The 71525-nt window shown below is 48.4% G+C and overlaps 1 protein-coding gene across 3 annotated transcripts; it reads left to right on the forward strand.

Annotated features, from left to right (window-relative positions):
• Positions 1-21140: 21140 nt before the first annotated feature.
• DHRS3 (dehydrogenase/reductase 3) lies at positions 21141-55771 on the forward strand. 3 transcript variants are annotated; one of them, XR_013975125.1, is made up of 7 exons: positions 21141-21761; positions 47189-47332; positions 47926-48045; positions 48376-48614; positions 52610-52735; positions 55277-55446; positions 55602-55771. XR_013975125.1 is itself a non-coding variant. In XM_080921018.1 (7 exons), exons 3-7 carry the CDS (start codon positions 47249-47251, stop codon positions 55359-55361), a joined length of 654 nt encoding a protein of 217 aa, XP_080777144.1. In that variant the 5' UTR covers positions 21381-21421; positions 21637-21761; positions 47189-47248; the 3' UTR covers positions 55362-55771. The 3 variants fall into 3 exon arrangements, 2 of the variants coding, with proteins under 2 accessions (XP_080777143.1, XP_080777144.1); XM_080921018.1 differs by having other exon boundaries at positions 21381-21421; positions 21637-21761; positions 55277-55771; XM_080921017.1 differs by having other exon boundaries at positions 21159-21761; positions 55277-55771.
• Positions 55772-71525: the final 15754 nt, after the last annotated feature.

A 71525-nucleotide genomic window follows, 5' to 3' on the forward strand; every position in this document is an offset into this window, starting at 1 on the left:
TTACCTCACGTCTGTCACCTATGGGCACTAACCCTATCACCATAGGCACTTAGAGACAAATTCCTGAAAACCATGAACAGCAGCATCTGAAGAATCCACTTGGCACCGTGATGGACAGAGATACAGAGACAAGCCTCCTTTGTAAGCACACTCTTCATCATCCAACATACATCATCCAAGCCATGATGATATCCCACAATATTCAGTCTGCGTCTGGATGGCTCAGCAGTTAATAGAGTTTACTGTTCATGCAAAGCATCTGAGTTTGATTCCCAACACTTATACTGGGCATCTCACAACTGCCTGGAACTCCAGCTCCAGGGGATCCAGAACCCTCTCCTGGCCTCCACAAGTTCTGCACTCATGTGACACACACACACACACACACACACACACACACACACATATACACTTGCAAATAATTTAAAATTAAATCTTTCATTATTTTTTCCATTTATATAGTATACTCACCAACTGGGTGAGGGGGTGGGAAGCCAAATGAGAGAGAGAAAAAAATGAAGTGTTTCTAAACACATAACAAATACAGAGCCTGCTGCTTGTGTTTCTGCATTGTCTTGAGCTGATAGGTTGGGAAAGTAATAACGATACTGATGATGTTGGTGGTGGTGGTGGTGGTTTTGGTGGTAACAGCAACAATTGTTGTACCATTTCAAAGATAAAATTCTGTGCACTCACTACTACACACATCTCACAACTGCAAGCAAAAACAAAGTGGTCTAGTGACTTGCCTCCAGTTCATCTTTGGGGTCCTGATACAAAGATTAAGGTAGAGGGTAACTCTGCATAACTAAGCAGACCTTAGGTCAAGGTGTGCTGCCCATCTGGACATCATGTAAACATGTCTCTCCAGCAAAGTGGTCAAACAGCTTCCCAGACCTCTGTGAACTATCTTCCTGAGAGACAAGCTCTCTCTGGTTGGAGCCAGTCTTCTGCCTTTTCTTTCTCCCAGCATTGAGATTCCTAGGGTAATTCAATTTTCTTGGGGCCAGACTTTTTTGGTTTTCATAGTTGGATGGAGGGGCACAGGTGTTCTCTTTTCTGCAGAACCAGAAACAGCAGAGCCAACTGGCTGCTCTTCCAGAGGTCCTGAGTTCGGTTCTCACAGACCTTCTGTGATGGGCTCCTTCCGGTGTGTCTGAAGATAGCAGCAGTGTACTTGAAATAAATAAAATAAAATTTTAAAAATATATATAAATAAATAAATAGAAACAGCAGAGCCATTTGCCTTCTGAGTTCACAAATCTTAACCAGCTTTTATCCTTCACCCTTCCAACAGAGGGCTCTGGGGGACAAAAGGATTGAGGGGAGCTCGGCGCTTTAGAGTTTGAACACCTACCTCTATATCTCCCAAGACCTCGACTCCTGTGGCTTCACCAAGACTATATTTAGCTGGGTGTAGACTTCACACTTGAAGAGACTGTGAGAGGGGACACAGGAGGTGGGCAAGGCAGTATCATGCTAACATCTCCAGTAGACACCAAAGAAAGCATGTACAGGCTGTTGGATACCTGCAAGTCGGGGTGCGGGGGTTGGTTTTGTTTCATTTGTTTTGGTTTTGGTTGGCAGGGTCTAACTAACCCGGAACTCGCCTCGTGGAGCTGTCTGACCTCAAATTTGCTGTCTCCAGACTGCAGTTGTTAAAGGTGCAACTTGGTACACCTGGCAACATCCTGATGGCTGGAAGTCTGGGTGCTCGCCGGTTTATTACAGCTTAAACCGTGGGTTTGCTGAAGACTTTTCCTGTTTGCTAAGCGTGTTGGTAAAACAGCCAGTGGAGGTGAGCATACAGAAATGAAAATAAAACTAGATCACTTTTCTAAAAATCACTGCCAGTGATACCCCCCCCGCGCCCCAAATCTATGATGCTGTGTGATACTTTCACACAGTTGCCATAGCGATGCAATAAACATTTAGAGGACCAACTTTGAGAAGCACCGGCCCTGCATGAATTTGCGTAAGGACGACAGTGCCCTCTAGAGGTATGTAGTGGTAATATTTACTTTGCTGATGCTAACACCAAAATCCAAAACCCAGATCGAAAACCACTTGGCGCTATTTTCAGAACCTAAAACGGGCCTTGGCCCAGAAGGCAAAAAGCTACTGTGTCTCTCCAACTGTGCATATGAACAGAAAGACAGACAGAAGCTCATCTTTTGGATATTGTTTGCCTCCCACACCAGAGCAAAATGTATCTTTATTCTCCTATGGCATCTGGAATCAGCTAAGAGCCATGCCTCTGGGTGGATCCATGAGAGGTGAGGGATTTCCCAAGTTTCCCGGAAGAATTAAATGAAAGAGGGACAGTGTCCTAGTTGGGGTGTTACTGCTGTGAACAGACAGACACTATGACCAAGAAAACTCGTTTGTTTTGTTTTGTTTTGTTTTGTTTTTGGTTTTTGGTTTTTGGTTTTTTTGTTGGTTTTTTTTTTTTTTTTTTTTTTTGGCTTTTTTTAATTCGATATTCTCTGTATTTACATTTAAATGTTATCCCCTTCCCCCCCAACCCCATTCCCCCCTCCCCCTTTACTTGTTTCCATGAAGGTGCTCCCTCTCCCCACCACCCTCTCCACCTCAGTGCCTTGACATTTCCCTACACTGGAAAAACATGCCTTCACTGGACCAAAGGCCTCTCCTCCCAATGATGCCAGACAATGCCATCCTCTGCTAAATGTGCAACTGGAGCCATGGGTCTCTCCATGTGTGCTCATTGGTTGGTGTTTTAGTCCCTGGGAATTCTGGATGGTTTGGTTGGTTGGTAATGTTGTTCTTCCCATGGGGTTGCAGATCCTTTCAGCTATTTCCATCCTTTTTCTAGCTCTTTCATTGAGGTCCCTGTGTTCAATCCGATGGTTAGTTGCAAGCATCCTCAGCTGTATCTGTATGACTCTGGCAGAGCCTCTGTGGAGGCATCCATATCAGTTTCCTGCCAGTAAACACTTTCTGGCATCAGCAATAGTGACTGGGTTTGGTGGCTGCATATGGGGTAGATCCCCAGATGAGGCAGTCTCTGAATGATCTTTTTTTAAATCCCTGCTCCTCTATTTGTCCCTGTATTTCCTCTCATGCATGTTTTGTTCCAAAACAACTCTTTCTGGGGGGTGGGGGTGCAGCAGAACTTTATTGATGGTATTTAAGACAGTAGGAAGGGCTCCCTAGGCCCCTCCTATTATTATTTGGGGTCTAGGAGGAAAATTATGAGGGAGATGCTCAGTGTTGGGGGCTGAGTTGGGATGGGATTCCTCAGCAACTGAGGGCCTCTCCCTTGCTTTCAGTGTCCTTGCTGGGGTGGGTGGTCCAGGGTTTCTTACTCCTTAGAGGCCATGTAGGCCATGAAGTCCACCACCCTGTTACTGTAGCTGTATTCATTGTCACACCAGGAAATGAGCTTCACAAAGTTGTCATTGAGAGCAATGCCAGCTCCAGCATCAAAGGTGGAAGAGTGGGAGTTGCTGTTGAAGTCGCAGGAGACAACCTGGTCCTCAGTGTAGCCCAGGATGCCCTTTAGTGGGCCCTCGGCTGCCTGTTTCACCACCTTCTTGATGTCATCATACTTGGCAGGCTTCTCCAGGAAGGATGTCAGATCCACAACAGATACATTGGGGGTAGGAACACAGAAGGTCATGCCAGTAAGCTTCCCATTCAGCTCTGGGATGACCTTGCCCACAGCCTTGGCAGCACCAGTGAATACAGGCATGATGTTCTGGGCTGCCCCCTGGCCATCACACCACAGCTTTCCAGAGGGGGCATCCACAGTCTTCTGGGTGGTAGTGATGGCATGAACTGTGGTCAGGAGCCCTTCCACAATGCCAAAGTTGTCATGGATGACCTTAGCCAGGGGGCTAGGCAGTTGGTGGTGCCGGATGCATTGCTGACAATCTTGAGGAAGTTGTCATGGTTCACACCCACCACAAACATGGGGGCATCAGCCGAAGGGGCGGAGATGATGACCCTTTTGGCCCCACCCTTCAAGTGGGCCCCGACCTTCTCCTTGGTGATGAAGACGCCAGTAGACTCCACAACATACTCAGCACCAGCATCAGCCCATTTGATGTTAGCGGGATCTCGCTCCTGGAAGATGGTGATGGGCTTCCCATTGATGACAAGCTTCCCATTCCCAGCCTTGACTGTGCCATTGAATTTGCCATGGGGAGAGTCACACTGGAACATGTAGACCATGTTGTTGATGTCAGTGAAGGGGTTGTTGATGGTGACAATCTCCACTTTGCCAGATGTTGAGCAGAAGCAGCCCTGATAACCAGGCAAAATCCATTCACACCGACCCTCACCATCTTGTCTAAGGGACAAGGCTGGCACTGCATGAAACGATACGACTGTCTCTGGAACAGGGACGAGCAAAGAGTCCAGGGCAACTCTTATGAGGACAACATTTAATTGGTGCTGGCTTACAGATTCAGAAGTTCACTCCATTATCATCAAGGCAGGAAACATGACAGCATCCAGGCAAGCACGCCATAGGAAGAGCTGAGAGTTTTACATCTTGTTCTGATGGCAAATAGAAAAAACTGACTTCCGGGGAGCTAGTATGAGGGTCTTAAAACCTAACCTACAGTGACACACTTCCTCCAACAAGGCCAGACCTACTCCAATAAGGCTACATCTCCAAATAGTATTACCCCCTGAGCCAGGCATATTCAAACTGCCACAGATGGTCTCCCCCAGAGTAAATAGCCACTTCCAAAAAGCAAGGCTGCTTTTGTCCACTCAGCTTTATTTGGAGCTTCTGAGTGCATAGGCTTCTTTGCTGCCAACCTTGCTGCCATTCTCACTGATGTCAGAACCCAGCTTCTATGGCATTCCAACATGGACTGAAGATCAGACTCTCTCCACAGATCCTCCCAGCCTTCGATGCCAGGCTGAGACAACTGAAGCATCCAGGCTACGCCCTGGGCTGCTACCAGATTCTCAGTCTGTAGACAACCAATGTTGGGCTACCCCGCCTATACTGTGTGTGAGACAATCTAATGAATCCCATTTGAGATGTATATTCATTCAGTCCGTTCTGTTCCTCTAGAGAACCCTAATACAAATGCTATCTGGTCACACCTGGACATGGGGCTTTTCTTTAACCAAAAACTGGTGATCCGAAATATAGCATCTTAACCCAGGACTTCGCATATTCTAGGTAATGTTAGGTGCAACTCTACCACTGAGATACTTGCAGCCCCACAGTGGGTGTTTAAACCCATGCTGTAAAGCAGGCAAGTATGGAGACTGGTTCAGCAGCCTGGGACTCTAGTGGAAAGGATTATGTACTCTCTCCCTCTCTCTCTCCCTCTCCCTCTCCCTCTCCCTCTCCCTCTCCCTCTCCCTCTCCCTCTCCCTCTTCAACTTCTTCTCCTTTTCCCTCTCCCTCTTCCTCTCCCTCCCCCTCCCTTCACCTACCCAATCAACATTCACACCCCTCTCCAAACAATGTGCCTGGCAACATGAGAACCCCTGAACCTCTTAGGTATGTCAGGCCACACATGCTTGATCTCTTAACAGTACTACAGATTCCTCCACTCTCAGTGACAGTCTAATTTAGACGGTTTCTAGTCATATGTCTCCCCAGTGTTTCCTATATGAAGAACAAAGGGGGCATCAGTATGAACGAATGTCAGGTGCCCATGCAAAAGGGCAAATTGTGTCCTTCAAGTGAACTTTCAGAGATAACATCCTATTTACAATGTTAAGCCTATGCATAACTGAGCATGCAGATAATTACAGTCAGATGCACTACGGGAAAGGATGAGTTCTGTAGGAAGAATGAGCATATGACTTAAACTATCAATCAAATACAGAACCCATCAAGCCACTCCCCACAGTCAGCCTCTCCTTCTTTTAGACCATATAAGAAAGAGATTCTAGGCCATAGCCTAAGACACTTGAGTATTCTCCCTCTTGTGACCAGCTGTCAATCTTTATGATATATCCTCTCAAATCTATACTAACCCTTCATTTCTAATAGATTTCTATCCCTTTGCAAGTCTTTGTACCCCTTATTCTCAGTTCTTTAATAGGCAAAGAGCCTAGGAACAACCTATCAGACCCCACACACACACACACCTCTGGGAACTGAGAGACCATTCTCCATCAACAGCCAGCTCCCAGCCTCCATCGCCCCAGCCATGCAGGAAGTCTCCATCTTGCAATGTCTTGAGAGAGGCAGGAGAGAAAAGGAGGAAGCCAGTGTTTCCCAATAGCTTGTTGTGCTTGGCCCAAAGTATCTGAAGAGGATGTGGTGAGGCCCATGCCCTTAAGAATGCCCTGGTCTCACCAGGGTATGGTGATGCATCTGCCTGAACCCCAATCCCCACTGCAACCCATTCTGTGGACCAGGCCAGGCCCTGTGTGCTACAGTGTAAATCTTCCCAACTACCCCAGGCTTGGGAGCAGATCTCTTGGGGTCACTATCAAGAGCCAAGAATTCTGAGAATTCGGGGCGGAGAGAGCCCTCAAGAAAACAAACCAGTGACTTGATCCTTGCACCAACATATTTCTATCTTCATCCTGAGACTAGGCTCGTCCCCCTGGGGGAGAAGACCAGGCAGGAGGGAGCAAAGACCAAATTGCACACCCAGTTTATTATAGCCTTGAACTGTGTTGACTGGGGGGAAAGGGAGCTCAAGGTTTTCCTGGCTGTGAGCTTCACTGGGAGGAAAGGAGGCAGTAGGCGGTGAAGCAGCAGTTTTGCTTCAAATGGAAACTTGATGGGGTTTCAGACTCATAGGAATGTCCTCCAAAATGAATATGGCCCTTTATTTCACAACCACACAACATTTTTCTAGCACTGAGCTAAACCCTGGTAAATGCATAATGAGCATTATGCCTGATTTATAGGCCAGGAAAACAGGGCACAGAGAATTGTCTGATCTGGGTGATAGGAGCTGAGCATGTGGCTGGTGGTAGAATGCTTGCTGGCGTACCCAAAAGCCCAGGGTTTGTTCCATAGCACTTCATAACCGTGGACATGGTAGTGCATACCTCTGGTCTCAGCACTCAGAAGTGGAAGAGGATGAGAATTTCGAGGTCATCCTTGACTATCTGGGAAATCTGAGGCCAGCCTGGACGGAAAGGACACTGTGTCAAAAGAAAAAAAGAGAAAGGAACAGGAGGAAGTGTGGTTCAGTAGCAAAATGTCTGCGCCAGTGTCCAACTTTCTTTGCTGATACTGTGATATACAACACTAGCCAAAAGCAATTTAGGGGAGGAGGGAAAATTTTTCAATAAATATTTTTAATTTCACAAATGCATGTGGCATGTTTGTGCCTGAGTGTGTATGTGTGCCATGTGCATGTAGGAGTCTCTGGAGACCAGAAGAGGGCAACATATCCCCTGCAACTGGAGTTACAGATGGTTGTGAACCACAGTGTAGGTGCCGAGAACTGAACCCAGATTCTCTGCAAGAAGAACCAGTACTCTTAACCACTGAGCCATCTTTCCAGTCCGAGCACATTATCGTGTTTTATTATTGTTCATGTGTTTGTGTTTCTCAAGACAAGATTTCTCTGTATAACAGCCCACTGTCTTGAAACTCATCCTGTAGACCAGCTTGGCTTCAAACTCACAGAAATCTGCCTGCTGGTCTCCCGAGTGCTGGAGTTAAACGTGTGCACCACCACTGCCTGGTTCCTAATTAATATTTTAAAGATCTGTTAGCTTTTCTTTACATGTATGTGTCATGAATGTAGGTACCAAGAGAAGTCAGAAGAGAGCTTCCTGTCCCCTAGAACTGGAGTTACAGACACTTGTGAGTCCCTTAAAGCAGATGCTACGAAATGGAGCATCTAGAAATGGATCCTCTAGAAGAGCAGCAAGCACTTAAAGGCCGGGCCATCTCTCCAGTCTAAGATTTACTTTTTTCTTTCTTTTTATATTTGTTTGTTTGGTTGGTTGGTTGGTTGGTTGGTTGGTTGGTTGGTTAGTTGGTTGGTTGATTGGTTTTGATTTTTTTTCAAGACAAGACATCACTATTTAGCTCTGGCTGCCCTGGAACTCATTGTAGATCAGATTGGCCTGGAACTCAGAGATCTGCCTGCTTCTATCACCCAAGTGCATGGATTAAAGGCGTGCCCAGCTCTACTTTCATCATTTTAATTGTAAAAGTAGTACATATATAATAAATATGCATGTGGGTATGTGCACATGACTGTGGAATAGCAGACCATGCCAGGAAACTCTGTAAGGTCCTCGGCACCCCGTATGTACCCACCTGGACGGTAGGTGGCTCCCTGCTTGCTCCCCACCAGATTCCTGCCCCGGAACATGTGCTACACTTCCCACATGGGAAACCTGACTTGTGGTCACGCAAAACAGAGTCCTCCGTGTTAATTAGGTGTCTAGAGGCCCTGCGGGTTTAGCTAATAAGCTCTCCTTTCCAGATGGTCTTTCCTGCAAAAGGTATTTAATCTCTGGTCCACCTTAAGAAGGTGGCATGCACCCATTTCCCACAATGAACAATCAATAAACAATTTAGAACCAAGGACTGTCTCTTTTATCCAAGAGATAGTCCTCTGTTTTACATTGCCTGCCATGGGTGAGCTCTAGAAATGCAGGCTCGTTAGAGACTCCATCCCAGGGTTGCTCCTTGCTAATGATATGCCTTTCCTGTCATTAGTACAGAGCCTAGTGATTCCTGGGCAGATTTTCTTCAGATCAACATGAAGATGTACTTTCATGTAGACAAATGGATGATTTCATAATTCCTGATAATTCTAGAGAATTCCCAAATTTATACAAGTAATTTCAAGTCCTCTGTAAAATAAAAGCTGCGAATAGAGCTCTATAAACCTTAGTGTCTCACAAACTGATTGCACTAGGAAAAAAAAAGCAGCCTTGGAACAAATATATGATCAAGATAAACATTCCTTCTAGGCTAGGAAAGAGGTCACTATCTGGTGACTAAAGGTCATAAACTGGGAATGGACAATTTATTGTAGGTTCAAGGACAGAAAATAAAATATTGACTAGTTTGTCTATATAAGACTTCAGAATAATAAGATGCAAGGCAGATGATTTGTCTCTTGACAAAGCCATGCTAACTTGTGACATAAAAATTATTGCTTTAAACTTATAATGAACTCATGGGGCTAGTAACAGATAAAGACAGATAATGAATGTTTAGTCAGATACTAGTCTTAATGGAAAGGCATATAAACAATTCTGCTGTTATTACTTAAGTCTTATCGATTTATGACATGAATTATTGCCTTAAACTTACTATGAACTTATTGGAACGTAAAAGTATTTAGAAAATCATGCAATCAATTATCCTGCTGTAATGATTATACTTGATAGTTGTATGAGGTAATTTTTTAGAAAGTATATATATATATATATATATATATATATATATATATATATATATATATATATATATATATTGACAACAGAAAATTAAGGTGTTGGAACCTCTTTTACTGCTTCATCCAGAGTGAGTGTTTATTTTGCATGCATGAATTTTTTCTTTTTTCCTTCTTTCATTCCTTCTTTCTCTTCTCTTCTTTTCTCTCTGGGTTTCATGAAGAGTTAATGAGCTCCAAGCCTTTCACATGCCCAGTGAGGGGCCCTTGAGCCAGAGAAAAAGCCCAGGCAACTAAAACTTCTTTATTTACTCCCCTACTGCTAACAGCAGGAGTTAATTGCCAGAAACCGGTGGCATTTTGCCACAGACTATTAAGAAACCAGCAACTTTTAGTCACAAAATAGTAAGAGAGATCATCAGTCTTTGGCCTTCGTCTGACACTGTGTCCCACCTCAGAACCAAAGAACCTCTAAAGGCAGGGGCAGGGCTCCTGGCCCCTGTTCCACTACAATAAGAGGCCCCAGCCATAACTGTAGACACCTGGGCTTCTCTCTTCTTCTTGCATCCCTCAAATTTTCCCCTCTCCTTTTCCACCCTGCCTGTCATTCACGATGCCTGGGCTTTGTTCCTAGCCCAGCACAAACTGAGAACAGTGGAGGAGACTTGCTATCCCAGCACCGGGGAGATGTAGGCAGGAAGACTGAGAGTTCTAAACCGTCCTCCCCTACATAGTGAATGGAGACCATCCTCTGCTACCCGATGAAGAGGAGGAGGGGGAGGAGGAGAAAGAGGGAGGAAGAAGAGAAGGGGGAAACAAAGAAACAAAGAAAGAAATACGATGGCTAGATCAGCAGCTAAAGTTCTTGCTGTTCCCCCAGAGGACCAGAGTTTAATTCCTAGCACCCACATCAGAGAGCTCCAAAGAACTCCAGTAACTCCAGCTTCAAAGAATATGCTTCCCTCCGCTGGCCTCCTGGGGTACCTGCATGTACCCATTCATGACACCGACACATAAAATTAAAAAAAATAGAATGAATATAAAGGTGAAGGGTACTTTAAATTCCAGCTTCTGTTTTTACAGATTTTCTGGAACTTTGGACAGTGAGCAGGGGAGATTAAGCAGCACGTGACTGTCTAGGGGGAAATATGGCAGGGGCAGAGAGGGAACTGAGGAAACAGGAAACACCCACCAAGTGTCACGTGAGATGCCCATGTTCCTAACAACAACCCGACAAGATAATCAAAACTCATCTTTCTTTATTCAAAAAAGATTTATATATTTATCATGTATATACCATTCTTCCTGCATATATCCCTGCAGACCAGTAGAGCACCAGACCTCATTATAGATGGCTAAGAGCCACCATATGGTTGCTGGGAAGTGAACTCAGGACATCTGGAAGAGCAGACAGCGCTCTTTTTTTTTTTAACTTTATTTTAAAAAACGAAGATAAATGTACAGATTTTTAAGCATTTTTGCATAAAAGTATACAAACACATTTTTTATAAGGTTGTAATTAAGTATTTGTGGGTACATATACATACACATATGTATATATGTAACAATAATATAGAAAAAGAGGTTATTAATTTGAGGGGATAGGAGAGAAACTGGGAGGGGCTGTAGGAAGGAAAGGGGGGTGTGATACAGTTCTATTTTAATTAAAATATATTCTTTTTTTTTCTTTTTTTCTTTATCTTCACACAGTCTGTGGGTTGTTTCTGGGGTGTTCAGAGCTTTCCGTGGTTAGTATCCCATTATCAGTGACTGCACATTATGTCTGTTCTTTTGTGACTGGGTTATCTCACTCAAGATGATATTCTCTAGATGCATCCATTTTCTTAAGAATTTCGTTAAGTCATTGTTTCTGGTAGCTGAGTAGCACTCCATTGTGTAAATGTACCACAATTTTTGTATCCATTCATCTACTGAAGGACATCTGGGTTCCACTTCCCTCCTTTTTCTGAAGTCATTTGCGGTTTATTGAGGCAGCACCCACTTCTAGAAAGACTTGCCAGGTAGGGCAGCTGCTAGATATTCACCCTCTGTCTGTCTCACTTAGCTGCCACTCAAGCAAATCAGCCTCAGGAACATCCTTAGTGAGAAAGGAGTGAGGGTAGACAGGTAGCCGTCCATCCCGTCCAAACCTGTTATCTTTCTCTCTGTCTCAAAGGCAGGCCTCGGCTCCTTCCAGCCCCACAGACATCAGCATTCACTTCGGAAGAAGCAGAGACCCTGCTGTATCTGAGCAGTGTTTTTATAATCTCATGAAAAGAGGCTTTATTGGAAAGAACTTAGGCAGGAGACGGGCACAGGGCCTGCGACACGTCTGGTGGTTTCCTGTGGGTTCCTGCCAAGCAGTGATCGTTAGCAGATTCTGTTCTGGGCTCGGGGCTGGCTCCACGTGATGGGGTTTTATGAGACTTAAGCACAGAACTTTCTTGCTAAGCACAGCATTATAGAATGGATTACACAGTTCTGAGGAGCAAAGGCCTGGCTCCTCCTCGGACTTGTTTTCTGAACTTTGTAGAGGCTTCGTGGTTAGGGCCTCTGCAACCTCGCACCAGGACTTCTGGTTCTTTTTGAAAGCCTATGTTTTTTGAAAAATAAAAAGAAAATCACTAAAACTAAGAAAAAAATCAATCACTAGGTGCATGCTTTCCAATAGCTCAGTGTACAGCATTGTTGATTTCTACATAAGAAGGTATTCAAATAGGGACTGCATGCAGTGGTCTGCGTGGAGCTCGTCTGACAGAGTGCCTGCCTAGTGTGCCTCAAACCCAGCAGCACATACTGGGTGTAGTGACACACACTCATAATTCCAACGCTCGGGAGGTGGAAGCAGGAGGAATGGAAGTTCAAGGTCATCTTCAGCTGCCCAATAAGTTGCGTGCACACACACACACACACACACACACACACACACACACGTAAGAAGGGCGCAGGGGAGAAGGGGGAGAGATGGCTCAGGAGTTAAGAACACTTGTTCTCGCAGATAACTTGAGTTCAATTCCTAGTACTCACTTGGTGGCTCACAACCATCTGCAACTCCAGGTGCAGGAGATCTGATGCCCGCTGCTGACCTCCAAGAACACCTGGTGCACATACATACATGCAGGCAAAGCATTTATACGCATAAAAAAACATAAGTAAGTCTAAACACAACAAGAAACAGGCAGTGTTAACAGGCTTTCAAGTCCTGTTCTCTCTCTCTTATTTTCTGTCTGCAGGTATGTGCATGCATGTGTGGTCATGTGCATGCATGTGTGGTCATGTGCAGGCATGTGTGGTCATGTGCATGCATGTGTGGTCATGTGCATGCATGTGTGGTCATGTGCATGCATGTGTGGTCATGTGCATGCATGTGTGGTCATGTGCATCCATGTGTGGTCATGTGCATCCATGTGTGGTCATGTGCATGCATGTGTGGTCATGTGCGTGCATGTGTGTTCTCATAGAAGAATCAAACCTCAGTCAAAACCTCCATATTTGTTGTCACTCCTTGTGTCCATGAGCTTAGCTGAGTTCTTCAACCTCCTTCCCACTGATGCAAGATGGGTTACAGACCCTACCTCGAGGGAACGATTCAAAATACTAAGTGAAATTAAATCAAAATATAAAGTGTTTCATATACTGCCTCAAACACAATAAATCCCAAGTAAGAAGCAACTAAACAAACAGTATTTTTCTTTTTCTTTACAAACATGGGGTCCCACAGAGATTGATTTTTGTATCTTGTTACCTTAAGTGCTTCGTCACTATAGATGTGGGGAAATGGGCTTCTGCCATGAATTGCTGAATGTCCCCACAGGCTGGTGTGTCTGTGGTTGGATCCCCATGGAGGTGCTATTGGGAGGTGAAGGGCTTTCAAACGGTAGAGGCTAGAGGGAGGCTCCTAGTTCACTTGGGAGCATGCCCTCAAACTGTGGGACCTAGAGCTCTCCTGTCTGTCTTCAGTGCTTCTTGGTTCATGCAAGTAGCTCTCTGGTTAGTTATGTTCTCCTGACGCAATGTTCTACCCTCTCCAGAGTGACCACTCCAAAACTGTGAGGCAAAATAAACCTTCTCTCATTATAAGCTAGTTGCTTCAGCTACTTCAGGATAAGCCGTGCAAAGCTGGCTAAAATAACTTCTATTCCCAAAGAAGTAAATTTCAGATATAAAAGTTTATAAATACCCAGGTTTCTAGAAAGGAAGAAGATGTCATGTATCCCAGGCTGGCCTCAAATTTGTTATATATCCAAGGATGTCCTTGAACTTCTGATCCGCCTGCCTCTACATCCTCAGTACCACTGTGCCTGGTTTGTGTAGTGCTAAGTATCAATCTGTGCATGCTAGGTAAGCACTCTACCAACTGAGCCATATCCCTAGCATTCAATTATGTTTATAATGGTGTCCATTGTCAGTGTTATGCATGTGCTCTTGATCAATTTTTTTATGACAATACAGTTTCACAAGTCCAGGCATTGATACAGGTTCCATGGTCTCTGCCTCCAGGAAACCTGCTCTTTACACCCGTGTTTCCATCCACATCATTCTGCTAAATGGGGACAAGCCAGTGTCTTACACACACACACACACACATACACACACACACACACACTCACACATACACACACTCACACACACTCACAAACACACACTCACAAACACACTCTCACACACACACACACTCACACATATACACACTCACACACATACTCACACACACATACACACACTCACACACACACTCACACACACTCACACACACTCACACACTCACACACACACTCTCTCTCACACACACACACTCAGACACACACATACACACACACACACATCTCAGCAGTAGACTGCCATGGCAACTATACAAAGCAATGGAGCCTGTAGTTGGAAAATTCTCAGGAAATGGTAAAGTTAGTTACCAAGTTGGAGACAGAATTTTTTTAACTTAGTTTCATAAAATTTTACTGACTCATTTACTTTTAGTCAAGGTTTCCCTTGCAGCTCAGACTGGTCTTGAACGTAGGATCCTCGTTCTCCCAACCTGTGGAGTACAGGAATACAGGTAGGAAACCAGAGCCTCGTGTTAGACAAGCACTTTACAACAGAGCTACATCTATCCCTAGCCTGAGACCTAAAACTTCAAACTACAAATACATGCACTTGTAGCCAGCAAGATGGCTCAGAGGATAAAGGAGCTTGCTGACAAGCCTGATGATCCAAGTTTAATCCTCAGAACCTGCAAGGTGAAGAGAATCTTCTCATACAAGTTGCTCTCTGGCCTTCATGTGCATGCCACAGCACACATGTTCACAAGCATGCACACACATACACATGCATATAAAATTTAAAACAATTAATACACACACACATACTCACATTTGTCTATTCTTTGTGTTGGGTATTATTTTGGTTTGGGTTAAGCTTTGGTGCGTGCGCGCGTGTGTGCGTATTAGAACGATCTACTCAGAAACAGAACGGCCAGAGTCTTTTCAATGACGGAGTTGCAATGAATGGAGTCACAGCTGACTGCAGCACCTCTAATCTCCGCACCCACTGGCAGGCAGCAGGCCAGACACAGCAAAAGAAACAAATGGCCAAGCGCCAGGGTGGGTGCACAAAGCCAGGAGCCTGTGTGCTCCACAGAAGACAGGAACAAAGCTTTGCCTGTGGCCCGAGAACACTCTTAGTGTTCGTAGGAAGTCTCCAGATAGGCCAATTGTCAGGAAGCAAGAAGCTCAGGCCCAGCATCCAAAGCAGATCCCAGAGGTCGAACCCTATGGTGCCACTCACAGATCTGGGGCCATGGGGAAACTACTGTGGGCCTTTGCATCCTCGTCCATCAGGAGTAAGTGAGATATGAACTTTGAGAAATTAGATTGGCATTAGGGGCACAAGCGACGCTTTTAAAACGTTTGCACTAGTTGGGTCTTTTTTAAGAGTTCTTTTATCATTTTAAAATTTTTACTACATATTTTCACGTGCACCTCAGCGAACGCCCATGGAGGCCAGAGGACAGCTTGCAGAAGTTGGTTCTCCTTTTAGACAAGGTTTCACTTTGTAGCTCAGGCTGGTCCTGAACTTATGATCCTTTTTCTGCCAACCACTGGAGTACAGGAATACAGGTAGGGATGGAAGCCTCCCATGTTACACAAGCACTTTACTGCTGAGCTCTGTTGATCTCTAGCCAGATAGCCAAGGAGGCCAGAAGAGGGCATAGGATCCCCTGGAACTAGAGTTATGAACAACTGTGAGGTGACAGGGTGCAGCCACCCTTCCACCATCTCCCTGTTTCTGCCACATCTCCAGCCTTGCCGCTGGCCATGTGCTCCTGACCCTGGCATCCAGAATCCTGCCCGCCCCTGTGTCAGCTTACCCAGAGCTGGCAGAAGCCTGGGATCTGAGCAACACAGTGAAAGTCTTAGCCTAGGTCCGGGATAGAGTGGGAGTGTAGTTGCATGAAAAATACCCACCTGAGTGCTCAGGGCCCTGCAGGTTAGGGGTACGGAGTAGGTTCAAAGGAGCCTGTCTACCTGCTTCTCATGTCTCCAGCCCTAGCAGCCAGGCCTGGACAAAGAAAAGAAGGTGCTGTCGACAGATGTTCTGTATTAGAAGAGGAGGTGTTTTATAGGGGGTTAAAATAGTCTGGGGACTTTGCAGACTACTTTTCTGTATCCTGAAGGAGCCACACACGCCCTCCCCACAGGGGTCTCCACCCATCCGAAGTCTGCCTCTCCCTCTGTTTTCTTTGGCCTGGCAAGCTGCCCAGACTGATTACCTTGTTTGGCTCATGTGCCCCAGGCATTCTCCAATTGGAAGACCCTCTAGACTGCAAACCTTTAGGTAGATTCTCAGACTTTTCAGTGTGGAACTCACTATTGAGCTGGGGCAGACCCCAAACTCATGATCCTCCTGCCTCCGGCTTCTGAATTACTGGTTTGCACTACGACATCCAGCTCAAGGTAAACTTGGGTTGTCCACTAGAACAGATCTTTTTCCAGACCCCATTCATTCAACTCCTCTGGCTTGTTCTGTTCAGAGTTTAGGGGTAGCTCTGTGTATCTGGTGAGTGTGTGTGTGTGTGTGTGTGTGTGTGTGTGTGTGTGTGTGTGTGTGTGAATGTCTGTGTGTACTGAACATTTTCAAACTCTGTTCCAGAGCTAAAGAGCTGAGCTAGGCTGGGGGCTCAGTGATAGAGCCCTTGAACCAGCCACACCCTGGTTTTCATTCCCAAAACTGCAAAGAATAAAATAAAATAAAGGAGCTGGAGATGGGTGAAGGGGCAGAGTGACTAAGCAGTGGGTGCCAGTACTGGCTTCTAGGATTCAACTTCCCAGATGTCAGTCCCTTCAGAGGGAAGGGAGCACTGCAGGTCGCTGCCTGCCAGGAGCATGGAGTTATCCCAACACTAAGCAAGGCTCCAGGCCTGCCTATCTATCTTAGAGGATACTTGGAGTCCCAGTTGCAGTGGTGACAGGGAGAAAGCTTTGTAAAAGAAAAACTCAGCCTTCATAGCTGGGTGGGAAACAGAACAGGCTCCGTGGTTCATAAGCCACTAGCTGCCTCAGGACCATGTAAAACTAACTCATTAGATTGTCTACTGGGTCTGAGTATGCAAGCTCACACATGTATGTGAATGGGAGTATGAATGATGGTGTGTATACACCCCGTGGCCTGAGAAGGACTTGGGATGTCTCCTGGTCCTCTCTGCCTCGCTCCCTTGAGATGGGGGTCCCTCATTGGGCCTGGAGTCTGCTGCTTGCCAGCTAGGCTGACTGGCTCGCTGCCAAGCAAGGATCCACCCATCAGCTGGCCCTGCCCACTTCCACCCCTGGACCTGGGATCACAGGAGCGCATGAACACATCTATTTTTTTACATTGATACTGCTTGCACAGTGTCCTGAGTCAGCTTTCTTTTGCTATGATGAAATATAACTGAGAGCGACTCGGGGAAGAAAGGGTCTATTTCGATTACACTTCTACGTCGTACTCTGCCATGGAGGGAAGTTAGGACAGGACCCTAGAGGCAGGAGCTGATGCAGAGGCCATGGAGTGGTACTACTTACTGACTTGCTCTCTATGGTTTACTCAGCCTGCTTTCTTATAGCATCCAAGCCCGCCAGGCCAGGGATGACACCACCCACATGAATCACTAATTAAGAAAATGCCCTGGAGGTTTGCCTACAACTTGATATGAAGGCGACGATTTCCCCATTAAATTCTCCTTCCCTCCGATGACTCCAGCTTGTGTCAAGTCGACATTAAAGCTATCCTGCACACACAGCCAGTGCTCTTACCCACCTAGAAATATCTCCCCCATCCCTAGACAGCCTACTGCTAATCAGAAGGCCAACCTCTTTTCACTGTCTTGAATTGCAAACCAGGAAAGTTGGAAGGCAGCTCATCCACAAGGTTCAAACTGGCTCTCCAGGAGGGTTGTTTCTTGCACCTCCCTAGCTGTGCCCAGCCCCAGCAGGGCTGAGTCATGGAAAAGTGAGTTCAGCTCACTTCTCCCATCAAGCCCACAAAGGCTCCTTTCATGTTGTCAGGAGGGGAACGAAAGAAGTGTGGGGCCCTCCACCCAAGGCTGGGATGCAAAATTTCAAACTTCTCTCTAGAGTTGGAAACTCTATACCTCCCGCATCAAGGAGACAGAATGGACAAGTACCAAGGGAGAAAGGGGCACATATCCCATACTACACCGTTCTTACTGAAACCAGCCGACTTCAGTTGTGCACCCTTAGCCGGGTGCTCCTCCACCCCTGTCTCCCTGGGAACTGAGGTGTGGAGAGGGCGGTGGATAGAGACAGTAACAGCTCATCTCTGCAAGGCAGATGCTGGAGAAAGCCTTAAGCTCACAGACACTAGGACCACATTCTGATAGTATACCAAGGGCCATTCGGACTCTAGATCTGAATGTTTCTTTTGGAATTGCCCGGGAGATTTTTGTCTGGTTGTTTGTTTTGCTTGTGTGTTGGGGGGTTGCTTTTCTTTTATTTTTGAGTTGTTGCTGTCATCTTTGCTGCTACTGCTGCTGCTCCCCTCTGACTCCAACTCAGGATCAGGGAGCAACCTGAACCAGTTACTTACATCTGTTGGGCCCAATGACACCCATCTCCCCAGACCATCCAGGAAATTAGGGTGTGTATAAGGCACGTGTGAAGGTCCATTGGGCTTTACGGTGTCTTTCCACCTCTGTCCCAAACACACAGCTATGGGACATGGACAAGCTGGTCTGGCATCTGAACTGAATAGGATGAGCATGTGTAGCTGAATCTCGGGGTGTTAGTGACATTTGCTAAGAAAGAGGTAGAGAAGAGGCTGTGATCTTTACACGTCCTTAGCTTTGCAAGGCTTTGGGTGTTAGCCTTAAACGGAGAGAAAGGCCTAAGCAAAAAGAATAATAGTTCATCCGGCCCCACCACGGTGTTGAAAACTCTAGTAGCTTAGAGGTGCAGTGTCCTATGATAGCCACTAGGTGTCTCCAAGGATAATAGATGAGGGCAGAAGCTGTGCAGCCTTTTGGGGTCTCCCCTAGTTGGTGTCTTCTACAGAGGCCTTAGCCAACAGTCCGACTGGCGCCAACAGTCCGACTCTCCCTGGCTGCCATTTCTTTCCTGATGTTTTATAGACCTGGAAGATGGGGAGAAATGGCCACCATGGTGAGGTGGGATCTAACGAAGGCAATGGCCAGCCCTGCCGACAGTCATTTTAAAAGAAGAACAGAGCCTGCAGGGACTCCTCATTGCGGTCCTTGGCCAAGCCTGTCCTCCACCTCTCTCCTGCCTTCTTGCCAGAGCGGGGTGGGATAGGAAGAGAAATTAGGGCTGGATTGAATCCCTCCCTCCTGTACTTCCTGGCTGGGTAACCTGGGAACTGGGATGACAAAGTCCCCAAAGCGAGAGGTCAGCGGGAGGGTGGATTGTCAGACCGATCACAGGAGAGTGGCTTCCTAGCCCCTTCATCCCTTTTGCTCCGCCAAAAACTGGGAGTTCTCGTGACAACCTCTCCCCCAGAACTACAGCAGTTGACAAAAGAGGAGGTGATCACCACCTCCCCAAATCAGCACTTCTCAAAGGGGAAGCCAGAGGAACTCTCAAAGTTCACACCCAGGCGGGGAATAGTAAAAGCACAGTTAGTTAGTTCCTTGTGCACCCAGGGCCTGCTGGATCAGTCTTTGGGGCTGAGGCCCAGGACTCCTAGCCTGAACACGTCCAGGGCTGGAAAGGGCTGCCCCAGATTACAGGGCAGGCTCCCTGGCTGTCTCTCCCTCTCCCGCCCAGGGATGTGCAGAGGGGGCGGGTGGCAAGTCTCAGCACTTTTAACTGAGCTTGCTTCTCATGACTCACCTCCTAGATTTCCCGCAACAGGCAAGTCTAAATAGTTGGGTCCCGCCCTCCCAACAGGGAGACGTTCTTGCAAGGGATGGGCAAGAGGTTACAAGGTGGGTGCCACACAGGTCAGCGGAGGAAGGGCACCCAGAGAGGGGCCACTGAGTGAATTGAACGGTAGCATGGGTTTGAAGACGTGTTGTTTACGGGCTTTTGTTATTAAGGAAATTGCTGTCAGTCAAGGTAATTCTAGCCCAGATAAGCAATAAATATGCTCCCAGCTAATCTTACGGGGATTTTATTGGCACCTGGGGTTAAAGGTACCCTTACCCCTTTCTCTCAAAGCAAAACCCTGCCTCAATGTGAGAGACTTCACGTGGATACAACTTCGGGTGTACGCTCTTTGAAAGAAAGAGGGAATCCGGCAATGATGAAACGTAACCTCCTGGTCCTACCTGGAAGTAGGAGGGTGACCAAGTGACCTGGAATGAACTCTTGGCGACCGGGTTGCAAGCTTCCCCTCGGCTTGCCCCGCCGCTCTGGGGTGGTCACCTGGCCCAGGCTGGGAGGAATGTCTGATCCAGCAAGCTGGCTTGCCAGAGTTGGTTGCAGCGTGTTTGAGTTCCGGCTGCGAGCCCTCGGGGACTAGGGCAGCAAGTCCCAGCTTGCAGAAAAGAGAAGCGAGTCCCAGGAGAGTGCGAAACGCGGCGAGACCGGGGGCGCGCCCAAGCGCGTGCCCCGCCACGGCGCAGGGGGAGGGGAAGTCGCCGCAGCCACTCAGAGGCACGGTAGTGAAGCCTCCCAACAACTTTAACTGTCAATCAGACTTAATGGGGTATTAAAAAAAAAAAAAAAAAAAAAAAAAAAAAAAGGAGGGGGCGCCCTTTCGGTCCAAGCCGCAGCAGCCCCGCGAACGAAGTAATACGGCGGTGCAGACCAAGGCGTCCTATCCACGAGTACTCCACAGTCGGGGCCCGTCCAAGTTGGAAAGAACAAAAAAAGAAGGCAATAAATACTAAAGGGGAGGGGGAAGAGAGAGAGGGAGCCACACCGAGCGGCAACTCCCAGCCCGGGCTGCAAGAGAGGGAGGAGGGAGCCGGAGAGAGCGGGCGCGCGCGAGGGCGAGCTGTGCACGGGAAGAAACTGACACCCGGACCCCCCACTTCTCCTGCACGGTGCTGGCAATCAGATCGCGTTTAAGCAATTTCCTGAGCCCAAGAATAGCAATGAGTCGGGAGACTTTCGCGGACTGAAATTGGGAGCTGCAATCACTCCCCAGGTTTTGTGTGTGTGGTGTTTTTGTGTGTAGGTTTTTTTTTTTTCACCCTTTCTTTTTCTGGAGAAAGTTGGAAGGGGGGGCGCTACAATTGGGAAACTGCTTTTTTGTTTGTTTGTTTTTTTTAATCTTGCACTTTGAAACCGCGGACTGTAGCAGTGTGCGCGCTTGTGGTTGGTGCTTTTTTTTTTTTTTTTTTTTTTTTTTTTTCCGTCCCTGGCCTTGCCTAAACTCCTCTGTCGGTCTGTAAACATTACCTGTGAATTTCCCAGCAGAAACGGCCGTTGGGGCAAGAAACTTCTTGTTAAAACTTCCCACCCCCAGACTCCCCTCCACCATCTCACCGTCCCAATCTTCCGAGACGCTTTTTTTCCTCTCCGCCAGAGGAGAGTTTATCTTTTTTTTTCTTTTCTTTTTTCTTCTTCTTCCCCCCCCCCCCCCCCCCCCATTTTTCCTCGCCCAGTCCTTTGCATCTGGAAAGAGATCAGTTCAAGAGTGGCCAGGTGGGACGCCTCTTTTTCCTTATTTAATTTATTATTGTTTGGGGGTGTTTTCTTTCCTTTTTTAATTCCTGTTTTGCTCAGTCCGGGGAGTTTTGTCCACCGCCTCCTACCCCCTCCCCTTGTGCCCGGCTGCGCCGCGCGGAGGATGTTGTGGAAATGGCTGGGCGCGCTGGTAGTGTTCCCTCTGCAAATGATCTATCTGGTAACCAAAGCAGCTGTGGGACTGCTGTTGCCCCCCAAGCTTCGGGACTTGTCACGGGAGTCAGTCCTCATCACCGGCGGTGGGAGAGGCATCGGACGCCACCTCGCTCGGGAGTTTGCAGAGCGTGGCGCCAGAAAGGTACGCGGCGTGGGGGCGGGGTGGCACTGCGACACCTGGAAGTGGGCGATGAGGGTAAAGGGACCCTGGCGCGCGGGGAGGTGGGGGCGGTCATGGGGGATGCTCCCACCTGCTGCGGGTGCGGAAACCAGGGCCAAGGATCTGAAAGTCTTAGGCCACCCTCTCCTTGCATCACCTGGGACTGCGAAGCAAGTCGGTTTCAACCTTCGTAAATTTCCCGGGCACCGGACTGTTTTGGCAGGCCCTGAGCAGCTCGGCTCCCCTGGGATTGGTATCTCACTGGCTATACCCCTACCAACTACCATACCTAGGATACCCACCCATTCTGCCGCATGACTCCCACTCTAAGGTGTAGTGCCCACCCTCCCTCTTTTGGCCGGTACCCTGCTGAGAGCGGGGTGTGCGCGCCCCTGGGTAGAGCTGGCAGCCAAACCGCCTGCTAGCTTGCGCTTGGTATTTTGCTTGGCAACTCGCTGCCTAGTCCCAAGCTGAAACGTTGCAGCTCTGCAGGGACATGGGGGGTGGGGGGGGCACTCGGTTCAGATTTGTAAAGAAGGGAGTTGTCGTGAATGGTCTGGCCTGGCTGAAAGACTGGGAGGCCCAGGTGTTTAAAATCCTGAAAGAGGAGTGCGGGGGTAGCCAGCCTCTGATAAAGAGCCCTTGTCCTCACCTTCAACCTTGACAAACCCCCCCCCCCGCGCCCTCTTCAACGAAGGGGGGATCCTTCTCCACTGGATTAGGAGGTGGCACTGTGCCCCACTGACCACTGCCTCTTATTATGTGGGTGACACTAGTTCCCCTTGCTCCAGGTTTTGGAGACGTGGTGTGGCAGAGCACTGGAGGAAGGGCAGCTGTCACCCAACTTAAAACTGCAGACCAAGCTGACTCACCCAGCGGCGAGAGCAATGGAGAGGGATTTGAGGCCGGCAGGCCGGGCTGTCTCCAGCCGGCCGCGGAAGACGAAGAACAAACTAGGGAATTAGTTTGAAATTTAAACTGTTGCTAAGGAGGGGGGTGGGAGGACCAGGCTAGCCAGCTGATCTGACATGGAGCCGCATACCTTGGGGATTAGAGTAAATACGCTCGGTGGAAAGCCAACCCTTCATGTAATTCCAGGTTGCTTTTGTTTTGTTAAATACTGCCCTGAGATTTACAATTCCTTCGGTGGCTGGGACTGAACTTTGGAGTCTGAACCGCCATCCAAAGCTGATTGCCCATTAACTCTTCCCTGGCCAGGCTGGTTCTAGCACAGCTGGGGCCAGGGTCCTCCAGCTGTCCAGGGCTCCTCAATCTCCTTGGGTGGTTTGGACAGCTGTTTAACCTTGCCTTTGGAAGGGGAGTTCAGAAGTGTTTTTAACCCTTGGAGTGACTAAATTAAGGGGGGGAATAAGGGTCGTTCTCATCAGTTTCTCTTCTTGGAGGGAGAGGGGAATCCCTCCGTGGAACTCTTCCAAAGCACTTTGTGGAGGGAGACCAAGAGGGCAGCGAAGGGAACCCTCGAGGAGGGGGATACTTGGTGACAGTTGCTTATGCTTGACACAGTGTGTGTCTTAGTTGCTGGCTCTGGTCCTGCCTCTCTTTCACTGTTCTAGTGGCAGACTGCAGTAGCTTATGAGAAAGGCTTTGCCAATCTGGAAAAACTTGACCAACTGTAAACAATCCTAAATTAAAGGCAGAAGTAGGCTGGGGAGGGGGGCGGCGACGTGAGTGCAGAGTAGATCTGACAGGTTCATACCCTGGAAGGCACAACCCCACCTACCTTGGGAAGGACAAGCTTTCCAGGAAACAAGCCCAGGCTGATGAGAAATGGACCTTTAATTGGTGGCAGGGTAGCCCAAAAGAAAATCAGGGTGAGGGGGGAGCCTGGGAAACTCCTGGTGCCATTCACTTGGCTGGCAGAATAACTCCATTCCCCTGAATTTATAACTATTTGCAGTTACTGGAGCCAGTGCATTCAGTAAGACCTTCTCCAGCTATTTCTATGGGAAGGTGGACCCTTATCCTCTTAGCTGAGTGTAACTGGGGCCAGTGTATGGACAACCCCCAGACCCAAGAGTGGTTTATGCCCCCCGCCCCCCCCCCCCCCCCCCGTGAGCTTGACAGCTTGACAACAAAGGGTTGAATGCTGTGGGGGTTAGAAGTTTGCAGTTTCATTGATGGGCAGGGGGAACACAGATGTGACCTGGGCACTGGGGGTGGCCCAGGAGTGTGGGAGGACGCCAGGAGAGGTGAGTGGTGGCCCAGGTGTAAAGGGGTAGTCACCAGCACCAGCGTGGTGAAAGTAGAGGCTGCCACTGAGGGAGATCCCTGCCTGCCTGAATGCTGGTGAGATTGAATCTAGGAGAGATTCCCTAACTGGGGAAAGGAAAGAGGCTCAGAGCCTTCTGCAAGCAGCTGGCCTGTCCAGAGGGGGTGGGACAACCCAGTTTTCCATAATGACCTTGAGTTAAGTAGGATTTTCCATATCTGTAGACCATGGGGAGCCTCAGAGTACAAAGCTGACCCAAATAAAGGGTTTCTTTTAAAAAAAAGAAAAGAGAGAGAAGATGTGTTGCATTTGTGTGTGTGTGTGTGTGTGTGTATGCATGTATGTGCATAGACAGGTGCTTGGAAAAGGCAGATGTATGATCCCATAGAACTGGAGTTATGTAGGTGCTCAGAACGGAATCCTGGTCCTCTGAAAGAGCAACATATATTCTCAACCACTGAGCTATCCCTCCAGCCCTTAACAGTGACTTAAAATAACACTGATGTCTGGAGTTCAAAAGTTCTTTATTGCAAAACTGCTCTCTCTACCCACAAGACACCAAGATGAACAGAGACAAAAACAGTAAACCCTAGGGACTCAGGGGCAAAGTCTGTTCTGGTTCATCCCCTGAGCAAAACTTTGTTTGAAAATTTGCCGCGGTCCCCATAATTGCTCCCCACAAAAAAGTCAAAACTCAGGCCCATCCTTACATCTGTAGGGTTAGCAAGGTTTTAACAGAAGCTCTTGATTGACGCAGAAGGAAGATTTATGGGGAGGGGGGATTGTTTGCAAGAATTTGGGTACCTACACCTGTTGGTCCAGCTAGAGGCAAGAGTCCATACACCATGACTGAATTCCTATAGAAGCAAGAGCAGCAGGTCATGTATCTCCACTGAGGGCCCAAGGTCCTATTTCAGGGAGGCAGTATAAGAATCAGCTTGAGTTGCATCTGCTTCTGTGTCACTGCATTTATAGCCCACGTGAGTGTGAAGCAGCTACCCAAGGCCTGGCCTTCGGGTCTATTTGTAAGTTTCATTCTATTCCCTTCCTTTCTGTGCCCCCTCTTCCCACTCCCAGTGCCTAAGGTGGCTCATGCCCCCCAGTGCCTTGACTAGAGGCCCAGTTCAAAGCCTGCCTGTGGCATCTGGCAGGTGACGATGGCACCGCTCTGGGCTGGCATCGTAGGTGGAAGGCAGGTAGAGATAAACCAAAGATTCCCAAAGACGCAACATCGCACCTAGATGTTACAGCAAGGGCACAGATTAGCATGTGGCAGCTTCCAGTGGCTTTTGTCATAACTTTACCACATGCCAAGTAGCTTGTGACAGGCGGTGTGTAGAGAAGCAGAAGGGACAGGACCTTGTCAGTGGTTGTCTCAGTCTTTCCCACTAGTCATCAGAGTGATGAATGAAAGGTTTTGGCAGATACACTGTTCCCCCATTTCTAGTATATTCCATACCCACTTCCAGCCCCTTCAACAATCCCTTGCTTGCCACCAACCACACACTTTGAGAAAGCAGTCTCTGTACTTAAAAGAAAAAAAGTGTCCTTCTACCTAGGAAAGGGATCTGGTTGACGCAGTACTTGTAAGTCATCTCGAGAGCCATGTTGCTCTCTCTGACGCAGAGGGAGACAGTTGGGTGGAGCTGAGATTATCTGGCTCAGAAAGAGAAACTCTGGTTGTGAAACTGGGCTTTGTGAATCAGGGGTTCGATGATGATGGCTTCTAGTAAGTCCTTCACAGTTGATGGGTACTCCCTTGGAGAATTTCAGGCTGGTGAGATGTCTCAACAGTTAAGGGGACCGATTGTTCTTCCAGAGGACCTAGGTTCAATTCCCAGCATCCACATGGCAACTCACAACTGTCTGTAACTCCAGTTTTAGGGGGTCTGACACCCTCTTCTGGACTCAGCAGCAGGCACTGCTGCATGTAGTACACAGACATGCAAACCAAACACTTGTACACATAAACAAATCTCAAAAGCTGGGAGTGGTTGCTGCCAACATTTAACATAGAAGATAGCCCTCCCAGCATGCCCTCACCAGGACCTTGGGCAATTATGGCTTGCCTTTGTCCGGGTTTTTCAGGGTACAGTAGGGACGTATAACTAGGCAGGCTCATGTTCACAACCTTCACCCTCAAGTTTAATCTTGATAACTACGAGTTTCTAGAAATGCATACTGATATTTACTTGGACTCCTGGCTTCTGGTGATTCTTTGAACTGTCAGGCTGGCTGTGATCACCTGCGTTACTGGCAGTGTGAATGACTGAGGTCACGTGCATGATTACGGTCTTAAGCATGACTGGCATTGTCCGCAACAGTCATCCCACCCGAGGCTGTAACCCTGCTGGAGAGGGAAGAATTACGTGTGGCTGTGACAACATCTGGAGTATGGTCACGAACACGCCTTTTTTGCATCATTGTTTTGGGTACACTCGATGGCTCTTGGACGCAGGTGTGACATGTAGCTTGTGTCCAACACGAAGATGAGGTTGGGACAAAGGCCCTTTACTAGAAGCCATCATCGTCGAACCCCTGATTCACAAAGCCCAGTTTCACAACCAGAGTTTCTCTTTCTGAGCCAGATAATCTCAGCTCCACCCAACTGCCTCCCTCTGGGTCACAGAGAGGTCAGACAGGAGCTATTAAGTCCTGGGGCCTAATATACTGAGGGCTCTGGAGAGGGAGTGTGGCGAGTGGGGCGGGAGTCTACAGGATACAGGCGGGATGTTGATAAGCCCACTTATTCAAAGAACCAAGTTGTATTTAAATACAATGGGTGGGATGCTTGCCAAAGGGTCAGGCTAATTTTAAGCCAGGCTTGACAACCCAGGTTTATAATCCTAGCGCTTGAGAGGAGAAGCACCCAGATCAGGAGAAGCTCAAGGCCAGCCTCTGCTACATGGCCAGCCTCTGCTGCATGCAGTATCACTTTGGTTTGTTGTTTTTTGTTTTGTTTTTGGTTTTTGGTTTTTTGGTGTTTTTTTTTTTTTTTTTAAGATCTACTTACTTATTTTCTGTGTATGTGTGTGTGCCTGAGTGTTTGTAAGGACACCATCTGTGTAGAGGTGCCTTGAAGCCCAGGACTTCAGATCCTATGAAACTGAAGTTACATTACAAGTGTTTGTGGACTTCCCTGTTTGGCAACAGAACCCTAGTCCTCTGTGGGAGCAGCAAGTGATCTTAACTGCTGAGTCATCTCTCCAGCCCCCATAGCAAGGGCTGAGCAGGTTTGAGGCCATCTTTGGCTACAGGAAGCTACCAACCATCCCCTAAAAAGGAGTGACCAGCTGGAGTGGTACATCAGAGATGAATGGCCCACTGTTAAAGAATTGTAACTAGGCTCTTAGGTCCAAAGTCTGGGTCCTGGACGCCCTAGAAAGTGAAGGTTGTCCAGCCTTTCTCAATACACCAATTAAACAGTACTAGCAAGTACTAGCAAGCAAGCCCATCTTTGGGGTACTGTTATGGGGTTGGCCTATTAAGTAAAGAACCAGAGATATGCATAAGTAAGTCCTGGTCACGAAAAAGGGGGGTGGGACAGGCAAGTGTCTCTCTTTAGGTCATGGGATGAGCCCTCGCTCCCTCCCGGGAAACCTGAGACCACCAAGTTAGAGCCTTACATTAAGACATAATGTGTGACCTCTGAACCTGAAGGGACAGAAAGATCACTATGCAGGGAGGACATTTTTAGGAGACTTCTGGAAGGTGACTTGGGGGATGCATTAAAGCTCTACTTCTTCCTGGATGATGACCCCATGGAAACTAGATCACAGAGTCTCCCTTTAGTTACCTTTCCACTTTCAATGTATTAGCATCTTCCAGGACCACTTGTAGCTGGGGGTGAAGGTGGGGTGGATCCTTTCTCCTCCACTCCACCTACTAGAAAATGTCAGTGGCTCTGTTACTTTTACCATGAACCTCAATACTGCTATATTGGTTGGCTCTGGTTGCCACGGCAACCAGGCCAAGGTATTTTTTTTTTTTTACTCCAAGATGGGCAAGTAACTGTTGAAGGTATAAAGATTTGATCAAAAACTCATAGAAACCTTTAGTTACTTATGAGTGAAATGAATGCCCATCCTTGAGGGCAGTGAAAGCCAGGATGTGGAACCCATGATTTTGGTGAGCCCAGAGTCTTAGGTTACCATGGCAACTCATTATACTGTGGCTGTTGTTTGACAAGCCTGTTCATCAAAATCCTTTAAGAAAGAAGAGGCCTGTACAGGCTCTGGCTTTTCCCACTGACCAGTTAGGTGTCTCTAGGTCTGACATGGTGAATGATACTTGGTACTTTATGAATGACTGTTGTCTGGATAGACACAGGACCCACACTCCCTTGCTATTAAAAACTCATGTTTACTGAGTACCTACTACATGCCAGGGGCTCTTCTAGTCACTTCACACATGGCAGGGCCACTATCTCCTCATAGTAACCTAGATAAGTCACTTTACTTTTTCTCACTACTGTGGCAAAATACCTGACAAAAGCAGCCTAAGCTGGGAAGGGTTTATCCTGGCTCACAGTTTGAAGGTGCACAGTCTGTCATGCTAGGAAGGCATGCTGGCAGGGGTGTGAGCAGCTGATCATATTTTCACAGTCAGGAGAATTCTGATGCTCAGTTCAGTTTCTCCTTTTTATTCAGTCCCGGCCCCAGCCTCTGTTCAGTGTGGGTCTTTCTAGCCCAATTAGCATAGCTAGATATTTGTCTACTGGGTGACTGTAGATTTTATCAAACCGACTGTTAATGTCCAACTGTCATACCTTCTAATGGGACGACCATGTTGTCTTCTCCTGACAACCAAGACTAGAAGAGAGCTAAACCTAAAATCAGCCAGCTGTGGGCCAGGATGGCTCCACTGGTAAAGCATGAGGCCTGAGTTTATAGCCCCAGTACTATGTAAAGAGCTGAATGCAGCAGTTCACACTGGAGGGACAGACCTGCAAACCCTGAGTCTTGCTCACCAGCCAACCTGGCCTACTTGGTGAGCTCCAGTCCAATGAACGTCCCTGTCCAAAAAAAAAAAATTAAATTAAAAATGAAGTTGAGATTGGTAGAAGACAGCCAGTGTTATTTAACCTCCGGCCTCGCACACAGAGACACAAAGTCATAGCTCCTAAAAGGCCCCAGAGTGTCTGCTCCTAATATTACCTTTGCTGCCTCTCATTGCATGGAAGAAACTGCTCGCAGCCTCCCCGGAAGGTATAAAGTGTGTGTCTCTAACAGTATGTGGTCTCCACTGGTCAGACAGCAGCAGCGCCAGCTCCTTTGGTAGAGTCTGGAGGTGTCCTAACTCTTGTCACGATTCTGGGGTTGGGTACTTCAGATTTCGCTCCCACGCTCACAGAGTGATATGGAGCTCAGACTGCCATCCACCTACTTCACTCGCCACCCTACCTTTATTAGGCAGACTTCCCCGCCATGAGGCTGCTCACACTGCCCCTTGGCCATCCTCAGTAGAAACTGCCAGAGGACCCAGGCCTCCTGTGTCAGCTTGTCCTCCTAGGCTAGCCCAGTACACTTTATCAGGTCATTTGCTGACACCCATGGGCAAAAAGGGTGAAAGGGACTTCTCACTGTTGAGAGGGGACCTCTCCATAGTTAGTAGTTCAAAGGGCCAAAGTGAACAGCCACCAGAGTGGCCCCATGGCCATCTATGGAAGGTATAAAGTTACTATGACAGGCTAGTAGAGGAAAGTATTTGCTAGGTCAATGTCCAGGGCCATTTTTGTGAGTGTGAGATCTGCTTTTCTTCTGGCAGCCTCAGGCCCTTGAGCAGGTAGTTCTGAGGTACACAGCCAGCTCCCCTCCTACTCCCCCCAACTCACTCCCAATCCTCTCACCTTCTACCCCATTCTCTTACAGCTCTTACCACCTAGCACACAGTAGCCTACAGCCTGACACTTGTCACAGACACACTGAAGGTCACCATGTGGGTAGGGACAGTGTGACCACAGAGGGCAACTTCACCTCCACGTGGACAGATGGTGCTGCCAGACACACCCACGTGTGGCCTTATCTACCCTGGGCCCAACCTCCCATGGCCTCAGCTAGCGAAGACCTAACCATGTGTCCTGCCTATCACAGCCACTTCCGGATGAGCACTCAGTGGAGCGGGGGACCTTAGGGACAGCAGGGCACAGGTTCTGCGTGGGCTGCATGGGCTCTCCTGGGGCCTTTCACCTTGGCTCTGGCACAACTATTATCTCGCATCATGCATGTGTACTTCTCAAGGAGCAAGTGTCATGAAGCAATTCAGATTTTGGGCTCAGGAGTCAAGAACAGCAAAGTTCACAGGTTGACTCCTCTGTCTGCTCACCAAGTTGCCCCGGCAAGTTGCTAAACCTCCCTGATACTCACTTTCCTTCACCGCCAAATGGAATTAAGTAAGATAATTTGTGTAAAGTTCAGAGCTCAGGGTGAGTGATCAGTAAGTGTCGACCACAATGGTGAGGCTACGGGCCAGAGACTGGAAGGTGGAAACAGTCTGTGTCCTTTGAACTGATGCTGATAGGTTGCCGTAGGTTGCTATGCTGTTGGTCCTGGCGGGCGCCCATGGACCATGCTTCCCATTTCAGTTTCCATGGTGATGCTTCCGGTGCTCAGGAACTCAGTGCTTTCAGAATAGTGCACACTGTCTCTGAAGGGGTTCTGGAGATCAGATGCCCAGCCTGAGACTCAACTACAAGGTGTCAGAACCTTGTTCCTTCTGGAAGCTGCTTCCTTTCCGAACCCCTCACACACACACACACACACACACACCACAGTTCTTAGTTATGACCCTTGTTCAGGCTTTCCTCCATTCCAGAGTCCTTGAATGTATCTCTGCCTTCCACCTCTGCCTGAGACCACATCAGTCTCCCTCGTTCATTCAGCAGCAGCCGGAACACAGAACCCATACATCACGCAGGCTTAGCAGGCACTGTGCCAGCTCTCTGTAGCCCCAGCCCTTCCTTTGCCTGCTTCTTAAATTTATTTTCTTTTAAACTATGTGAATGTGAAGAAAAGGGTATGTGCATGGGAAGGCAATACCCATGGAAGCAAAATTAGGGCGTCGGATCCCCAGGAGCTGGAGTTACGGGTGATTATGAGCCACCATGTGTGTGCTTCAAACTGAACTTAGGTCCTTTGCAAGAGTAGTTTGAGCTCTTGACTGCAACACTGTCTCTCCAGCCCTCCTTGCCTGCATTTGAGGCAGCCTGTGACTGTGTATGCTAGCTTGAATAATCCAGGATACTCCATCTGAAAACCAAAGAGGTCAGCATATTCAGTTCCCTGGGCCTTTCACCCCCTTTCCCCATGTAAAGTAGCATGTACATAGTTTGGGGGATCCAAGATGACCCCTTGGGGACTGGTTTTCTGTTAGTCATCCCCTTCTCTTTGTGTAGACCTTGGTGTTCTTATCTATGAAATGGGCATGCTTTGCCCAGTCTCCCAGAGATTTTGGGGGAGCTGCATAATGCCTAGGCTCTCTATCAGGTGCCTTGACTCACTTAGCGCCTGTTACAGAAGCCACACACAGTTTTGGGGGCTGGAAGATTAGCAGTCCCAGCAGGCTGTAAACTCACAGGGGAGAGCTCTCCATTGGGGAATAAAATGCAAATGGCTATTAACTGTGTCCTCTTGAGCCAAGGAAGAGGATCCCCTGGTCTCCCTGAAGATTCTCCACAAGAGTAGACTGTGGAAGGAAAGGGCATCTGGAATTCTATGAGGACACAGGGACCTTGTGGATGTTACCCAAGTGTGGCAAAGGGCCAGGCCTCTTCACCTGCACCTACCAGGGGAACTGGAGCAGCTGCCTTTGTGACACCTTAGTGTGAGAGCAAAAGCCTAGCGGGATGGGTGTTCTGATGGACAGGTAGAGCAGAGAGGGGGCCACCATCTTTGACCCCACTATTAAAAAAATACTTCCCTCATCCTGAGCAATGCCCCGAGCATTGTTTGGTATGGTCCAAGTAAGATATAAGGATGCGGTAGATGTAGCCACTAGCATCAGGAAGCATGCCTAGGAAGGGATGAATGGGAGGTGACGGGCTGGCCACAGTAGAGTATCCAAGAGAGGAGAGGAAAAGGCGAGGGATGAACCCCCGAGCTGGTAGCTACAGATGGGAGTCTGGACTTGATCTGGAGCCGTAGAAGGTTTCCCACAGAAATGCATGACAACGGGTTAAAGGAAGGTGAGAGGAGTCTGACCATTAGTAAGCACTGTGGTTACTTGTATAGGGCTGGTCCCCGGGAAAAGCCCTGCCCTTCCTGATGCCGCATAGCTACACTTCCACTATCCTGTTCCCTGCAGGATGTGCTGATCCAGCCACTTCCTGCTGTGAGGCTCCACTTCCTCTTGCATTCCCCAGCCCTGAATGGGCCCCTAGCAAACAACCGTCACACGCCCTTTGAGTTCCTTAAGGCTCTCCTTCGGAGGTGCAGCAATAAAGTGCTTAACGAGCTAAATCTCCCTGGGAACCACCAGCCCTGGTGTGTTGCTGGGCATGTTGTGTGATGTGACATTGGGAGTACACTCCTCGGTGGAGTGGAGGGGGCGTGGCATAGGGGAAGTTCATCTTTCTTAACTGCAGCTAAATTCTCATTTCTGCTGGAGGTGCCCCCAGCCAGGACAGGGCTACCCAACCAGTTCCTGCCTGTACTCTTGATAGACATACTTCTAGGGCCTCAGTGCCCATATGTAAAACAGGTCAGGACCAGCGAGATACCCAGCAGATGAAGACGGTTGTTGCACAACCCTGGTGACCTGAGTTCAATTCCCAGAACCCACGTAAAGTTGGAAGGAAACAACAAATTCTACCAACTAGTCCTCTGACCTCCACAGACATGTATACATGGCCCCCTCAATACACCAGCCGCATATACACACAATAATTTCTTTGAGAGATTAAGATGGAAGGCTCAGTGGTTAAGAATTGCTTATTGCTCTAGCAGAGGACCCAGGCTCAGTTCGTAGCACCCACACGATGGCTCACAGTCGTCTGTAATGCCAGTTCCAGGGGATCAGATGCCCTCTTCTAGACTTTTCTGGTACCAGACATGCACACGGAATATATGCCGTACACAAGTATCTGCAGGCAAGCAAATACTCCATACACATAAGAGAAAAATGAAAAAGGAATCTTTAAACCTTATTTTACGTATACATGTGCTCTTGTTCTCTGAGCCATCTCCCCAGAGCATATTAGATCTTGAGTGGCAGATCTATGTTTCCTGCTGCCCAGGAAAGGCATGAGGCTCATGGCTGAGCAGAAGTGTTGAGTGTTGCTCGTGTGAGTCTGGTGTGACCAGGTGATTACACTTGGCCCTCCACTTGGTTCTCTTCTGTAAGGTCTACGTGATTAAACTTTTCATGGTAGCTTGAGCAAAGGACTTTCATTCTGTAGCTGGTCCTAATGGTCATCAGCACCTTTATCGTTGTTGACAAAAAGGGCAACGTGACGTCATTCATCACTCACATGCTCACCAGGCACCCAATTACCCAGAACGCCTGAATTTTTTTTTGCCAGGAGAGGGTTTGGGAGGAGCTGTAACACAGCCTAACTATTGTCATTCCACATAGTGACCAGGCATCACAAATAAAGCTTGCCGGTGTAGGGAGAGGGACCTAAAGACCAAGTCGGTCAAGAGAGAAGACTGTGCTGAGCCACATTTCAGAGGTGATCATGATCAGGGGTCGTAGGACTGACGGCTGGCTGGGTGAAGTGCTTGCTGTGCAAACATAGAGGACCTTGCATTGGAACACCCGAAGCCATCCGTGCTGTGGGTACCTGTAACCCTAGTACTGGGGAGAGAAGACAGGTGGAGTCCAGGATCCTGATGGTCTGGCAGCCTAGTCAGAACTGTAATATCCATGTTCAGTGAAAAGACTTTATCTCGGAAAATAAGGTAGAGAGCCCTAGAAGACATCCCAAAGTCAACCTCTGACCTCCATCTTAACACACACACACACACACACACACACACACACACACAGAGGGATGTGGAATCATTTCAAGGTTCTCTGCCCTCCACAAAGCAGGTTAAACGTGAGTTCCAGGACCCACTAAAGGAAGTCAGTGTAAAAGTTCCTGAGGCCCGGAGAACTGCTTAACTCTAAGGGAGCTGAAGCCTCAGCTTCCCCTTGTAAATGATGGAGGGCCAGTGGGGACAGCAAATGCCCTGGGCTTTCTGTGGCTCAGGGTTGTCCCCAAGCAGGGCCAGTATCTCTGGCTGCTCATCAGCCTTCCTGCTCCAAAAGCATTTTCTTGCACTTTTGACCTTCCCCAGTACAAGGAAGCCAGCTGGAAATGACGGAGCCCAGAGACCCCAAGTGACTCATCCAGCCACATTGCATGTCCACTCCTGAATAAGTTCCTGGGAGCCTGACCAGGCCACCTCCCACCCAAAGGGTAGCATGACCAAGGAGTTGGAGCCAGGGAGACCTATGGACTAAAACAGTCTGGCTGGGGACAGCAGGCGTCATCCAATATGACATATACCTGGAGAATATTACTCCCTTCTCCATGAACTTCCCATAAAGTCCAGAGCCTGCAGGCACTGGGAGCCACAGTAGACACTTCCAAACGCATTGGACAAAGACCAGAGCTGACCTAAGGCCCTGCCCCTGAGTTTGGCAGTCCCTTGAGGGAGGTGCAGGTTCGGGAATCCCCCTGCAGTCCCTAATACAAGGGAGGCTAACTGCAGATAGTGGAAGCTGCCGGTCCCACAGATGCTCCAGAAGAGGCAAGCCCTCCAGCTGGGTGGGGGCCTGTGGCTGGGGGTGGGTGGCGGGGTGGCGCACAGTTCACCCAGCGGCCAGCAGACTGGCTGCGTGTTGCAATGTCTGGTGGCTTTTGCAGAATCCTCAGCGCGTGCAGCTGGACTGCCCTCGCTGAGGTGCAAGGGAGCAAGCATATGGCTGGAACAAACCTGAGGCCTCTCACAGGCTGCGTGGCCTGTTGGGCCACCAGTCAGCAGCATCCATGGCTGCCAGTCTGGTCATGGAGGAAGAGCCTGAGTTCTGAGTGGCCGGAGAGCTGAACCCCTTTTCTATCCTCAATCCCCTGCTATCTGAGCCCAGCACCTATCTGCTGTCTCCCCCTCACCTTCCCATCAGCACTCAGTCCACTAATCACCCCCTACCCCTCCTCTCTCTCCACTCAGAACCCCACCTCAACCCCTTTATTCCTTCCTACTTGTATGCAAGACCCTAACCCCAGCCTCGTATTTGCCCCTTACTTTATCCCTACACATATTCAGAACCCAAACACCAGCCTCCTCCTCATCTCTGTACTTATCTTCAGCCAGAACCCCCCACTCCTCCCCAGCCCCCTCACCCCACCCTCGTCCGCTTCACCACCTCTGCCTGCACCTTGGATTCCAACCCCAGGCCTCTACTAACCTACATACTCCTGGCCTCCCCGTCCAGTCTGGAACCCTAATCCCTCTTACCAACCAGTGCCTACCCACTGCAGTCCAGCCCCCTCTGCATCTGCCCCACTTTCACCAACACCCCGTACCCTACCCCACCTCCACCTGCAGGAAGATTCCCTAGCGCCTCCTGCCAGCCCTCTGAGTGTGGTGCCTGGCCACTGTCTCTGTCATGTGAGCCTGCTGGCCAGCCTTGCTCTGTCTGCACGGAGCACACAGTCGTAAGGAGGCAGTGTGGTAACTATTAGGCACTAAGGACAGGGGTCACTCTGTTATTGGAAACTGTTCACAACCTAGGTGGTAGGCCTGGAACTCCCCTTCCCTCTGCTTCACCAGTGGCTTACATGGTCAATATCTCTCTCAGACATCCAGACTTAGCAAAGCTCACTTTCCCTGGTGCAGGAGGAATTGGAGCTCAGGGTGGCAGCCTTCTTTTTGCAACTTGTCCTCAGTCCTTTGTGAGCCTGGTCCCTCTTCTGACAGCCCACAGCCAACCCTGCAAGGCTCCTAAATGCCACCTCTCACATCACTTCCTCCCAGATACCCCATCACCTGAACTACACCTCCTAACTGGTCCTATCCCACCTGGATCCTAAGTTCCCCTTCCAGGACTCAAAACATGTTCCAACATCCAAACCGGAGGCTGTCATGTTCCTGCCCATAACACTACCTCCACCAACACCCCCACTGTCACACTCAAAGTAGAACTCAGTGCCCGCTGGAGCTGGTATCTGCCGTTTGGCTATGACACACTGGCCTCCTTCTGGTGGCTATCAGCACACCAGCATCACCCGGAGCTCCTTCCTGCTTAGAGGACTGTGCATTCATTGGCTGTCCTATCTGCCTCTTTCTCCAAGTCATCTGCATGGCTCCCTACTTCACATCCCTCAGGTTTCTGCTGAAATGTTAACCGTGTTTCCAGCAACCTGCCCCCTTCAGTACCCCTTCCACCCGCCCTCTCTCTCCGCCCCCTGTGAAGCTCTCTGTTCCTCTTGGGATACTTGCAGCCACCCCTACTTTGTTTGGTCATCGGGAGTTTTGTTTAGAGGGGGTCCTATGTGCATGCATGTGTGTTGGTATGTTTGAATATCTGTGTGCCTGTATGTGCATATGAAGGCCCAAGATTGAAGTTGTATGTTTTCCTCGGTCACTCTTCAGGGTTTGTATTGAAGTAGGGTCTCTCACTGAACCCTGAATTTGTTGTCTGGGCCAGTCTCCCTGGCCTCTTGTGCTGGGGTATAGGTGGGTTACAGCGTGGCTTTGGGAATCCAGAATCTGGTGTTCATTCTTAGCAGGCAAGCACGTTAAGATCCGCCGGGCCATCTCATCAGCCTATACAGTCAACTGTGTCTCATCTTCTCTTTCCTGTCCTTATCCCCTCCCCCAACCCCACACACATACCCATATGCAGACTGAACACAAGAATGGGATGAACTGCTCCCCTGCTGTATCCCAGGGCCAGCAAGTGTACCTTATAAACAGTTACCGCTCAGTAAGTATTCCATGAATGAATGAACAAAGGTGCAAACTCTGCCTTAGCTTGGCTTTCACATCCATGTGCTGCTTTGAACCCTCACATGGGGCAACCAGCACAGGTTCCCTGAACTACCTGGGTTCAAATCCCACTTGGCTGCTGGGAGGTCATTCTGCCATCGTGTAACATTTTTTCTTACATACCAGGGGTGCACAAATACTGTCTCCCACTCTCTCTTCAGCTCCTACTCCCAAGATCCCCTGGCCTCCTGCTCCACAAGATCCAAGTGGGGGCACTGGAGCAGAGGTCACAGGGCTTCAGCCAGGAACGATGACCTGTGTGTCTCCACCCTTGTGGCTCTCGCCCTTACTGTCAGTGGTGGTAACTGATGTTTGTGCAAAGGAGCAGGGGCCCTTGTTCTGCTACTTAGAGAGAGCAGCTGACTCAGAACCAGTGCAAGAATCAGGCCAGGGCTTGTTGGTGGGAGTAGGAAAACCCCAGTCAGGTCTCACTTAGTTTTTTGAGCAAGGCTGAACATTGCCCCTTGGCAAGTAGCAGTTTTAGGATCTCAAGAGCCATTGTAGAGAGACAGGAGCATCTGTATCAAGGATGGGGGTGGGATCAGGTGTCCGTCGTTGGGGCTGACTTCCTGAAGGCCTCTTGAGTATACACTGAAGCAGTCTTGAGGAGCTAGGATGCCCTTCAAGGACAGGGCACAGAAAAGCCACATTAAGGTAGGAGGACTGGGATTAATGATTGCTCAAGAGGATACTAATATATCCTGAGAGAGCTGGTAAACAGCAAAGATGTCCGTTGCTAAATCTGAGTTACAAAATCCAGTATCAATGTCCAACTTAGGTTCTAGAAGGGTCTCTGGCTGTTGTGTTACATTTTACCTGAAGCAACACCAAGGTGGGAGAGGATCAGTTGGTGCCATGGCCACACTCTGCTTGAGGGGAGAAGGAAACTAGACCTAAAGTGGCTAGATTCAGAGGATGGATGGCAAGGACTCTGGTGGGCTGGGTGCTGAGTTAGAGAAAAGAACCTATATGCGACCACAAGGCATCTTTGGGGAGGACAGAGGAGACATCTGCAAGTAGCAAGTGTGGAAGATGAGACCCAGTACTCCTGTGACTGAGCCCACAGGCTCCATGGCTCTCTGGCCTCAATGTCACGGGGTCTCTGTGCTTATCCGTTGAATAACAGGACTCACCTGTGGTAGTTGTAAGAAGTGACCACAAGCTAAGTAACTTATAACTGCAGGTCTTATCCAGCACAAGCTGAGGCTGGTAAATTGCCAAGTTTAAGGCCAGCCTGAGCTACAGAGTGAGACCTTGCCCATGGGAAAATAAACAAAACAGGCAAAAGAAAAAAAAAAAAAAAAAAAAAGAAAAGAAGAAACAGATTTAGTCTGTCAGAGTTCTGGGACCCCCTCCCTGATAGATTCCTCCCTTCAACCCTTTCATCTCTAGTGAGGACGACACAGGCATCACTAGGCAACATGCCCAGGTATTACAGCATGGACCTTAATGCATGACTGTCTCTCCTTGGGGGCCTTAACTGTGTCATAACTGCAAATAAGGCCACCATCCTGAGCACTGGCTGTCAGGACTTGCACATAGCGCCACAAGGTCACATATCTCCCAGCCCTTCCTGTTGTGCGGATTTCATATAAGATCCCTAAGATAGGGACATGCTCACAGCAAGAGGTCGCCATGGCTTCTTTCCACCACCTGTTTTGCCACCAATAGGAGCCAATGACTTCTGGCCCCTTTGGTCTATCCTGCAAGACCTGAGCATCCTCACAGCCAATGAGAATTGTCACTCTTGCTTACTTAGTTTCCACCTGGCCAGCAGGAGCAGGAGTCACACAAAAAATACAGGATTATGTTGCCCCTCCTCCCCTGGGAGACCATCCAGACAGACACATGGGTGTTGTAATACCCGGACACGTTGCTTAGTGATACCTGTGTAGTGAACAGGCACACAGGATTCCTTTGTTCGTGCAGGTGGGCGGGCAGTGGCCAAGGATACAGGTTTGAGAATCAGGTAACATATGAGTAAATTGTGTGGTCCTCTTCACCCGTACCTCCGTTTCCTCCTGTAACAGTGGATGCTTTCCTAGAGTTATCAGAGCCAGCTGAGACAGGCGTTAGGGCTCCTGATCATGTTGTGACTCATCGAAGGGCCTGAACTCCAGGCAAGCAGCTCCCAGCCCGGGAGAAGTCACTACCTGGCTCCAGGTTGCAGTCAGGTACATATGGGTGAGCTTTGTTAACTAACCTGGGGTTGGCCATGGGATTCCTGAAATAAACCTGAGGCCATTCGTATTATAAAATAAATACCAATATCATTGCTGTTAACAGAAACAGATGTTCCTTCTCATAAAAGATACTGCCACCTAGGACTCAGGAGATGGCTTAGTCAGCAAAGTACTTACTGTGTTTCCATAAGGATCTGAGTGGGGATCCCTGGCACCCATGTAAAACTCTGGGCCCAGCATCACAAGCCTGTAATCCCAGTGCTGGGGAGATAATGACGAGAGTTTTATGGGGTTTCCTGAGCAGGTAGTGTTGCTGCATCAGTGAGCTGCAGGTTCTGTGAGAGCCCTTTGTCTCAGGGAGAGGGCAACACCTGCTGTCACTCTCTGACCTCCAAACAAGTATGTGTGTGTGTGTGTGTGTGTGTGTGTGTGTGTGTGTGTGTGTGTGTGTGTGTGTTTGAGGTTCTGTCTCCTGGTCACAGTGCACCGAATACAGTGGCTACTCCTCCCCATCCTGTGAGCATGGAGCATGGAGCCTTGGGGAATGACCCAGGGAAGGAGACAGCTCAGCAGGCCTCCTATCAGAGCCAGTTAGGAGCTATAGCTTCATGTGCCTTCTGATGCTGTTTGAACCAGTTCTTGTAGAGACAATAGGTCTAGAAGCTTGATTAAAATGACACTACTGTGGATAGCTGGGCAGGCAGAGAGGGTCCTAAAATATGTCTTCCAAAACACCTCCCTCTCAACCGTCCCAGAGGCTCCTCCCTAGAATTCCCAGGAACATCCAGAGCCCATCTTGTAAACCTAGTCTCCTAGAGAAACTTGCCCATTAAGGTCCTGCAGGTGACCTTGCAGATTGGGTAACTTGGACCCAGGTCTTTGTCTGCCTTGGTCGTGGCTGTGGCTGAAGGATGTCTTTCAAATCAGGGGAAAGGTGAGGCAGAGCTCACTGTGGTTCTGGAATTCTAACCCAGACAAGACTTTGTCTAGGTGCAGCAGGACAGGGTGCTTCCAGGCACCATCATCTTCAACACCTCCAGTTATGTGGGCCTGGCAAATCTTTTACAAAAGGGGGGCTTTGTGGCTGTTGAGTTGTTGACAACAACCCCAACTGGTCCATAATGATTCCCAATGCTCCCACTGCCCTTCCAAAAGGCACTCAAACTTCAACCCATGGAAGTCACCTAGGGTCTCCAAGTTCACAGTGACAGGTCAGAGGGACAGATCACTGTCAGACTGGCTCCACAGCCAGTTCCCACTGTGTCCAAGAGATGAGTTCTCTCGCTTTAGAAATACCTTAGGGTTTATTTATGCTTGGGAAGTAGCTCGGTTGATTGAGCCTGGCAAGCATGAAATCCTGAGTCTGACTCCCTAACACTGCATAAAACTCAGAATGCTGATACACATCTATAATCCGAGCACGAGGATGGGAGGAGCAGGAGGATAAGAAACCACGAGACCCAATCTAAAAAAAGAAGAAAATAAATGGGGATGTAAAAGGTGTATTTTGGACAGGCAGCCCATGAGCTCATGATCCTTCCTCCTCGGTCTCCCTTTGCTCACATTACACATATGTGCCACTGTGCCTCCCATTCTTAAATATGGAAATGTGTTCTGTCCCCAGACTGTAAGGCAAGCAACTTGGGAGGCCAATGTAGAGGAGTCATATGTTCAAGGCCTGCCTGGGCTACAGAGCCAACTCAAGGCCAGTGTGGGCAACATTAAACCATGTCTCAGAATGTTTTTAAAAAGAGGAGGGGTTGGATGATTACAGCTCACTGGTAGAATACTTATCTAGCATGTGCTGGGTCCAGAGTTCAATCCCTGGTACCACCAAAATAAGTATATAGATAGATAGATAGATAGATAGATAGATAGATAGATAGATAGATAGATAGATAGATAGATAGATAGATAGATATAGATAGATGATAGATAGATAGATAGATAGATAGATAGATAGATAGATAGATAGATAGATAGATAGATAGATAGATATAACAAGCCATGTCCATGTCTCAGACCCCACAGGCAATCCCCCCAGGGTTACACCCACCCTATTCTATTCAGAACCACCCTAGCTCTGACTGTAAAGTAGACTAAAATTCCCAAGCTCACTCTCACCCAGCCACAAGCATGGTTCTTTATTAGCATCAACCTACCACCTACCTGCTGTGCTGGGTGTGGGCACAAGAAGCCACACCCCTCCCAGAGCTCTCTAACCCAGTCTGCTGCCCTACCTAACATGCTCCGTCTCTCTGCTTGTCATTTTCCTTCTGTCTACAAGGCTAATATCATCAGTCTGACTCTAAGCCACAGGGTTCATGGACCATGAGTTCCCTGACCTGTCCAAGGACTTGGACCTGAGATTACCTGCTCATGTCATTGGTGGAATGCCCCACCCCACCCTCCACACTCCTACCACACACACACAGCCAATCTCTTGGGTATCTCCCTGAACCTAGAAGAGTGAGTAGAAAGGACCCTAGAATCAGCAGACTTTTCTAGAAGGGCCAGCACCATGTGACTGGGTCAGCTGACCCTGGCTGGTGCTGGATTCATAAGATGAATAAGAGTCCCTTGATTACTCTAAGCCAAGGCAAAGGGCTTCCAAATGGCTGACACACTTATCTGTCTGTCAGTGGAAACACAAAACAAGGGCTAGTCTTAGCAGGGAGGAGTGGAGTTTCTGAGTCATACATCTGTACAGATAGGAGAGGTGTGACCCTGGGCAAGTCACTTTATCTGTCTGAGACCTATTGTGTGGGGAGTAACATGCCCATCCACACTGTGTCAGGATGAAAGAGGGCATCCCGTGTACTTAACACAGGGCCTGGCCCACAGTGAGGTATCTGTTAATATTAGATGTTACTGGGTGTTGTAGGAAGGGTAGAAGAAATGGCCAAAGAGGCTTTGGAACTAGGGACATCCAGGCTTGGCTCTGCAGAATGAATAGGACTTAGCAATGTTTTAGAGATAAATAGTGATAGAGACAATAAACAGCTGCCTTATCATGGGTAGAGGCCCTAAAGAGGTATTGATGAGGGGCTGGAGAGATGGCTCAGCACTTAAGAACACTGGCTGTTCTTCCAGAGGTCCTGGGTTCAATTCCCTGCACCCACATAGCAGCTCACAACTGTCTGTGATTCCAATTCTAGGGGATCTGACACCCTCACAGGCATACGTGCAGGCAGAATACCAGTGTTCTTCTTTTTTTAAAGAGGTATTGAGGAGCACTAAAGCTAGACAGGGGTAATTGATGCTGGGTTCCAATGGGGAAGTTTTGTATCATGCCTCTGTTCTTACTGGCACCTGTGTTGCTTTAAGACAGGGTCCTTCTCTGTAGCCCAGGTTGACCGTGAACTGTCTGTCCTCCTGCAAAGTCACCTTGTTCATTAGAGCTGTGTCCCATAAAGGGACATAAAGAAGAGAGTGGCAGTCAGGCCTGATCCTTCTCCCTGGGGTCCATCTGAGGCTGCTTGCTTCCTTGACCTGTTGAGGTGTCAGAGGTGGGCTTTTCTGGATTATTCCATGCTTCTCCCCTTTTCTTTGCACTCTGAATCCCTGACCTCTTTCCATAGCCCTAATACACTTGAGTGACTACCAAGGATGTCAGTGGTGACACTGTGGCCTGTCTGTTCTCCTCCCCAAGAGAATACCAGCAAAGCCAGCCTGCAGGACACCCAGTAGGCACCAGCTCTGTACTGAGTCCCCTAAGGGATTTGAAAGGAAACAGACAAGGCTTTACTTGTCTTCAGTACTACTGGGAATTGAGTTTAGGACAGTGATTAGCAGTTGTTGCTGACCACCTGTGCTTGGAGCCACACAACAATGACTGACGTTCAAACACCAGCTCTGTCACTCTGTGTGTGTGGCCTCGGACAGGTGCTTAGGCTTCTCTGAGCTGGTTTCCTTCTCTGGGAATGGCCACTTTGGCTAGCTCCTGGATCCCCGTGGGGTCCCTTTGTTTATTCCTTCTCCTCTTACCCTCCCCGCCCCCCAGCCCCTGGTTGATCCTTGATCCTTACTGGAAAGGGTTTCTGAGGTGGGGACTGTGTTTCTTTTGTTCTCTTAGGTCCCAGCACTGGGCTCAGCAGCCATCCATAGCAGGTTCTCTGGCCCTGGCAGATAGGTGGATGAGGTGGTAGCACAGGCAGCAAGCTGGATGAGACACAAGGAGGGCTTCCTAGGCAGGAACAAGTGCCAGCAATGGACAGATTTAGAGTTGGAGTTCAGCCTTTCATGATTAACCTATGCTGCTATGCCTCAGGGCTGCACTTGCAGAGAGAGGCTAGACTCTGGATTCGGATCCTGCCTCCACCACACACCAGGTGTGTCTTTGGATATCTGACTTAATAATTGAGCCCCAGTTCCCACATATGGAAAGTAGGCACTGTAAGTCTCTAGCTGAGAGGATGAGAAAAGCTTCCACTGCTGAGACTGGCAGATGGCAGGGCAGGCACTGTGGGTAGTTTACACTGGGGGCCAAGACCCTTTTCTTCCTCCTCTTGCTCACCTGCCCTGAGAGGGGAAGGGAGCAGAAGCCCACTGTTTAACTTACAGGAGACTGGAGGCCAAGAGGTGTGAAGACTCCAGTCCTGACTTTATAAGCTCAGCCTAACCTGACCTTGCCAGCTTGTTAGCCAGGAGATTTAAGAGGAAGCTGAAGCAGTTTCCAGGGCTACCCCTTTCCCACTGTCCTATCAAACCTCACTTCTCCCTTCCACTCTCCTGGCCCTGGGCAGGATTGGTCAGTAGTTGTGGTTGTCTAGGAGACTATGGCAGAGCTATGAGGGCAGACTTTCTGCATGCATTGCACCCGTCGGGGACTCAGATTCTCTGAGTGCCAGGCAGAGGCTCCAGCAGGAGCCTGTCACTAGAGCAGCTTCACCCAGGGAGTCCTGTGCCTTTAAGACAGCTCCACATTGGAGCCGCCATCACCACGGAGGTGCGAGCTCTCTCATGAGAACGGATGGGCATAGAGTGTCCTATCCAAAAACCCATGTGCATCCACCAGAGGACCTGAAGGCACAAACACATGGGGCTGGACAAATCCATAGATGCCCACCTCTCTCTGTTCACATGCACAGATGCAGGCTTATAGACACATGTTCACAGATGCACACACACAAAGTATGCTCACAGACACACACACCACAGAGATATGAACCCACAGATGCACACTCTCAGATACACGGTGCATACTCGGACACACACACATTCACAGACACGCAAATGCATACATAGACTTATGGACACACAGGTGCACACTCGGTCAGGTTCAGAGATACTAGTACTCACAGACACAGACTCATGAACACCATATACAGAGATTTGCCCAGAGAGATGCAGCTTCCTTCCCCCTCCCCCCTCATCTTTGCCCAGCACCATGGCTAGCTCCTTGTCTGTACTTGCTGGGTTGAGGGTGTTCTAGGAAACCCCAAGTCCCACTGACTGCTGGTCCACACAGATTTACTTATGGAAGGTTCTGTGGCTGCTAATAGCTCAGCCACAGAAGGTCTTCCAGCTTCAAGAGGTAGTTTATTACCCACCTACAGTGTCCCAGGTTTGGCCCCATCAGTCATCACGCAGGCAACATGTGCCTTGGTAAGCACGGAGATACTAAAATGAACAGAATTGGATCTTAGGGACTCAAGGGTCACAGAGACACATAGCCATGGTAACAGGGAGAGAGGTAGAGCCACTCTGCCAGCACACAAGGGGTGACCTCAAGAGGACCATGGTTCTGATTGTGGCCACTGCTTTCAGAAGACAGTGTGCACAGACCTTCACCCCACATGCCTGGCCCCCACTATGTCCCTCTCCAGGGCCGCCTTCCAGCCCAGTTGACAAGGCTGGTCTTCTTAGTTCCTGATTGCAAATATTCTGAGCAGACCATGGCACACTGTAGACGCTGGAGCAGACCATGGAAACCATCTTTCTCTGGACAACCAAGAACCAGGAGGAACAAATTTCTGTAGAATCATGGAGCACCCAGGCTCCTTCTGCGTGCACATTTATTTTTGCTAAGAAAACCACAGGGGTCCATAATGACATCCGGCCCCTTGTTGGTGCTTTAAAAAGGAAAAGAGACATAGATCTGTGGCTAAAGAGATCTTGCTGACTTAAGAGCACTTGCTGCTCTTGCAGAGGACTGGGCTCAGTTCCCAGCACCCACATACTTCTTCACATTTACCTTTAACCAGTTCTAGAGGGTCACATGTTCTTCTGGCCTACACAGACACTTGTTTGCATGTAGTACACATGTATACGTCAGGCAGATGTACATACACATAAGATAAAAGTAAATACATGTTTACACAGACCCTTGCTGGAGACTGGCCTCTCCTATGCTGATTTACCTGAACTGTGTTGTTCGTTACCCTACCTCTCTGTATACCATAAGGCTGCATCTCAGGGCCGCTAGCTCCCCAGGCACCCAAACCTGGGCTCTTTTGTGGAGGAAAATGTGCTGTTCTCCTTCAGATCTAGGCTGAACACTAACCAGGCTTCAATTCCCAGCCTTTTGTGAACCATTTATGCATCTGCCCAACTTCTTTAGCACCCTCTTACCCATCAAGGTCACTGGGTAACTCCTTCATTTGTCACCTGATGGGCAAAGAAGCCCTTGCTTCTCAGCAGAAGTCTCATTGTCTCCTGTCTGTCCTTGTATCCTTCGTTCCCAGTGTGAACAAAGGGAGGCGAAAGCCCTCCAAGGCCTGTGGAAGGAGAATGTGATCCCCATCCTTCCTAGTGGCTGGTGGGAATAATCCCAGCTCTGAACATAATTGGTGTGAGTGCTAGCTGCTCCCTGACAAAAAAACATTCTGGGATATTGTACCAACAATTTTTCTGTCGCCTCTAAGAATCAAGTAAAAGGCTGGAACTGGGCTGGTAGGAGGTGTCCTGCTGGGGAAAACAGCAAACTGTTCATAAGTGTGCTCAGCACTGCTGGCCCACTTCAGAGTGAATGATACTCCTTTTAAAACCCTGTTGGGGCAGGAGAGATGATTCGATGGTCAACAGCACTTGCTGCTTCTTGCGAAGAACCTGAGTTCTCTTCCTAGTACCCACATCGAACAGTCTGTAATCCAGCTCCAGGGGGCTCTGACACCCTCTTTTGGCCTCTCTTGGTCCTACACCCATTTGCACACATAAACAGGCATATACACATATACATAAAGTAAAAGTGAAAAGTAGAAAGAAAAGTTATTGTTAACCAGTGTGGTTGTTAATTTTATGTCAACTTGATACAAACTAGAGGCATCTGAGAGGAAGGACTTAGCTGAGAAACGCCTTCATATGATTGGGCTGTATGTAAGCCTATAAAACATTTTCTTCATTAGTGATTGATGGGGAGAGACTCCGCCCACTGTGGGTTCTACCACCTCGAGGCTGGCAGTTCTGAGTTCTGTAAGAAAGCAGGCCAGGCTGAGCAAGCCATAGAAGTGAGCCAGTAAATAGCACCATTCCATGGCCTCAGCTCCTGCCTCCAAGTTCCTGCCATGAGTAAGTTCCTGTCTTGATTTCCCTTAGTGATGAGCTGTTAGTAACCTGGAAGTTTTAGCTAAATAAACCCTTCCCTCCCCAAGTTGCTTTTGCTCATGGTGTTTTATTACAGTGATAGAAACCCCAACTAAGACAGCAAACACAGCGGCATAACAGGTAAAAACAGTTCTAACAACCTAAGTTTGGTCCCCAAACCCACAACAGAAGGAGCAAATCAATTCTTAAAAGTTGACCTCTAACCTCCGCACATGTGCTGGCATACACTATGGTACACTTGACATACGCAAACAGTAACAACAGTAATAGTAATACTACTAATAATAATACAATTGATTTGCTTTGGTCACTTCATTTTTAGGTGGAATCAAGGAAACCAGCATTTTTAAAGAGTATTAAATTTCTAAATTTCTGGCAACAATCATTTGATCAATCATTCATTTGATTTGATCAACTGATTTGATCAATCTCCTGTTTCAGAGCCACCTATTCCATGCTGGTTTTCTCTCCTTCCAGATTGTTCTCTGGGGCCGGACTGAGAAATGCCTGAAGGAGACAACAGAGGAGATTCGGCAGATGGGCACAGAGTGCCACTACTTCATCTGTGACGTAGGCAACCGGGAGGAGGTATACCAGATGGCCAAAGCTGTCCGAGAGAAGGTTAGTAGCCTGGCCAAGCCTAGTTGCAGCACACTCAATTCAAATGGTCTGGGAGGGAGTGTTGTCATGGCAGACTGGCTTTGTACAGGGCACCTTTGGGGTCTTTCCATGAAGCCGGTCTAAGTTATGTGGGCAGGGACTGAAGTTAATGACACAGTAAGAGTAGCCCTCTTTGGTCCCTTGGATATTTAGACACTATTAGTTTCTCTCTGAGACCAAGAGGAGCAAGTGTCCCATTGCATTCTGGGAAAACCTTTTTCCTAATCCAAGACATTTGGGCTGGGTAGATGAGTGAACACTAATAGAGAAAAGGAATTCACCCTGTTACACATCACACTCATGGTAACATTAACCATTTTTATGTGACCATAACCTATTTATGATAAATATGCTATGTTCTGGGTATAGTATGTACCATAAACTATTTCTAATCCTCAGACACAGCTGGTATGGCACCAGCGCCATTTATAAACAAGACTGATGCTCAGAAAGGCCATGTGGCTGGTGGTTGCGGAGCCTGGTCTGTGCCCCTCCAGGTACAGCCCACAGGGACTGGCTGCCCTCACGGCTCCACAGCCCCCTCTTGCCCACAGGTGGGTGACATCACAATCCTGGTGAACAATGCCGCTGTGGTCCACGGGAAAAGCTTGATGAACAGTGATGATGATGCCCTCCTCAAGTCCCAGCATGTCAACACTCTGGGCCAATTCTGGGTAAGGGTTCTTTTCTGGCCCAGAGCCAGCCATAGGCAATGCAGGAAGCCTGTGTGAGATGGGGAGAAAGATGCTCATTGGGACTGAGGCTCATGCTAGCAGGGACGTTCAACAGCAAAATAACTAGATAAAAGAAATGACTGGCAGGGAGGCCTTGGAACTTCTGACTGGCTAACCTAGTGTTCTTCAGTGGGAGGCCTCAGCCTCTTCCTGATTGAAGGGTGTCACCAGAATAGATATGCATCCAGAGTAGGCTGTTCTCCAAAGTGCACAGGTGCAGGGCTTGGCAGAAGCTGTACCTCCAATCTGACCCCTGCTGTCTACCCTCAGACCACCAAGGCCTTCTTGCCACGTATGCTGGAGCTCCAGAACGGCCATATTGTGTGCCTCAATTCCGTGCTTGCACTGTCGGCCATCCCAGGTGCCATCGACTACTGCACGTCAAAAGCGTCGGCCTTCGCCTTCATGGAGAGCCTGACCTTGGGGCTGTTGGATTGTCCAGGTGTCAGCGCCACCACCGTTCTGCCCTTTCACACCAGCACCGAGATGTTCCAGGGCATGAGAGTCAGGTCAGTGGGTGGGACCAGATACCCTCCTGAGTCAACCCAGCCAACGGTCTTCACAGGAAGAACCCCCAGAATTAAGGAAGGAAGGGTTTGTTGAGGTTACAGTCTGTCCTGGTGGCAGCCATAGCAACGAGGCAGCTGGTCACACTGCATCCACAGTCAATAAGCAGAGAGGGGTGGATGCTGGTGCTCAGCTCCCTTTCTCTACTTTGTTCAGTCCAAGACCCGCTTCCCATGTTTAGCATCCTTCTTAGTGCAGGAGCTTTCACAAAGCTCAGTGTACGTAGTGAAACACTACCCAACAAGAACGGAAGTGGATATCCACACGTAACCTGCATAACGAAGCTCATACCCATGATGCTGAGTGAAAGGACCCATATGATCACGTTCTGCACGGTCCCATGTGCACGACATTCTTGACCAGGCAAAACTATGGTGCTAGAGACAGGATTGGTGGATTAGTGCTTTGGGAATGAACCCGAGGGAACTAAGTGGCGGTGGTTAAACAAGAGAAAGTTAATTGAGCTATGTGCTGAGGATGTGAGCCTTAATTATGGAGCCAAGACAGGTGAGGTGGTTCGGTGGGTGAAGGAGCTTGCTGCCAAGCCTGACTATCTGAGTTTGGTCCCTGAGACCCACATGGTGGAAGAGGAGAACTGACTCCAGCAAGGTGCCCTCTGATCTCCACATGCACTCTGTGGTACATGCCCACTCACACCTATCTACAGCATGCCCATAATCATAACACACACCAATAACTTTCTAAACTAATAAATGTAAGTGAGAGCCCCATCTGAAGAAATCCCAAGGCCCACTTGGGCTTAGTGTTCATGCCTGAATGCCAGATCCTAAGATGGCATCATGCTGTTCCTGTGATGTGCCTGCCGTGTGATGCCAGGCCTCATTGCCAGTCTGTAAAGTCGGGTGATGCCTGGCATCGCAGACAGTAAAAGGCACTGATACTGAACGCCGCCGTACCGGTACATGTCACACACCACACACCCAATTTAGGGGAAGGATTTGTTGCCTCTCGGAGCTATGCTTTGCTCATCCATAAAATGGCAAGAGCAGTGTTCTACCTGATAGATTTCTGGTAAAATGAAGAGATAATAAAGAACGTAGCATCCCTGGCACAAACTCTAGCGCACACAAGTTCCTCATAAAAGAGATGTCCGCCCTGGTTATCTTACTTTTTGAGACAGGGTCTCATCTGTAGCCCAAGATGACCTTCAACGCGTGGTGATCCTCCTGCCTAAGCCTCACGGGTGCTTGGGACTATAGCAGCATCCCTCCATACCTGGCTATTGTTATTTTTACCAAGACTAAGCATGGTCTAGATAAGTTTTACTGGTTTTACTAGAAGACAGTCTCTTTAGAGTGTGTCCAGAAGTAGATAGTTCTATCTGGCTTACAGACAAATCATCACACGTTCTGAATTTCAAGGTTTGTGCTGGTGACGAGACTGGTGTCCAAGGATCAAATCCCAGCTCTCTGCAACCTCTAGCTAGTGACTTGACATTTCTGTGCCTCAGTTTTCCTGTTTATATTTTTATGGTAATTGTCAATAGTAACCCCCTATGGCACAAGTTGGGGGAGAGCCCAGGGGGGGAATTGACTGGCTCTGCCTGCTTTGTGAGCACTAGGTGAGTACTAGCTACTATAGTACCTATAGTTGTGCCAGTGAGAACCAAGGGTTTGTCTGGAAGATTTGTACTTCAACCAGCTCCTCTTTATTGAAAGAAAAGGGGGGAAGTTCCTTAGTTTTGTCCTGTAGCCTTTTCAGCAATTTCCTGGGGATGGTGATTGAGATAGGACCTAACAGGTAGGATTTGCTGTTACCAGTGGTCACCACTGTTTGCATAGTGACCGACTCATTCTGTATTCCAGCCACACCACGAGACACCACCCTTTCCACTCCTCTTGTTGCATTTGGCCCTCCCAGCAGCCTTCCTTGAAAATAAGCTGTAACCCCATTTCACAGATAGGAAACTGAGTATCAGAGAGACATCATCAGTATGAGGCAGCACAGCTGGAATTGGGCCAGCTGAGCAGGCTTCTCTGGCCACTTCCCAGGGTCCTTCGTTGTCATTCCAACCACTGTGGAGAGAAAGGGAAAGATCTTAACAGGTTTGAGGCCTCTCCATTGGGTCCTTCTGCAGAGGTTTTACCAGGAAGGGTTCTTCAAAGCCCAGACAGCTGGTTCTTGCTGTCCTGTCTCCCCTCTCCCAAGAGACAGTACTGGACACAGGCGGAGGCTGGAGACTGCAGATATGTTATTGTGTCCCTGGGGTTGCAGTGAATTACATCAGCATGCACCTCCCTGAAAAACCTTCTAGGCTGCAGGTTCATGAGGTTCCAGGAATCACTATCTTGGCCTTCGAAGAAAATCTAGTCATCAAAGTATGTATGACCTGAGTTTGATCTCTGAAACTCACAGTTATAAAAATCCAGGCAAGATAGCATATACTTGTCATCCCAGCACTGTGGAGGCAGAGAGACAGGCAAATTCCTAGGGCTGGTTGGCCAGTCAGGCTAGCCAAATTGCAAGCTTCAGGCTTTTAAACGACCAGGGCCATAAAACAGTATGTATGACTCCTGAGGAACAATACTAAAAGCTGACCTCTACCCTGCCCTCCATACATTCATGTTACATACCTCCACATACATAAACACCCATACTCACATACACACACACACACACACACACACACACATACACACACACACACACATACACACACACACACACACATACACACACACACACACACACACACACACATATATACACACACACACACACGCACACACACACACACACACACACACACACACAACCCAAGCCACACTTGTCACACAGCTGAGAAGGTACAGGGAGGGGCTACAGCCTATGAGCTTCAGGGCTGCCCCTTGCTCAGGAATGACATCAGACCAGATGACTCACAGCCCTTAATCTTAATGGTACCAAAGTGGATCGCAAGCCCTTTGAGGGACAGAGGTCAGGGCTCTAGCAGCATGTGCCTTCAGAATGAAGAAGGCAGGAAGAGCCAAGAACAGAGACATTAGAATAGTGGCTAGTAGTTCACCCCTTTGCCCTCTGCTTCGCTATGCCTGTTCATTATCCATAAATTGCAGAGAATATTTGTGCATGGGCCTGATACTCAGGGAATTATCATTGCATAGGTCTGGGGTCTGATGCCTTTGAATAACATGGGAAAACCCTGTTGTTTAAGTATCTGACCACTTGTTCATCTGGACGTCCCATGGAAAACCACTTTGTAAGAGACTGACTGGTTAGTGAACCAGCAGACTGAGGACCTCCCTAACAGAAAGGCCCAGCAGAGGAATAGGGCAAAATAACAGGAATTTATTGAGCCCCTGCTGAATAGCAGGTATTACTAGATGTTGATAATGCAACAGGAATCAAGACTCACTAGATCTCTACCCTCTGAGAACCTATAATCTGATCAGGAGACAGACCATTGACAAGAGAGAACTTGACATATCAGGTCATTCTAGATGTGGTTAAGGCGACAAAGGCAGTAAGAACAGAGGCTACCCAGCCATGTGAGAGGCTGAGGTCTCTCAGCAGAAGAACTAGGAAGAATGAGCATGCCATAAGGATGGCTAGTGAGAAAAGAGGTACAGTGAGAAAGGCTGAAGGCTGGCCTATGCTATAGAGTGTGGAGGGAGTCCAGTGTGCCAGGAGGCCTGGAGGACATTGGAGAATGGGCCCAGCAGGGCGGACTCTAATTCCATGTCTCTGACAGAGATCCTACCTGCCAGTGGGCACACTCCACTCAGGTGATGGGGCAGCTAGATCAAGGTGGGGGGAGCATGAGTCCCTGACAGGCATGGACTGGGAGAGAATCCCACAGGCTCAAGTTCCTCACCCAAAAGATCCAAAATAATGCCCTCAGAGACATTTAGTCACTTACCAAGATACCCAGCAGAAGGGTCAACTTCTCCAGGAAAAACCAGTATTTTCCTGCCTTCAGGTTTCCCAACCTCTTCCCACCACTGAAGCCAGAAACAGTAGCCCGGAGGACGGTGGAAGCTGTACAACAAAACCAGGCCCTTCTCTTGCTCCCGTGGACCATGAATATCCTTATTATCTTGAAAAGGTATGGGATTTGGGAGAGATAGATCTTTGTCAGGTTCGGGCCATGGTGGGGAAGAAAAAAGACAACAGGCCAGAGAAGGGGAATGTGAGCTCGATTAGTCATGTCTGCTGGGGCATGAGACTGAGTGACACCTCTGACTATACTGACCAGTAATAGTGGTTTGTTGATCTAAGTATCTCTGAATGTTTTGTTTGTTTTGTCTGTTCTTTCTTTTGCTTATTTCTTCCTCCCTCCCTTTCTTTTTTTCTTTCTTTTTTCTTTTATCTTTTATCTTTAAAGCAGAGCCCACAGTAGCTCAGGCTTGTCTGGAACACAATACAAAGAAGCCTAGGTTGGCCTCGAACTTGAAATCCTCTTGTCTCTCTAGTCCTGGGATTATAAGCATTGCACTACCATGCCTGGTTTAAAAATTATTGAGGAATCCAAACAGCTCTTGTTTATGTGAGTTTTATCTATCACTACTTAACTGCATTAGAAATTAAAACTGAGAGAAGATGTTGAATTCACACATCAGTTTTTATTTATAATATTTTTCATTAATAAAGAGGAGTAACCAGAACTGTTTAATTATCATAACTGTTTTATTTGTTTGGTTGCCTTTATACTCTTTTTTTTTTTTTTTTTAGACAGGATTTCACTAGGTATCCCAATCTAGCTTCAGCTCATAAATATATTTTTATGACAAGGAAATTATATTTTCTAAAATAACACAGACAAGCAGTTAAGAGAGACACTGGATTGTGTTTCTGCAGATCTCTCCATTGTCTGGTTTAATCTGAAACAACTAGATTCTTACATCTGCTTCTTATTTCGGTGAATTGGGGTAGTCTCCTGTAGCAAAACCTTTGGGAAACTCCACTGCATGTGCAGAGAGAATAAGAAAGACAGATGAAGAGCAGGAGGTATGACCCTGTTGGTAGAGAGCCTGTCTGGCTTTGCGTGAAGGCTTAGAATCAGTTCTTGATGCTGCCTAAACCAGATGTGGTGACTCCTGCCTACAATACCAGCGTGTAAGAAGGAAAGGCAGGAAATTAGAAGTGTGAGGTTTATCTTTAGCTGCATAGTAAGTTTGAGGCTAGCCTGGGTGACATAAAACACTGCCTTAGAGATTAGGGGAGAGGAAGAGAGGAGAGAGGAAGAAAGGAAGAAGGAAGAGAAGTTATACTGCAGTGGAAAGGAAGGAAGAATAAGGAGGAAAGAAAAAAAGAAGAAAGATTGATTATTCTGCAGTATATATATCCAGAAGAGATCTCAGCACCCCCTCAAGAATTCCTGGACCACATTTTTAAGAAAAACTGCTCTGTGCACTGTCAGTCATAGCCCCAGCTCCCAAGTAGCTCAGAGAACAGGGTTTTCATGCCGATGGCATGAAATTTGGAAACATGCCGTAGCTCTAGTGAGGTGGAGTTTTCCAGGGCAGGTCACCTGGGAAGGTGGGCTTCAGAATGGAGATATTTTTCTCTAGACCTTTTTCAGCACTGAATTCAATCTGGAACCATCCAGACTGAGCACAGCAAGACGTTACACCTGGGTCTCGAGTTGAAGGGGAGGGCCATGTAGCTGTCTCATCATGACCTTCAGTACTGGGAGGGCTGTATCCTTGCAGTAAGGCCTCTGGCCCCCATTTGTCAGGAAGTACAGCCACTTTGTTCTAGGCTCACCCTGTTGTGACCAGAAATCGACTCCCAGGAAAGCCAAGCCATTGGCTATGTGACGTGGAACATTGACACCAAGGGAACAGTGGCAGCTGGCTCTTTGTCTTCCACTCTGACTAGCCTTTGTGTAGGCAGAAGGTGGAGAGTGGAGAACATGGGAGAGGGCACTTGGAACATCCCAGCATACCCTGACTTTCCATCTAAGATTGTTCTCTTGACTGCCCGAGAGGTCCTCTACTGGAGCAGATACCAGGCTGGGTAGATGGTATAGATGGCAATGTGCTTGGTGTGTAAGCATGGGGATGATCTGAGTTTGATCCCCAACACCTATATCTGACCTCCATATGTGCACTCATACATATGCAGAGACAGACAGATTGGTTTCTTTAAAAGAGGGCTGGAGAGATGGCCAGCGGTTAAGAGCACTTGCTGTTCTTGCAGAATTCAGTTCCCAGCACCCACATCAGACAGCCCACAATACGTGTGCATATTCGGGTTCTGGTATGGTATAGCGTCTGACAAGGACCTTCCTGCTGCCTCATGACGTGATGGACAGTTCCCCATACAGGCCAGAACAAGTATGACCAGAGAGCTTACTTCAGCAATAAAGCCACCTTTCAGATTGTCCATTAATCCGTGGCTGGGTAGATCCCCTCATGACCCAGTCACTTCTGTCTCACCATAAAGACAGTCAAGTTTCAGCTTGCATCTTGGAAGGGACAGTGCACCTTGGATGCTGACGGTACAGCCCTGTCTGTTCCTATGCTTCGCCCTTTACCTAGTGAAAGTGCTAATTCTCAGGGTTCAGAGGATATTTTTAAGGGGGGCCAGTTGTCTATTACTCTTTGTCACTGCCACCACTGACCAACCCCTCCTCTCCCCTCAGCATACTCCCACAGGCTGCACTGGAGGAGATCCACAGGTTCTCGGGGACTTACACCTGTATGAACACCTTTAAGGGCCGGACATAGAGGCAGGAGGAAAACACACCACCTGAGGAGGAGCCACAGCCACTGGGCACACACTCATGTGCCTGTGCGTTGGCACATCTGCTGGGTGAGCAGGACTGTTCTTGTCCCCAGGGAAGATTTTGCAGCTCCCCAGGTCAACTCCAGGACCTCTGTGCAGGACTGATGGGTGTAACTCTGACCCCCATGGGGAGGCAAGAAGCCAGCAGCCACCCAACAACTTGTATATTTCTCATTCTGTAGGGTTTATCGTGAAATTGCTTCTCCAGCCTAATCCGCCTGAGCCATGTGCATCTACTATTTCCAGGAGAGTCTTCCCCCAGACGCTCTGCCTTTCCCTCCAAAACCCTCTCATTCCCAGCTCACGCAAACTGGTTACACGGCAGGAATGCAAAATAAAGTGGTGGCTTTCACATCTTCTTTTGTTCACATGCTTGGGAGGGAGGCAACTGGAAAGAAGCCTGTCCCAACCACAAAGCCCCATCTTTTGAGAGAGAAGGGGTCTGCCTTGGGGTCTACAGAGAACAGGAGAAGAACTGCAGCCCAGTCCAAGAAGGGGGGGAGGAGGTATGGCCAGGCTGTCCAGACATGTGGCTTCTCTGGTTGGATCCCCAAGAGCTGTCCTTCCCTTGTCCCACTGGGCCACCAATATAAAAGTAAAGTCAGACTCCACTGAGCACTTGCTGCCTACCCTACATGAAGAAGCCAAGATGACACTAACAAAAGATGGCATTCATTGTGGGTCACCAGAAACAATGACAGTTCGTCATGGAGGTCCAGCACTGTGGAGGTATTACAGCCCCAACCGCACATATAATTGTGGGAAACAGAAAACCCAGAGAATGGAAGGAGCTGGCATGGTCTCAGTCAAGGGTAGAGGTGCCTGTAGGTCTCTGGTGTGACTTTCATGCTGAGAAAATTCAGTAAGTGTCACTGTAGTCTGTGCGGAGCAGGGAGCAATGTGACCTGCTAGAAATGGCATCAGTGGATACAGCTTTTGCATGTGGGTGGCAGGGACTAGGCAGGAGTTCCTCCAGATGGAGGAGAGGGTCGCAGGCCTCTGACTTAGCGAGGGGCTCCCTTGGAAGCTGCACAAAGGCCATGCAGACCTGAGCACCTCATAGCAAGGAGGATGAGATAACCCGAATGAAAGCAGGCTGGTCTGCAAGGGAAATACCAGGCACCCACTGTTTGTAGAACACTGTTGGGGTACTGCCAGCCTAAGACCTAGTGTTTGCACTGTATCAGCTGTCGACTCTCCCTTCAGCCAGTGGAGAAAACAAACAAACAAAAACAGCTCAGAGTGATCACAGTCTTACCACTTGGTGGTGGGTGTCAGCCAGATTCGACCCCCCAGAGCACCACGGCTTCCTACAGGAAAAGGGTCCACCTTGCAACCTCAACTTTATTCATGAGACTGGCTTCCCTCTGGGAAGCCACTATCCAAGATGAGGTCTCCCTGGAAATAATATATGTCACTTTCGTTCCCATCTCAGTGGCCAAATTCAGTCATGGGATCATACCTGCCAAAGATCAGGTGGGCTGCCAAGCCTTGGAAGAAGACTTCATGAGGAAAAATTAGCATTGAAGCCAACTCAAGGATATGGTAGCCCTGGAGACCATGCTGGTGCTGAGCAATCCCTACAGAGGCAAATGCCTGGCTCACTTCCAAACACCCTTCCGAAGGGAGAATTTGGAGGCTCACTTCATGGATGACAAGATGAGTTCAGAGCAGGGTGTGGGCTTGTCCAGGTCCAGGATTTGAACACAGCTCTGACCCCTGGTTTTCTGTGACCCCAGATAATGACAAACAACAAGGAGTCAAGTCCGAACTATCTATGGCATCTGCACTTTGGTCCTTGAGGACAGGTGTCTCCAGTGTGTACGGGGGCTGTTAGTGCAGCTCAGTTCTCTATGGTGTCTAGAAATCTCCCAAGGCAAGTGCCTGTGGCTGGCTCTTCTAGGAGAGAGGCTGGGGTGGGTCCATCTTGGTGGACAGGAAGAAATGAGTGGGGCAAGGTGTGTGCATGGGGGGGGGGTGTCCTGTCGGCTGAGCCCCGGTTCTCCTGACCACCTCTAAGCAGCTGAGGTGTTTCTGTGTCATGGCCTGCAGGCTGACCTTATGGAGATGCTTTAATTTATTAGGGTGTCCATGACATTGCATTTGGCCTATAAACTGGGAAATGTAGTAAGAATCCCAAAGGAATATACTGGGATGCTGGGATAAGCAAGGCCCAGAGAGCCTTCCCCAGAGCCCACCAAGCATGATCACTACCTTAGCTACAGAAACTGGATACCCTGGTTTCCCAGAATGCTAATGGTTTCTACTGGTAGAAGGATGGAGCCTGGTTCCCCTACACACACACATAAACCAGGACCCCACTTTTTGGTTTCTTTTTTTTTTTTTTTCTTTTTTTCTTTTTTTGGATTGCTTCCAAGAGAAACCAGAGAAAAGGCCTTGGGCAGATTCCCAGGAGGCCTCTCTGGTCCCTCCCTGGAATGATTTGACTGCCTGGAGAGCTTCAAGAGTGAGAGTGAAGAGCTAATTCTGTCCCTTTGCTTGTCCAAGTGAAGGAGAGTGACAAGCGCCAACCCCCTGAGGGGCAAAACAGGCTGTGCCAACCCTGCAAAGAAACCTTGGGTCCTGGGAAATGACCCAGTTGCCAGGGTGGAGGTTCCTCCCAAGCCCCAAAGAGAAGCAGATTGGGGGTGGGTGCCAAGCCCAGGGAGGCATCAGACCTCAGCCCTGTCTGGCGCAGATCCAGGGAGCAGGCTGTCTGGCTGGACCAGTGGTCAGGAATTCAGTCCTGTGGTCACCAGTAGCTCCCAGAGACCAAATTCTTTGAGAAACCAACTCTCCCAGGAATAAGCTGATGTCTAAAGGGACAGAACAGAAAGCTCCAAGGTTAACTCCAGAGGTCACTGTTAAACCCCTACCCCTCCTACCAGAGAGCTCCATCCCACAGAAGGCTGCTTTCACCTTTGTGAAAGACAAACAAACAAAGAGAACCCAGGCCACAAGGAACAGGAGCTGAAGTCCTCAAAGAACAGCTCTTGTGGCTGGGAAAGGAGAAAGGAGGCTGTGGCCCAAATACAACTCCTCCCCTGAAGAATGTCTTTCTGACGCTCAGTGGTATGGGACTGAAGTAAGCGGAGAGGGCTTCTCTACGCACACTCCTGGCTTCAGGCAAAGCCAAAGGCGACAAATATCCGCTGACGCAGAAGGAAGGGCTGGAACTGCTCCCAGACAAATCTCACCAAGTTCCCAAACATTCCTTGGGGCTTGGAGTAGAGCTCAGTTTGTAGAGTGCTTCTCTAGCTCTGGGTTTGATCCCCAATACCGCAAAATCCAAGTGTGCTGTGTGCTTTTATTTCTAGCACTTGGGAGATGGAGACAGAAGAATCAAAAAGTTCAAGGCTATCCTCAGCTACACAAGGAACTAAAAGCCAGTCTGGGATTCAACTTGAGAACCTGTATCAAAACCACAAACAAACAAACAAATATATTGATTAGGAACCAGACACATAGTTCCGCAGATAAAGGCACTTACTGTCTACCCAGACAACCTGAGTTAGATCCCTGATGTCCACATAGTAGAAGGAGAGAACCAGTGTCCTTAGATTATTCTCTGACCTCCACATGTATCCCTACACACACACACACACACACACACACACACACACACACACACACAATAGATGGATCAGTGTAAAATATTTTAAAACACACCTGCGTCCACCTGGATGTAGAGAGGTATTAACACAGCTCTTCACATCCCAGAGCCACTGTTCTCATCTGCTCAAAGCTCCCACTCTCTACCTCTCAGCCCCACCCCTCAGAGCTGAGCCAGGGCTCAGATGCCCACCCCAAATTTCCCAGCTCTCAAGACCACCATGAAGCCAAATAGCCCCACAGGAAGTGAGAGGCCCCTTTCCCATTGCTATAATAAAACCTCGATGAAAGCAACTTAAGGGAGAAAGGGTTTACTTTGGCTCACAGTTCAAGGGACAGACAGTCCATCAAGGTGGGGACGCTGAGGAAGATGGAGCCTGAAGTAAGCTAGTCATGTATGGCTACAATCAGAGCCATGAATCCATGCATGGTAGGGCTAAGCTCGCCCTCAATTTCAGACAGATCAGAATCTCCTATTTAGGGAGTGGTCCTGCCCACAATTAAAATTCTTTTCTCATATTGAACAATTTCCTGAAGGCATGCTCAGGGGCCTTCCTTCCAGGACATTTTAGATTCTGCCTTGATAGCAACTAATGTTTACCGTTACAGGAAGGAATCCATAATGCTGGGTTCAATCTTGGCTCAGGTTGTAATAGCATCTCCCCCTTGCCCTCCTGTGTCTTGGCTGGGTGACTATCCAGTGTAAACTGAGCTAGCGAAGGCACAGTGAAGCTAAAGGGATGGCCTGGTATTTGTGTTTCTCATAGCCCCAGAAACAAACTGACAGCCCCTCAAAGTACCTGGATCGATGCTATGGCCTGGCCTGTGGTAGTGACATATTTTGTGGCTTGGTCTGACCATAGTATGAAAATCTAAGGCTCAGAAGACCCCCCTCACATGCAATGGCATGGGGGTGAGGAGAGATCTCAAGGGAGGACAGTTGTGGTGTCCCCAGAAGGACAGAAGTTGCTTCCTAGAAAGCAGGGTGCAGCCCTTCTGTGCCCAGTGAGTACTATTCCACCATCCTTGGCTCTGAGAAGCCCTTTGACACAGCTCCCTGTGTCTTGGGGAAAAAAAAACAACTAAAGATGACCTGTTAGAAGGCACAGGTAAGAGTAACAGTTATTGTCCTGCTGGGATACTGCTCTCCAAATGGGAGATGCCCGGGGTGGACCGAAAGTTTGAGCAGCAAGGTCATCATAGAGGTATTGCAAATGGCAGCAAATGCTGTATCAGGGTTCTGTAGAGAAACAGAAAGATGTGTGTGAATACACATGTGCATGTACATATATAGCATATACATACACATATACATATACATCATATACATATACATCATATACATATACGTATACGTATACACATCCATATACATATATAAGATTTATTAGAATTACTTACAGGCTGAGGTCCAGTTAGTCTACCAATGGAAGGGCCAAGATCCAGTAGCTGTCTAGTCCATGGGGCTGGACACCTCAGCTGGTCTGAAGAAGTAGGCTTTAATGCCAATGAAGGGATGGGCTTACTAGCAAGGATGAGGGCAAGCAGGCAAAGGACAGAGAGCTCTTTCCTTTCATGTCATAGTCTGTCACCAGAAGGTGTGGCCCAGATTAAAGATGGATATTCTCTCCTCAAAAAAAATTTTGGATTAAATTATTCCCACTTCAAATTGTTTAGTTAAGAAAAAAAAAAAATCACTCACAGGTGTACCCAACTACTTGCGTTTTAGTTAATACCAGATGTAGTCAAGTTGACATCCAAGAATAGCCATCACACTGGCACCAGGTGGCCTGTCCTGACCCTGGAGGCTGTCTGGTCAGTACACATCATGGAGCATTATTGAGATAAGAGTCAAATTCATTAAGCTCTGTCATCCAATGGTGTGTAAGATATTTTTCAAAACTGTTTTTTGTGGGCACCTTGACTCACACAAATCCAGACACACACATTTACATAATTATAAAAATAAAATATTTATAAAAAAACCCAAAAACCAGTATATAGACAGAATCAAGATTTTTTAAAAAAATTGCATGATCTTCTCAATAGATGCTGAAGAGGTCTGATAAAATTCGACATCCCTTCACAGTCAAAGTCGAAAGAGACAAAGGGTAGCATGAAGCTCATTCAGTATGAAGTCTGGATACAGAAAACCTCTAGGTAACATTATAGTAAATGAGGAAGAACTGAGAGTGGTCCCCTAAGATGAGCACGGAAAGGTGTCTTCTCGTTCCACTTCCATTCCATATAGGGCTTGAGTTGTCAGCCAAGTAATAAGGCAAGAAAGAGAAATGAATACAGACCTACAGACACAAATAGGAAAGGAAGATGCCAAAGAATCCTCCTTCCTTATGACAGTCAAATTGAGACAGGCTGACCCCAAGACAGGTTTCAAATTTGTGGGCTAGGAGACTAGGCCTAAGAAAAAAAAAACAGGCTTCAGGCAACTAGTCAGAAACTAGAAAGTGCCCAGTCACGTAGCCCAAAGCAAGGACAGTGGGTCAGCAAGTTTCCAGACCTCCCCAGTAACAGGTTCCAATCCCCATGCCCCAGTAATAGAATGTCCTTAGAAAAGGAGTAAGATAAAGGCTGCCTAACAGAGACTTCCTCAGTAACAATTTCCAGCCCCCATGCCTATTACTGAATGGAATGTCCTTAGACATGGAGTAAGAGATAGGTCACCTATCTCAGAATCTCCTAAAATGCTTCAACTCTAACCTGTGAGTTCAATTTGTTATCTCTCAGTTTTGGAATGAAGGACTCCCCCACCTTCCCCCCACGAGCCTCATGCAAGTCTCTGCAGAATACAATGCTCCCTGCTTTTGCATATTATTTGAGTCTGGGGTATCATTTCTTCAGCAAACAATGGACCCTTCCAAAATAACCTTCCATTATATGACCAGATCAAAGTTTGCCCATCCATCATCAAAGTCGATGGATATTTGAGGACAATGTCTGCAGGATGCTGTCCTTGCCTCCTTGAGACCAGACACTCTATGGGGGCAGAGCATCTGGCACAACCCAGCTGTCTGCATACATAGACTCTTCGACTATGGCTGCATAGGGAACCAGCGTCTATGTCCAAGTGAAGCCCCTGAGCAAGAAAAGCCACAGTAAATGTTCAAGACATTATTCCTTGTATTCAAGTCCCAGTATTCCTGACACTGTGGACAAGGGTCACTGGCAGAGTTGTCCTGAGCTCTATAGGACACCTGACAGCACCTCTGTCTTCACCTACTGCCTTTCACAGTGTGACAACCAAAAATAACCCCTGGGCTCTATGAAATGTCAGAGCTGAGTCACCCTGATTGGGATATTTTGGTCTTCAGGCCACTTGTTTCTTTTTTGCAACAACTCCGGGTTGTGTGGCAGTTTAAATAAGAATGGACCCCCATAGGCTCAGATGTTTCAACACTTGTTCCCCGGCTAATGGAACTGTTTGAGAAGAATTATGAGGTGTGTGACACCAAGAGGTTTCAAAAGTCCACACCTGCTGGGTGTGGTGGTGCATTCGTTTAATCCCAGCTCTCAGGAGGCAGAAGCAGGCAGATCTCTATAAATTCAAGGTCAGCCTGACCCACATAGTAAGTTCTAGGACAGCCAGAGTTATGCAGAGAGGCCCTGTCATAACACACACACACACACTCACACACACACACACACACACACACACACACACATACACACAATAGAGAGTTAGCACTGTTTTCTGCTAGCTGTGGAAACTGAGGGCCAGGAAGTTTTACTAGCCTTTTCCCTAAGTGGTTAGCAGATCCAGGAGCTTGAGCCTCTGGGTTCCAGGGCTAAGATCTCTAATCCTCTAAAAGGTCTCACAGTGCTGAGGCATCCATGCCTCCCTCCTGGTGAGACACCCAGTATCTGCAGAATTTTCTAGCACCCCCCCCCCCCACCAAATCCTTATCATTCCTTTCATTTTTTAAGACTCACAAGACAAAAGGAAATAAGCAGTTGAAGAAGACACATGCTGTGCTCAATCCCAGGCTGCTGCAGGGTTGTAATTGGATCCTGCCTGGGAAGGTGACTTGGATCTGGGCAAAACCCCAGACTGGGAGAGGCAGGATGGGCTTGGGCTTTGTGAGCTGTTCCACCACATGTGAGTGTGAGTTACCTCAAGTGCCACTCTGGGGTCCTAATGCCTTGTCTTCTTACTGGGCATGGGCTGGCAAGGATATAGCCCAGTCCACCCTTTTTTACCATGTTAGATTTACTGCCCTGCTGTCTGCTCTGTGTGAGATGCTGAAATAAAGAGAAGTCAGCTTGGCTGTCCATCCAGATCTGCTGAGAGCCAGGAAGGACACAGGGGAGGGGTGGGTCTGGAACTTGAAGCCATCCATACCTGGCTGAGTCTTGGCTCCGTGAGACCATGAGCTTCACCTTAACCTGAACTTAACCTTTCGAAGCTCCGGTTTCTCATCTGAAGGGTGGGGCTCCTGGGGGAAAAAGTCAAAAGAAAAATACAAATAATGAATTAAACATACTGAGCGCTACTAAGCATCCATTAATAAATGTGTTTCTTCTTTACTTTGCAATAACAGCAATGAGTCACTGTGTGCCTAGTGGGACTGAACCAGAATTATATGCTTAGAAAGGAAACAAGTCTAAGCAATGCTACAGTTGGGATTGGAACACTAGAGTCTCATTATAAAATCCTGCTTTTAATCCCTGGCCTCGTGTCTTTGTGAAGAAGCCATCTGTGTGAAGACCAGTACTTGTCATGACTCTCCAGCAACTTTATCTGGCCCAACCTGAACACTTCCTGCTATGCCAGCCATGTCGTTGTTGGAATCAGAAACAACTCACAGCCCAACTGTGGAAGGACAATCAGGTGGCTTCTGGGACTTTGTGAATAGAGTGTGCTGGCCTCCCACCGTGGGAAGTTGTAAAGTGTACTTCTTCCTTTCTTTCTTATCTTGTCCTGTCCTGTCCTGTCCTGTCCTGTCTTCTTTTCTCTTCTCTTCTCCCTTATTTTTTTCTCTGCCCTTCTCTCCTTCCCACCTCAAGGGCCAGAGACAAAGCTAGTACCTTGATGGGACTTAGGAGGTGGCTTAATAAGAGCACTGTCGTGCAAGCATGGGGACCCAAGTTCAAATCCCCATGAGTGGTTAAATGCCCTTAATTATGGCAACCCTTGGGCAAGTGAGATTGCATGAGAAAAACAATAGGATTCCTTGTGGCTGCTGGCTACCAAGCTAGCTCAGCTCTCAACAAGACATCACAAGGAAATAAAGCCGAAAGAAATAGAACAAGGCACCCCAAATCTTCCTCTGCCATTTGCATGTGTGTGTGCGAATGCACACATGTAAGTAAAGAAACAAACAAACAAACAAACAAACAAATAAAAATGTTTCAGTCAAATACCTCATGCAGATTCTTCCATTCAGTAAATTGCCAGAGGCCCTTACAATGTACCCAGCATCCTGCCCAACTCCTGTAAGGACAATGGGAAAAGCAAGATGCAAGTTTCCCAGGCTTAATTCTTGTTGGTTATAGCAATCATGGGTTGAGTCCCTTGTCCACATATAAACCAATGCTAGCAGTCAGAGGATGCTCCAATAGACAAAGCCCGAGGCTTACAGGCTGTCCCTTCCAGCCACAGAACAAATCAGCACTAGAGACCACAGACTGAGAGTTGGGGATGCTGAGATCTGTGCCAAGGAAAGGGTGACAGGATGCTAGGCAGCACAAAAAGTAGCTGTCATCAGGATGACCAGTGGTGGGTCCCCTGACTTGCCCCTGGGACTTGGGAGTGACGGTTGGCTGAGGTCCTAACAAGCAGTCTAGAGTTCCCAGGACTTGGACTGACTGGCAGTTGGCTAGCAAGGCGACAGGCAGTTGGCAGGCTCCTAAAGATGGGCAGTAAGCTAGCATCCTGGTGGGCAGTTGGCAGTGTGGCAGTTGGCAGTAGACCCAGCCTGTCTGTCATCCTATCACCACTGCCCTGAGGAAGAAAGGGAGAGGGACTCCCCTTAACTCCCCACTTCCATGTGGCCTCTAGTCGTCCACGAATGGCTGTGGGAACAGCTTTCCCTACAACCTAGACAGAAGCCGCACAATCTCTAAAGCTTTTTGCCCTTGTTTGATAACAACTGCCCCTACATAGCAGGGCAAAAGTCTGTTTGGGGCCTGCAGTGTCTTCTGAGAGCTATGGGTCACTGGGGTCCCTGGGTGGAAGGGGTTAAAAAGTTCTGAGAAGGGCCCTGATTTATCTTGCTCATTTGCTCATCATTTCTGAAATTTTGTTCCTAGGAGCCGAGAGACCAGGCTTGAAAATGGCCCTCTGCTAGGAGTGTGTCAGGTACAAAGAGAGAAGGCATCCAAACTTGTGTATGTGTGTGTGTGTGTGTGTGTGTGTGTGTGTGTGAGAGAGAGAGAGAGAGAGAGAGAGAGAGAGAGAGAGAAAGAGAGAGAGAGAGAGAGAGAGAGAGAGAGAGAGAGAAAGAGAGAGAGAGAGACAGAGACAGAGAGACAGAGACAGAGACAGAGACAGAGACAGACACAGAGACAGACACAGACACAGACACAGACAGACACAGAGAAACACAGAGAGACATACATACATACAGACAGACAAAGAGACAGGGGCTCTGCTGCAGGAGAACTCCATGGAAGAAGGAAAAGGTCAGAACAGCTGGAGAGAGAACCATGACCACACATGGAAAGCAACTTAGACGATACTGACACTGGAGACCCTGGGAGGGATTTAGAAGCATCTCCCATGTCTTGGAGGAGAAGACAGAGAGAGTAAGAGCCATAACCAAAACTGTTTCATAGAGAAGTCCTTCTAGATTCCAAAGCTGTGAGGAAACTTTAAAACCAGCAGAGGGAGGTGACCTGGGGCAGGACTGAAAGATGGCTAAAACCAAAGGGGATTGTATGGGGATGCCATCATGGGTGTGGCCTGGCTCATCTGCACTAAGAGCCAGACTGAGACGACTGAGGGAGGAAGAGGCTCCTGCAACTGGATGACTAAAGGCAGACAGCTGCCCAGGGCAGGGTAAGATGGTTGGGTTGGTTGGTCATGATTGAGGATGCTGTCCCTGCTTCTGGATGGGGAAGAATGAATCACTGTGTGCAGGGACAGTAGAGAGACAGACACCTTTGCCTATAGGGTCCCTTTCCTACCCCTCTGTGTGGTGGCCTGGAGTCCCTTGGTAGATAGGGAACTCAGGACTCAGAGAGTGGCCATAGGGCAGACCTCTCTTGGGGAAAGAAAGTAGTGTTTGTCCCAGTAGACTTGAGCCTCTGAGACTGTCTTCCCAATGGTACTGAGACAGGACCACCCTGCTATGACTGAGGACTCTGGTGAAGTAGGAACTAGTCCTCTGAGCTTTGTCCTTGGCTAGTCTCTCATAAGTTCCCTCTGCTCTTCCCCGAATCCTCCAGCCCTCCTACAGCCAAATCCTTAGCCTTATCCCCACCATGCATTTCAGAAGTCCTTTAGAATATAGATCTGAATACGCAGCTTCCTGTTTAGAACCCTCAGTAGCTCACCATTGCCCATAGGATAGGAATGTTCTGACTCCACCTAGACAACGAAGGCTCCACAAATTTTGTGAATGATCTTCCAGAGTGGAAAAAAATAATCTCTGCGGAAAAGCATAGAAAGAAACCTTTTATTTTTGTCAACAAGTAGACATGTGGATTCTCTATAGATAAATGTTCAGGTACATATAGAGGTTTGCAAAAAGAGAGTTATGACCACATTGTGTTTATTAAAGGTTGGGCACTGAAAGCTATGTACATTTCTATCTGGTTAAAGTTCCTTCTGTGGAACATTACACAACATTGAAAATAAGTGGGTTGTTGCCATACACATCAATATGGATAAGTCTCACAAACATATTATTGAGCAAAAGGAACCAGAGACAAGAGACTTCACTTTGCATGAGTCAATTCATAGGAAGTTCAAAATAGGTCTAGTAATTATCTTTGGGTTGGTATGGTTAGAGGGGGGAAAAGAGAAGTCTTTAAGGATGGGAATATTTGGCATGGCGATCTGAATTACAGCCATCCGTGTGACCCTGACTGAGCCCTGTGTTTAGGACTGATATACCTCCCACCTCACTGCAAAGGAAAGAAGCAGAAATCTCAGTTCACCCAGATTAGGAATAACAGGCAGCTATTAAAAAGAATGACTGGTTAGGTGTGGTGGTGCATGCCTTTAATTCCTACAGAAGAACTGTGAGTTCAAAGCTATCCTTGTCCCAAAAGTCCATTTTAGGGGACTTAAAAGATGGCTCAGTGGGCAAGGTGCTTGCAGGACAGCAAGAGGACCTCTGCCCACAATGGCTTAGCTGTCAATCCCAGTGCTGGGGAATCTGAGACTAGAAGATCCCTGCGGCTCCCTGGTTAGTCAGCCTCCTCAAACCAACATACTTCTGGTTGGGCGAGAAACCCTGTCTCAAAAATATGGTGGAAAGTGATTGGATGAAGATGGCCCCCATAGGCCCATGGGGGGTGGTACCATTAGGAGGCGTGGCTTTACTGGAGGACGTGTGTCACTCAAGGGAGAGCTTTGAAATTTTCAGAAGCTCAAGCCTGGCCCCATGCAGTACTTGCTTCCTGCTGCCTACCCATCCAGATGTAGAACTCTCAGTTCCTTCTCCGGTACCATTTCTGCCTGCGCGCTGCCTTGCAGCCATCATGATAATGGACAAAACCTCTGAACTGTAAGACAGCCCCCCAGTTAAATGTTTTCCTTAGAAGAGTAGCTGTGTTCATGGTCTGTCTCTTCTCAGCAAAGAAACCCAGTGACATAAGACAACACCCAATGTTGACCTATGGCCTTCAAACGCATGCACATACGTGTATACATATTAACACAGATACTGTACATACACAGAGAGAAAACATTATTTATTATCAGTTGTCGGCTACAGAGAGATGTGTGCCCCATGCCTGTGAGGTCCTCCTTACTACAAGCTGTGCTCTGAACACATGCATCTGTACACCCACAGGTCAGAGACCAGAGCTGAGGGAAGGCCTCTGAGGCCCAGAAGTGGTAGGTGCCAGGACAATTTGTTCTTTATGAATCTTTATTCTACTGGGAATATGTGACTGTCATAGCTGTCAGATAGATCCCAATGGTTGCATGAAGTTGAGACAGGAAGGTGTCTTAGCTTGTTTGTTACTGTGAGAAACACCATGACCAAACTCAATTCAGGGAGGAAAAGGTTCATTTGCCTTACACTTTCAGGTCATGGCCTGTCACTGAGGGAGTCACGGCAGGGACTCAGGCAGGAGTTGAGGCAGTGAGCACAGAGGGACACTGCTCCCTGGCCCATGGTTACCTTTCTTATACAGCCCAGGTCCTAGATGGTATTGCCCACAGTGGTGTAGGCCCCTTCATACCAATTAGCAATCGAGAAAATTCTCCACAGATATGGCTACCGGCCAGTCTGAGGAAGCAAGCCCTCTTCCGCTGAGTGCCTCTCTCCCCAGTTCTGTGAAGCTGGCAACAGAGGTTTGCTGTCACGGAAGGTTGAGTACTGGGCTGGCCACATTGGCCACAGTGGCAGAGTGATCTCTGTGGGATCCGGGTTCAGTCTATCATGAGGGGACCTAGGGTGGTGTCTCAGCTTGTGATAGGATGGATGAAGAAGGACTACACCCAACCTCCTCTCATGTGTTTGAGAGAACAAGGGCTGGGCCAACAGGCTGAGTTAGGATGAGGCAGTAGCTCTCAAGGTTGACTACCTGAGTTCAATCTACAGATCCTACATGATAGAAAGTAAACCAACTCCCACAGGTTGTCCTCTGACCTCCACACATCCATTATAGCTCGAACACACTCACCACACACTGTAAATAAATAGAATGTAATAAAAACAAGGCGGGGGGGGGGTTGGGTAATGGAGAGGGAGAGAGAGTAAGAGGTTCTTCGGTAAAGATGAGTCTACCAGGCATGCTCTGAGCAACAGAGGACAGATGGAAGTCACAGAAGCTATCCCAGGGCCCGGGAAGGAGGCTGGCCTTCCGTCTGACACCAGGTCCGTGTGTCCAGCTGCAGCCCTAACCAGGATGACAGATGGCCCTGAAGAAAAGGTCACTGTCTCCAGTGCCGTTGTGTGTTTGGTGAAGGCGACGGGTGGGACATCTTGTACAGCTTGGTGGATGTCTGGCCCTGGGGTCCCAGACCTCATGGCAACTGAACTTTATTTTGGTTATTAAAGGTGCGGGAGAAGACCTCGGCCATAAATAACTGCTGTCCAGGCAGAAGGCCTCTCCCCCAGGCAGCCCATGGGCCCCAGGCTGTTTCAAGGCCAGCGTGTCCCCGCCTGGCCACAGGCAGGCTGAGGGATAGTGTCTGCCCAGGAGCCCAGTGGGAGGCGGGGGAGAGAGTCAAGGGGTCTCGGGCCTGGGTTCAGAGTGAGGTTAGCCAAATAGTGGATAAATTAAGCAAAGGAAACAGACAGCTCCCCTCGCAGCGAACTTTTCACCCAGCTAACCTGCTTCTCACCCACTCTCAGGTGGCGGTGGCGGCTCCCACCTCGGGGCTGTCACCTCTCCTGGGGGGATTGTCACCTGCCTCTTTTCCCCAGTCCCCGCCCCCACAGGCCCAGGTGAAAGTCTGAGAATGAAGTCCCCAGGAGGGAGCAGCTGCCTTACTTAACTAGTTAGAGGGCTTCCCTCCCTCCCCCAAGTTCATGGTGGGCAGGATGGCTTTGGCAGCTGCTCTCACCAGAATAGGGCCAAAATGAAACAGGTAGGCTGTCTCATTTGATATGTGCCACTCCAAGTTCAAACCCCAGCCCTTCTCTACTTCCAGCTGCGCCACCCTCTGAGGCCACCCACTTTCTTCCTGAGCAGGGGAAGGGCCCCGCTCTAAGATAAAGTACAATAGTCCTAGGTCTGGGATTCTTACACAAGTAGGCTTGTCCTCAGACAGTAAGTCTCTCTGAACCAGGGCCTATGGGCAGAAAGGGTCTCTCAGGACACCAAAGTCACAGAACCAAAAGAGGGCATGTGTGTCAGGACAACCTGGCATTATAGGGTCTTCCTAAGAAGGAAGGAGGAAGGCATCCTAGTTAACCGTCGTTGCCAGTTTTACTGTATGTAGAATCACCATGGAAACACAACTCTGGGTGTGTCTCTGAAGATGTTTCTAGAAAGGTTTAACTGAGTAAGGACAACCCACCCTGAATGTCATCAGGATTATCCCAGGACTGAATGGAAGGAGAATGGGAGTTGAGCACCAGCATGCACCTCTCTCTCTGACTCGTGACTGCAGACGTGATGTGACCAGCCACCTCACACTTCTGCCACCACGGCAGACTGTGCCCAAAACCGTGAACCTCACACTTCTGCCACCACGGCAGACTGTGCCCAAAACCGTGAACCTCACACTTCTGCCACCACGGCAGACTGTGCCCAAAACCATGAACAGAATACCCTAGCTTCCTTAAGTTGTTTCAGGTGCTTTGGTCGAAGTAATGAGAGGGTCTTCAGAAGAGCTGAAGGAGGCCCTAGGCCCAACCCCTAGGTGTCTACCATCCTCTCTCTCACTGTCTCATCATCAATGGCTGCCCAGCCTAGATTCATGATGGCTCTTGGAGGACATGCATGACTCCAAAGCACCAAGTGGGCTGGGCTGTGGTAAAGGGTCTGCACACGCCGGCACCCTGACCGGCAGCCTATTGAACTAGTTAGAGGCACACTGCTCACTCTTTGAGGGAAAATGAAGCATGGGGCAGAGGTGAGTGAATGTGGACATAGTCAACAGCAGGGCACATGCCAAGTAGTGTTGGGCTTGGTGAGGACATGACAGGTTGATTCATCAGAGTCAGGTGGTGGGGACCATGGCTGAGTGACTACAGTCCTCATGACAAGGCTATGTAAAAAGAGAGTAGCCTGGGCTAAGTGAAGAGATGGCCAGATCTTGCTTATCTACAGGTAAGAGGTGGGAGCTGAGCCAGAGTCACAGATGTGGCTATACCCTTGGGCTTCTTCTCAGCATAAAGTTCTGCCATCCACCTCGAATCTCTCTGACTAGGCTTCATCTCCTTTTCCAACCATAGGGAAGACCTGCCTTCAGGAGGTGGGTGTCACGATGGAACACTATGCCACTGGCATACCGTGACATAGACATTTCCAACCCTGAGAGTAGTTTAGCCTTCTGTGAAATGGGCATTCAGCCCCAGCCTTCCCTGGGTAGGGGAGAAAGGCAGTATACAACTGCCTGAGATGTCTTGGTTCCCAGAATAGATGGAAGAAGAGACCTGAAGACACAGCTTGAGACTGGGAAGGAAGTAGAAGTGTCTGGCTGCATCTTCACAGTGAAAGACATCCAATGTAGCCAGCACAACTGAAGTACGTGAAAGCCTGAACTCTGGTTACAGCCATGGCCTGGAAGTTTCTTCCATCCCCAGGGATGCTCTGTGGTGCTGCCAGGACTGAGATCTTTGTAGAAAGAAAGGTCCTGTCCACCCCCACATTCCTCTCCCTTCTTCTCTTGATGTCCCTAGTTCCTAGAT

The sequence above is a fragment of the Micromys minutus genome (assembly GCF_963924665.1).
Source record: "Micromys minutus genome assembly, chromosome: 9".
Taxonomy (NCBI): Eukaryota; Metazoa; Chordata; class Mammalia; order Rodentia; family Muridae; genus Micromys; species Micromys minutus.

What these genes read in the sequence shown, in the direction of transcription:
- DHRS3 (XM_080921017.1), top strand. Translation starts at nt 21,567, where the DNA reads ATGTTGTGGAAATGGCTGGGCGCGCTGGTAGTGTTCCCTCTGCAAATG. An exon ending in ACACTCTGGGCCAATTCTGG is followed by an intron (nt 48,046 to 48,375) that starts GTAAGGGTTCTT and finishes GTCTACCCTCAG; the next exon opens with ACCACCAAGGCCTTCTTGCC. An exon ending in TTCCAGGGCATGAGAGTCAG is followed by an intron (nt 48,615 to 52,609) that starts GTCAGTGGGTGG and finishes TCCTGCCTTCAG; the next exon opens with GTTTCCCAACCTCTTCCCAC.